Here is a 72,089-nt window from a genome sequence, read left to right on the forward strand (position 1 = left end):
CCAAGATAAGTAGCACTAGGATATCTGCTCTATCTGTATTTGCTTCCTCAGCAGTTTTCTTTCTCTTTCAAAATTTTGAGCAGAGAGCCAGCTGCAAGGCTGAGCATGCATAAACACTGTTGACTGTTGTCACCAAATGCAACTTGCAACGAATTAATCTGAAGCATATTTCATACTGTTCAGAGTTATTATGCTACAGAGTAGTTAGCATAAATGGTAAACAATTCACATGAAGGGTGGAATTACATTTACATTGTTAAATCAAGATGTTTCTTTTTTTCTCTTGTTCTTTATTCTTCAGCATCATTTGTATTTATATCAATAATTTACATTTGACTTGATCAATGTAATCAAGACACATAGATATAGACACACACACACACACACATGCACACACACACACACACAAATGGTGACAGAGTTTACTCATAAGTTAAGACACCCGATGCTTCAGACCCAAATCCTCTTCACCATGACTCAACTCTCTGGTCCTCTCCCACCAACTCAGCCCTTTCCACAGTCTGTTTTTGACGTCCTTCAATCTTGGGAATACCTGATCTGTATATATACAATTCTCACCTCCAGGCCTGATCTCTTAGATGCCTGAGAGTCCAAGGGAAAAACAAAGGAAATCTAAGTAGGTTCTGAGTATCAGAACTTGTGTCAGGTGCTTATATATGCATGATCTGATATGAATTTTTCAAGAGTTTAGCCAGTTTGATATTGCACATATTTTTATAAACACAGAAGTTGAAGTTTAAAGAAAAACTTGTTCAGGGTGACAAAGGTAGTAAGTGATGAAACAGTCCAGGAGTTCAGACTCCACATTTAATGCTCTTTCCATGGCAACACAGAAGAACTCTCAAGAATGGGATTGCAGATAGCGCTTGCTGTTTAGGCTGAGAAAGTGTAATAGCCATTGCTTATTTCTGACCAACGTCTTACGCCTTGGGATTCTAACCTCTCTTCCTCCATGTGATTCCATTGGAGATGGAAATTATTGATCCTTCTCTAATCTTACCCTCTTATCTTCCAAAGGCTGGGTACATGCTTCAAGACTGTCCAATCCTGGTACTACACTCCTCTATTAAACCAAATGGTTCAGGGAGTGGACACAAGAGCCAAGCAAGGTCAATTAACTTCCATTTCTGGAAAATGATAAATGGATATAGGTAAAAGCTTCTTTCCAATGAGTTTGCTAAGCTGGAACAATGCAGTTCTGGACCTGCTGGAACTTATATTTCCTAGCTACAGGAAGGAGCTCCTCTGTTGTAGTTGAGAATAAGTCAGAAAGAACAGATGGCATGCTCTTTCCCTTCTCTATGCATTTGCATGTATGATTCTCTACATCTAGAACATCTCTTTTGCTTTTCCATTCAAAAAGAAAAAATATAGCTAACTCCTATCTCATTTCAGGTATCAGTTCCTTCAGGAGTTCTGTCCTCCTTCCCCATGTTGAGTTAGATGCCCCTGCTCTATACTCTCTAAGCATCTTGTACTTACACCTATAATTGAAATTATCACACAGCATTGCAATTACTATCTACTGTCTTTCCCATTCTCTACATGATGAGATTGTCATACAGAGTGAGCATGTCATGGTTATCATTGCATTCACATCATTTGGGAAAGTAACAGGTAATAATAGATGCTCAGTGTTTGCAAAAAGTATGGATGGTAGTGGATATTAGGTGAACTTGAAAACTGTTTCCCAAACTGTAAAAGCTGTTGAGAATTATCCTCCACAAGGAAATAAAGGGAAATTTTAAATTTCAGAAATTCCAAATTTTCTTAAATTCTCATGGGTAAAACTAGAACCAGTGAAAATTATAGACAGATATATTTTACCACAATATAAGAAAATAGTTTTTTATCAAACACATGGTTTTAATATTTTCTGTATGTCTATGGTTTTTATCAGTTTTACTATGTTCTGCATATTGTAGTTTTACTTGTTACTTATTATGATTGGAGTTTATAGCACTTCTTGAAAATGTAATTTATTTTTTGGTCATTTTTGGAAAATCTCAGTCAATATCTCTTCAAATATGCTTCTGACCCATTTTCTCTTTCCTTTATTTCTAGGGTTACAGCTATATATGCGTATGATAGACCTTTTCACCATGTCTCTCTATCCTCCTCTTTTTAATGCTATTCTTTCCTTGTATTATTCCAGATTTTCTCTTCTGACCTATATTCCAGTTCACTAATTCTCTCTTTAGATGTGGTTGATGTGATGTTAAACCATTTAGTTCTTAATTTCAGTAACTGTATTTTTCATTTCCACAGTTTTTATATTCTTTTTCATAGTCTCTTGACCTCTGCTGAAATTCTCCATTTTGTTACCCATTTTCTTGAACATGTTAATCATACTTAAAGTCAGTCCACACTTGATAACTCCAGCATCTAGATCATCTGTGGATTTATTTCTACTTTCTGGTTTGTTTTTTTTTAATCTAAATTTTTGTTAATTCTTACCTCTTTCTCTGACTGGTTATTTTTTTGTCAAATTCTAAGTATTGTGTGCGAAAAATTACAGAGATAATTCAAGACCATAACAGATGCTATCTTCCTCAGAAAAGGTTTGATTTGCTTGTGACAACTGTTATAATAGTAGATCACTTTAATCACCTTAATCTCTTATAGCTGAGCTTCAGTCTTTGTGAGAGCTAGGGTTAGTCTATTTCTGGGTTCATCTAATCCCAAGGTATAGCCCTTCAAGGATTCCAGCTGGAAGTCTTGGATATTTGTTTACCAAGTTCTGTCCTCCTTGGTGGACTCTGTACTCAATTTTTTTCATTGCCCCCTTCATATGAATCAAAAGAAAATTCTCATTAGCTTCTCAGCCTCTCAGCCACCAATGGACACCAACTGGGCTCAATTCTATGGACTTCATCTTCTCTGAGTTCCTGCTCCCTCCAGCACTTGCTGCTTTGGTAGCTCTCCAATACCTTCTAAAAGATTATACACATGCACACATACTTATATACATAAAACCTTCCAAAGTTTTTATATCTACTTCTACATCTATGTTTATATTTCTTGTCATCTTGATAATTTTCCCAATACTTTCAAATGTTTTTTAAAAAATATACATTGTCCTGGGACTTCCCTGGCGGTCCAGTGGTTAAGACTCCATGCTTCTAGTGCAGGGGTCTCAGGTTCGATCCCTAGTCGGGGAACTGAGATCCCACATGCTGTGTAGTGCAGCCAGAAAAAAAAAAAAAAAACTATATATCTATATATATCTATACACACACACACATTGTCCAGCCTTTCTAGTAGTTCTTAACAGGAGGACTTGTTATCTACCACTGCCAGAATCAAAATCCTACTATAGGATTTTATGTGAGGTTAAAGTTTGACTGGATAAACCTTAAACTTTATCTGGAAGAGTAAATGCAAGAGAATAGCCATGGAAATTTTTCTGAATTAAGGGGAATTAGTCTTTATACTATAAAGTTTTAGTAATAAAACTGTATGATGATGAGAGAAGAATAGTAACAGATCCAAATAACAGAAAACTATCTAGAAATGTTGGTTATACTATATATATATATTATATATTACATATAAAGGAGGAATTTTACCTCATAGAAAATCAATGCCAGATGAATTAAAGATCTAAGTTTCAAACAATCATAAAACTGAAGTAGAGAAATCCTTCCTAGTTTAACACACAAAGTAAAAAACAAATAACAGATTGCCTACATTAAATAAAATTTAATCAAAAGATACCATAAACACTATTAAAATTAAACAGGTAACAATAAACAGGGAAGCAACAAGCTGGGAAAGGTATAAATGGCAGATATTTATAGATAGAGATATAGAGAGAGATAGACAGAAACAGAGAGAGGGAGACAGAGAAACAGTTCTAACACAAATCAATAAAAAGATTAAAACAATTCAATACAAAAGTGTGCAAGGTGAAGAGACAATCTACATTACAAATTTTTTCAAAAACCTATTTGAAGATGCCCAGCTTCACCACACTAAAAAAAAAAAAAATTATGAAAAACAAAATAACAAGATAAAGTCTTTTTTAGCTTTCAAATGAACAAATATTTATATACATTCTTGGCAAGGGTGTGAGGAGATAGGAGCTCATATATACTTTTGGTGGGAAGATAAATTGATGCAATTTTTATGGAGGACAATGGCAATATTTATCAAACTTTAAAATATGCTTATCATTTAACTTCTAGGGCTCTCTCCTACAGAAATATTGGCACTTGGGTAAAAGGAAATATACTGAAGCACCATTTCTAACAGTGTAAAATTAGAAACCATCTAAATGTCCACTACGTAAAGGAATGGTTAATTAAATTTTGTGCATCTGTTAAATAGCATACTATAAATCTATTAAAAACTACAAGCTGTTGGACTTCCCTGGTGGCACAGTGGTTAAGAATCTGCCTGCTGGGTTTCCCTGGTGGCGCAGTGGTTGAGAATCTGCCTGCCAATGCAGGGGACACGAGTTCGAGCCTTGGTCTGGGAAGATCCCACATGCCATGGAGCAACTAGGCCCGTGAGCCACAACTACTGAGCCTGTGCTCTGCAACAAGAGAGGCTGCGACAGTGAGAGGCCCACACACCGCAATGAAGAGTGGCCCCCGCTTGCCACAACTAGAGAAAGCCCTCGCACAGAAACGAAAACCCAACACAGCCATAAATAAATTAATTAATTAATTAATTTAAAAAAAAAAAAGAATCTGCCTGCCAATGCAGGGAACACGGGTTCAATCCCTGGTCCGGGAAGATCCCACATGCCGCAGAGCAACTAAGCCCGTGTGCCACAACTACTGAGCCTGTGCTCTAGAGCCCGCAAGCCACAACTACTGAGCCCGCATGCCACAACTACTGAAGCCCATGCACCTAGAGCCCCTGCTCCACAACAAGAGAAGCCACCGCAATGAGGAGCCCGCTCACCACAATGAAGAGTAACCCCAACTCGCAGCAACCAGAGAAAAGCCAGTGCACAGCAAAGAAGACCAAATGCAGCCAAAAAAATAATAATAATAAAAATTTTTTTAAAAGTACAAGTTGTTCTATACTTACTATCATACTATATATTGGCTAGTGAGAAAAGCAAGTTATAAAAATTTTTTAGTATGATTTGTTTTAAAAATTCTACTTCTGTGAATATTATATATATTTTATGTGTATCTGTGTGTGTGTGTGTACGTAGCTTACTAAATGAGTTGAATTCAGTAATCAACAGAAAATGGCCGTGCATTTGTTTTCATGTATGCCAGTTTGTATGATACTGTAACAGGCAGACCCCCATAGCCTCTTTTCTGATCACTTGAAGGTACTAAAAAATATAGCCAGTCTAAATCAAAACGTCAATTTTGTATCCACTTTAAAACCTCTCCCTCTTTCTAGCAAAGGCTTAACTGTAGTTTGGAGACCAGCAGAGAGATGGGGGGGGGGAAACGTCTATCCTCTTACTCTTTCTTCCTTTCCTCCCACCCTTGCTGATGGTTTCAACAGGGTCAAGTGATGGAAAAGGAGGTTTTAAATGAAAAGAACCAGATGTCTTACTTGACCACTGCTGTGATAATCCTTGTGTCCTGTCAGTGACCTCTGCCCTGGCAGGCATACAGTCTAGCTCTCTCCTGGAGGGATACATAGCCAGCCTCACTCCACGTCACTGCCCTTACCAAGTGTGCAGCTCGGTAGGCCTTCAACCAGCGAATAGGACCTCTGTTTCCTTTCTCATGGGCATGAGCCATTTACATAGGGAACTCCCTTACTGGGTCTGCGATAGAGGAGAAAAGCCAAAGACCTACAAATTCCTTTCAAATAATTGTATTCCAAATTAATTTCTAGGTGCCTTTACATAGGCTGTTAGTGATGATGTCACTAGTCTCATTTTGCTTTGTTTTAGTAAATCCTGTGTAAGTGTCTATCACGCCTCTCTTTAGAATATGGGTCACTTACCACCTATTATCTTCAGCTTTGGTGCATTAGCTGCAAATCCAAAACAATAGGAAATACACCGTTTAGCACCCTGTCACATTTATACCCCCCCACACACACACAATCTCATGCACACAGATATACATATATCTGCTTTGTTAATGGAGATCAAGAAGTAGGATACCCACAAACTGTGAACATTGGTGGCCTCTGCAGTGGAATGGGGGGCAGTGAGAGTGGTGACTTTCGTTTTTCACTCTATATTTCTCAATCGTTGAATTTGCTTGCAATAAGCATGCAATTCCTTTGTAATTAAGAAAACAATAAAATAGTAATGATAGTAATAATAATAAAATATTGATAATAGCTATCATTTTTAAGTCTCAAAGTACCAGGCTCAGTGCTAGATGCTTTGTTAACATTATCTGTTTTAATCCTCTTCACAGCACAATGATTATGGCTTTTTGATAGATGAAGATTCTTTGAGGCCAACTTGGCCAATGTTCTAAGTTTTGCTGGGCTTAGAAACCAATGTAGTCTACCTCCAGAAATCCTCAACAGTTCTCCTGGTATATTCTAATCTAGCACTTAGCAGGGTGACAGGCAGTAGGCCACTCAGTAGTGGTTGATTGACTGCAGGCCGTGAACTGCCTCTTTTCATCTGTAGCACCCAGCACAGTGTCCTAGCTGTAATAGATGTATATTAGGTGCTCGGTAAATGCTAGCTGAATGGATTGAGAGGTGGCATAATTTATCATCCAAGCCAGGACACTTCTAATAGTGAAAATGAGTGCTACTCACAGCTACACAGGTGCAGCACATGAAAATCAGGACCGTTCTGGGAAAACAAGGCTGTATAGTCACCCTGTTGGTAGAAGGAAGGAAGGAAAGAGGGAAGGGGAGAGGAAAAGGAGGGCAGGGAGGGAATAGGAGAGAAGGGAGGAAATGTATCCATGGTATTTTATTGCCCTGCAAATTTTTGTAGAGTGCATAAAGCTTTTTCACAATTAATGACATGAAGCTTGAAAATAAAATAGACCTCGGAGAAGTAGTATATATGTATAAAGGAGTTTTAGTTATTATAATTAGTGATTTCAAGTCATAAAAGGGGAATGATGGAGAGCTATCAGGAAGGAAGAGAAAGCTGAAATTTTTGAAGGAAAATAATTCTGTTTATTTTCATCTCTTGACAGACACAACGATACATCAAAGAACAAATGCCCTGGAAATGAAGTTCTTTCCAACAGTTTGAGTAAAGAAGAGAGCTGTAGAGGTTTGGGTCAAGTGTTGAGCTGGAAGCTGCTGGGAGGTGACAGAGATGCCATTTCGTGTCCAGACCCAGCTGAGGCTCATCCAGTCCTGACTGCTCAGCTCAGAGGAGGAAGTACTCGAGCTGGGGAATAAAAGACATGAACAAACTATTGTATTGGCCAAAAAGTTCGTTCGGGTTTTTTCCATAAGATGTTACAGAAAGACCCGAACAAAATTTTTGGCCAGCCCAATATTTGGGTTGGTTTAAGCTTCCCTGAGCCTCACTTTCCTCATCTGCTCATTTGGGATAAAACACCTCACAGTGTGAGGTGAAAATTCAAAGAAACAATTATGGCAGCTGTGCATCTTCCTTACCAGGGTCAATTGTTTTGATGAAAACATTTGTTCTTATAAAGAGTGAGAAGTCTGGGACCTGTGTCCCACTACTCTGTGCTCTCTCACATCTGCTGCTGATGCTTTGGACAATGCTATAGACTGAATATTTGTGTCCCCAACCCCAAATTCATATGCTGAAATACTAACCCCCAATGTGATGGTATTAGGAGGTGGGGTCTTTGGGAAGTAACTAGGTCATCATAAGGGTAGAGCCCTCATGAATGGGATTGTGCCCTTATAGTAGAGGCTCCACAGATCTCTCTTGCCCCTTTGACCATGTGAGGTAATGGCGAAAAGACAGCCATCTGTCTATGAGGAAGCAGGTCCCCATCAGACACTGAATCTGCCCTTGCCATGACCTTGGACTTCCCAGTCTCCAGAACTGTGAGAAATAAATGTCTGTTGTTTTTAAGCCACCTAGTTTATGGCATTTTTGTTATAGCAGCCCAAATGGACTAAGACAGACAAAGTACATCACATTAGTGTTGTCTTTTAGAACATGTCATGCACTGAAATGACAGCTTCAGCTTGTTGAGAATATGGCTCTCCATCACACAATTTATGCCCATTTTCTGAGAGGATGCCCATCGTAGGGTCAGTAGGGTCATTGAATTTTCATTCTGTGGGATTCAGCGCTTTCTCAAGAGGCAGGCTGACTATATAAGGTCTAACACCCCTGGTGGTGGGTAGGTCCACAAAACAAGTCAGGGTAAGCATGTGTGTTTGTGTGTGTGTGTGTATGTGTGTGCATGCAGACATGTTTAACTGTGTGTGCATGTGTGTTTAGTGAGAAGAAAAAAGTGAGATGAAAAGGACTGAGGTCACTGATGAACCACACATCCCAAACATCCCAAACCCCTGCATCTAGAATATCCACTTGTTCTAAACATCAGGGAGAAGAAAGCTGAATCACTGACATCTTATATAAATCTAAATTTTCTAATGGCATTTTACATTATTAAAACTTAATGAGAAAAGACTGAGTAGGGGAGAAGTCTAGCTTATTAAGCTCATTTTTTGGTCTATTTTTCATTTTATAAAGAGATTCAAACTCAAAGCCTACACAACAAAGAAGCACTCACTCCCCTTTGTGGAGTAATATGTTTGGGTTTTTTCTTTAAATTGGGCTTAAATTAGACCTCAGAAGGAGGGATTCATTAAAATCCTGATCTGTGATGTTGGCAAGTTCCCATCTGAAAGGCCTGTATTACTTCCTTTGATAGGGTTCAAAGGAGAAATAACAAATGCCAAAACTAAGATTATGGTTTTTCTTGATGTGCCAATTTATAATGTTTTCATCAGACTACAAAATCACAAAATTAGAAAGATAAAGAAGAAACAGATTAATTCTTGATAGGTAGTTTTTTCCCCAGTTAAAATATACATAGACCTTGTGTGCATTATGTGTGTTTTCTTCTAGCATTTTTCTATGAAGAGACACACATGCAAATCCATGGACATTCATGTATGTGGTAAAATTGATATCACACATCATACATAAATTGTATCCTGCTCTTTTCCACTTAATCCTATATTATTATCATTGCTTCTGACTGAATGTTATTTGAAAACAATTTTTAACTGTAGATAAGGCATAAATTATTATTAATTGAAGAGGCCTCTGTCATTGTCTGTAGGGACCATTTCCAGTTGATCATCATTGTCAGTAATGTATGAGAAGTAACGATGTTTAAATATAAATTTGGAATCTGATATTGCTTTAGATTCTTAGAAATGGAATTTTTTTTTTTTTTTTTAAATTTTTTCCAGTTTTTTATTTCATAAGATTTCCCTTTCACATATTTATTTAAATTGCTGTAGGCACTGGGTGTGTTTGTGTGTATTGAAGCATATGTTCTTTTTTTATAAGCAGGTTTTTTGAAGTCTAATTCACATACTGTATAATTTATCCACCTAAAATATACAATTCAATGGTTTCCACTATATTCACAGAGTTGTACAATCACCACAATCAATTTTTGAACATTTTCATCAGCCCAAAGAGTGTTTTAATTGTCACGTGTTTGTGAATTTCCGAAATTTCTCTTATTCATTTCTAATTTCATTCCAGTGTGGTCAGAGAACATAGTTTGCATGATTTCAGCCCTTTGAGTTTGGGGGAGATTGTTTTGTGGCCTAGGATTGGGTTCATCCTAGATAAAGTTCCATGTGCTCTGGAGACAGGAGTGTGTTCGGGAATTGTTGGGTGCCGTGTTTTATAGACGTGTTACGTCTACTTGGTTTACAGCGCTTCAGTCTTCAATTTCCTTGTTGAGCTTCTACCTAGCTATTCTATCCACTGTTCCCTCTAATACTGGGGTGGTGAAGTCTCCAGTGACTATGGTTGGATTGTCTATTTCTCCCTTCGGTTCTGTCAGTCTTTGCTCCATGTATTTCGGGGGTCTCTGCCAGATTTCATAGCCCTGCACTAGGAGCTGTGGCGGGGGAGCCCTGTGGTGCTGGCAGCGCTGGCCAGCAGTTGTTTCCATCGTGCTGAGTTGGGTTGTAGCTCAAATGCAGACTCTGGCTGTTTTACTGAGATTTAGTAGATATTCTTTTTTTTTTTTTTTTTTTTTTTTTTAACATCTTTATTGAAGTATAATTGCCTTACAATGGTGTGTTAGCTTCTGCTTTATAACAAAGTGAATCAGTTATACATATACAATATGTTCCCATTTCTCTTCCCTCTTGCATCTCCCTCCCTCCCACCATCCCCATCCCATCCCTCTAGGCGGTCACAAAGCACCGAGCTGATCTCCCTGTGCTATGCGGCTGCTTCCCACTAGTTATCTATTTTACATTTGGTAGTGTATATATGTCCATGACACTCTCTTACCCTGTCACATCTCACCCCACCCCCTCCCCATATCCTCAAGTCCATTCTCTAGTAGGTCTGTGTCTTTATTCCCGTCTTGCCACTAGGTTCTTCATGGCCTTTTTTTTTTTTTTTTTTTTTCCCCTTAGATTCCGTATATATGTGTTAGCATACTGTATTTGTTTTTCTCTTTCTGACTTACTTCACTCTGTATGACAGACTCTAACTCCATCCACCTCATTACAAATACCTCCATTTCATTTCTTTTTATGGCTGAGTAATATTCCATTGTATATATGTGCCACATCTTCTTTATCCATTCATCTGTCGATGGACATTTAGGTTGCTTCCATGTCCTGGCTATTGTAAATAGAGCTGCAATGAACATTTTGGTACATGACTCTTTTTGACCTATGGTTTTCTCAGGGTATATGCCCAGTAGTGGGATTGCTGGGTCGTATGGTAGTTCTATTTGTAGTTTTTTAAGGAACCTCCATACTGTTCTCCATAGTGGCTGTATCAATTTACATTCCCACCAACAGTGCAAGAGTGTTCCCTTTCCTCCACACCCTCTCCAGCATTTATTGTTTCTAGATTTTTTGATGATGGCCATTCTGACCGGTGTGAGATGATATCTCATTGTAGTTTTGATTTGCATTTCTCTAATGATTAATGATGTTGAGCATTCTTTCATGTGTCTGTAGGCCATCTGTATATCTTCTTTGGAGAAATGTCTATTTAGGTCTTCGGCCCATTTTTGGATTGGGTTGTTCGTTTTTTTGTTATTGAGCTGCATGAGCTGCTTGTAAATCTTGGAGATTAATCCTTTGTCAGTTGCTTCATTTGCAAATATTTTCTCCCATTCTGATGGTTGTCTTTTGGTCTTGTTTATGGTTTCCTTTGCTGTGCAAAAGCTTTTAAGTTTCATTAGGTCCCATTTGTTTATTTGTGTTCTTATTTCCATTTCTCTGGGAGCTGGGTCAAAAAGAATCTTGCTGTGTTGTATGTCATAGAGTGTTCTGCCTATGTTTTCCTCTAAGAGTTTGATAGTGTCTGCCCTTACACTTAGGTCTTTAATCCATTTTGAGTTTATTTTTGTGCATGGTGTCAGGGAGTGTTCTTTTTTCATACTTTTACATGTACCTGTCCAATTTTCCCAGCACCACTTATTGAAGAGGCTGTCTTTTCTCCACTGTATATGCTTGCCTCCTTTATCAAAAATAAGGTGCCCATATGTGTGTGGGTTTATCTCTGGGCTTTCTATCCTGTTCCATTGATCTATATTTCTGTTTTTGTGCCAGTACCAAACTGTCTTGATTACTGAAGCTTTGTAATATAGTCTGAAGTCAGGGAGCCTGATTCCCCCAGCTCCATTTTTCGTTCTCAAGATTGCTTTGGCTATTCGGGGTCTTTTGTGTTTCCATACAAATTGTGAAATTTTTTGTTCTAGTTCTGTGAAAAATGCCAGTGGTAGTTTGATAGGGATTGCATTGAATCTGTAGATTGCTTTGGGTAGTAGAGTCATTTTCACAATGTTGATTCTTCCAATCCAGGAACATGGTATATCTCTCCATCTATTTGTATCATCTTTAATTTCTTTCATCAGTGTCTTATAATTTTCTGCATACAGGTCTTTTGTCTCCTTAGGTAGGTTTATTCCTAGATATTTTATTCTTTTTGTTGCAATGGTAAATGGGAGTGTTTTCTTAATTTCACTTTCAGATTTTTCGTCATTAGTGTATAGAAATGCAAGAGATTTCTGTGCATTAATTTTGTATCCTGCTACTTTACCAAATTCATTGATTAGCTCTAGGAGTTTTCTGGTAGCATCTTTAGGATTCTCTATGTATAGTATCATGTCATCTGCAAATAGTGACAGCTTTACTTCTTCTTTTCCGATTTGGATTCCTTTTATTTCTTTGTCTTCTCTGATTGCTGTGGCTAACACTTCCAAAACTATGTTGAATAATAGTGGTGAGAGTGGGCAACCTTGTCTTGTTCCTGATCTTAGTGGAAATGGTTTCAGTTTTTCACCATTGAGGACAATGTTGGCTGTGGGTTTGTCATATATGGCCTTTATTATGTTGAGGAAAGTTCCCTCTATGCCTACTTTCTGCAGGGCTTTTATCATAAATGGGTGTTGAATTTTGTCGAAAGCTTTCTCTGCATCTATTGAGATGATCATATGGTTTTTCTCCTTCAGTTTGTTAATATGATGTATCACATTTATTGATTTGCGTATATTGAAGAATCCTTGCATTCCTGGGATAAACCCCACTTGATCATGGTGTATGATCCTTTTAATGTGCTGTTGGATTCTGTTTGCTAGTATTTTGTTGAGGATTTTTGCATCTATGTTCATCAGTGATATTGGCCTGTAGTTTTCTTTCTTTGTGACATCTTTGTCTGGTTTTGGTATCAGGGTGATGGTGGCCTCGTAGAATGAGTTTGGGAGTGTTCCTCCCTCTGCAATATTTTGGAAGAGTTTGAGAAGGATAGGTGTTAGCTCTTCTCTAAATGTTTGATAGAATTCACCTGTGAAGCCATCTGGTCCTGGGCTTTTGTTTGTTGGAAGGTTTTTAATCACAGTTTCAATTTCAGTGCTTGTGTTTGGTCTGTTCATATTTTCTATTTCTTCCTGGTTCAGTCTCGGCAGTGTGTGCATTTCTAAGAATCTGTCCATTTCTTCCAGGTTGTCCATTTTATTGGCATAGAGTTGCTTGTAGTAATCTCTCATGATCTTTTGTATTTCTGCAGTGTCAGTGGTTACTTCTCCTTTTTCATTTCTAATTCTATTGATCTGAGTCTTCTCCCTTTTTCTCTTGATGAGACTGGCTAATGGTTTATCAATTTTGTTTATCTTCTCAAAGAACCAGCTTTTAGTTTCATTGATTTTTGCTATTGTTTCCTTCATTTCTTTTTCATTTATTTCTGACCTGATCTTTATAATTTCTTTCCTTCTGCTGGCTTTGGGGTTTTTTTGTTCTTCTTTCTCTAATTGCTTTAGGTGCAAGGTTAGGTTGTTTATTCGAGATGTTTCCTGTTTCTTGAGGTAGGCTTGTATTGCTATAAACTTCCCTCTTAGCACTGCTTTTGCTGCGTCCCATGGGTTTTGGGTCGTCGTATCTCCATTGTCATTTGTTTCTAGGTATTTTTTGATTTCTCCTTTGATTTCTTCAGTGATCACTTCGTTATTAAGTAATGTATTGTGTAGCCTCCATGTGTTTGTATTTTTTACAGATCTTTTCCTGTAATTGATATCTAGTCTCATAGCGTTGTGGTCGGAAAAGATGCTTGATACGATTTCAATTTTCTTAAATTTACCAAGGCTTGATTTGTGACCCAATATATGATCTATCCTGGAGAATGTTCCATGAGCACTTGAGAAAAATGTGTATTCTGTTGTTTTTGGATGGAATGTCCTATAAATATCAATTAAGTCCATCTTGTTTAATGTATCATTTAAAGCTTGTGTTTCCTTATTTATTTTCATTTTGGATGATCTGTCCATTGGTGAGAGTGGGGTGTTAAAGTCCCCTACTATGATTGTGTTGCTGTTGATTTCCCCTTTTATGGCTGTTAGTATTTGCCTTATGTATTGAGGTGCTCCTATGTTGGGTGCATAAATATTTACAATTGTTATACCTTCCTCTTGGATCGATCCCTTGATCATTATATAGTGTCCTTCTTTGTCTCTTGTAATAGTCTTTATTTTAAAGTCTATTTTGTCTGATATGAGAATTGCTACTCCAGCTTTCTTTTGATTTCCATTTGCATGGAATATCTTTTTCCATCCCCTCACTTTCAGTCTATATGTGTCTCTAGGTCTGAAGTGGGTCTCTTGTAGACAGCATATATATGGGTCTTGTTTTTGTATCCATTCAGCCAGCCTGTGTCTTTTGGTGGGAGCATTTAATCCATTTACATTCAAGGTAATTATCGATATGTATGTTCCTATTCCCATTTTCTTAAATGTTTTGGGTTTGTTATTGTAGGTGTTTTCCTTCTCTTAGAAATGGAATTTTTATATTCAAGGAAGTGCTCATTTTAAAGCTTTTGGGATATTTCTTACAAAATGTCTCGCCATGAAATTTGTTACTGTGTGACTACCATGAGAGGGGATACGGGCCAAGCACTCCCCCCGACCCTCACCAGCCTTGAGCATCATCCAATTATGCCAATTCGTGTGTGTACGTTGCACAATTTTTTTTTAATTTTTTTACTTTTTATTTATTTATTTATTTATTTTTGACTGTGTTGGGTCTTCGTTTCTGTGCGTGGGCTTTCTCCAGTTGTGGCGAGCGGGGGCCACTCTTCATCGCGGTGCGCGGGCCTCTATCGCGGCCTCTCTTGTTGCGGAGCACAGGCTCCAGACGCGCAGGCTCAGTAGTTGTGGCTCACGGGCCCAGTTGCTCTGCGGCATGCAGGATCCTCCCAGACCAGGGCTGGAACCCGTGTCCCCTGCATTGGCAGGCAGATTCTCAACCACTGCGCCACCAGGGAAGCCCACTTTGCACATTTTTATACCAGTGTTAGTGTTTGTATAATTCAATTTTTTTTTAAAATTTATTTATTTATGGCTGTGTTGTGTCTTCGTTTCTGTGCGAGGGCTTTCTCTAGTTGTGGCAAGCGGGGGCCAGTCTTCATTGCTGTGAGCGGGCCTCTCACTATCGCGGCCTCTCTTGTTGCAGAGCACAGGCTCCAGACGCGCAGGCTCAGTAATTGTGGCTCACGGGCCCAGTTGCTCTGCGGCATGTGGGATCTTCCCAGACCAGGGCTCGAACCCGTGTTCCCTGCATTGGCAGGCGGACTCTCAACCACTGCGCCACCAGGGAAGCCCCTCAAATTTTTTTAATTTTAAATTTAAGGCTCTTAGCCCTTCTTTTTGTTTGTTTGCAAATGGATTTTCCAATTTGTCATTTACCTTTTAATTTTGTTTTTTGTGCTGGTGACAAACTATTTACATTTTTAGGTAGCCAGATATAACAATCTTTTTTTAAAGATCTCTCCTGTTGCTTTTATGCTTGTAAGTCCTCATCTATCCCTAATTAGTTTATACCTGCCAATAATTTCTTCCTGTTTTTAAATTTTAAAAAATATATAATCCAGGGACTTTCCTGGTGGCGTAGTGGTTAAGAATCCACCTGTCAATGCAGGGGACACATCCCTGGTCCGGGAAGATCCCACATGCTGTGGAGCAACTAAGCCCGCGTGTCACAACTACTGAGCCACGTGCCTAGAGCCCGTGCTCCGCAACAAGAGAAGCCCCCGCTCACCGCAACTAGAGAAAAGCCCGTGCGCAGCAACGAAGACCCAGCATAGCAAATTTTAAGTTCCTAGCATAGTGGCTGATACAGACTCTATGTTCAATACTTGGTTATTATTGTCATATTATATTTATGATCTTTAGTCCTTTATCTAGGAATTTGGAGTGTTTCTTGTTCAAATACTTTTCGTATTTCTCAGTAAATTTTTAAGATTGATACCATACATTTTTACTTATGCTTATTCCTATGTATTTGGTGTACTGTTAAAAAAAAAAAAAAGACATTTTCACTACATCTTTTAATTGTTATTTGTTAAAATGGCTGAAACCTCAAAACAATCGGTGCCAACTGCATCTGTATTCCAAAGTGAGATCACCTTCACCTTCAAGGACTAGCAGAGGAGACAATGAAAATCGGTTTTACGATCCTTGTCTTTTTACCCTCTCAAACATCACAAGGGTTAAATTGGAGAGGTGAGGAGAGTTTGGAAATGGAGACTTTTAAAGAGAGAATAGTCTGAAAGATGTATCCCATTCCACTCCCCTCCCTCTTACGCACAACACACATGCTCCCATAGGTAAAAGGTGTAGGATGCTTTCCTCTCTACACAAATCAAGTGAAAGTGGATGCATTGGGACCACTCAGAGAACTGGTCGAGAGTGCCCTGGAGCTGGCGGCATGATGGTGTGGCGTCCGAGTCAGGCCTCAGGAATCTAAAGGATGAGAGTCTGAAGCAGCTTCAGGCAGAAAGTAGAGAGCTATGGTAGAATAAAACTGCATCCACCAACAGCAGATCTAAGAAACCTGTTTCTCCTGGAGCCCAGATAGAATCAGTGGAGCTATCTGGTGGCACAAGAGGACTTGATCAAGGACTTCCTTGGTGGCGCAGTGGTTAAGAATCCCCCTGCCAATGCAGGGGACACGGGTTCGATCCCTGGTCCGGGAAGATCCCACATGCCGCAGAGCAACTAAGTCCGTGTGCCACAACTACTGAGCCTGCGCTCTAGAGCCTGCAAGCCACAACTACTAAGCCCACGCGCCTAAAGCCCGTGCTCCGCAAAAAGAGAAGCCACCACAATGCAAGGCCTGCACACTGCAACGAAGAGTAGCCCCTGCTCACCCCAACTAGAGAAAGCCTGCGTGCAGCAATGAAGACCCAACGCAGCCAAAAATAAATTAATTAAAAAAAAAAAAAAAGAATCATGGTGTCGATGTTTTTTTTAAAAAAAAAGAAGACTTGATCAGCAAGATGCTGGAAGTGGGCAGCCAAGGGAAGAGTTGGGATGACTGTGCGAGTGCACATCCTCCATGTCAGGACATGTTAGTAGACATGAGATCCTCAGTGGTAGGGGCTTTTCAAAGAAGCCACAAAGCGCTCCAAAGAAAGTCCCCTTGAAGCATCTGAGCCCAGAGAGTGACAATGCACAATATGAACCAAATAAGACATTTTCTGCCCTTTTTCCTCTCCTCCTTTTTTCCCACCCCTGCCCCCCACCCATTTTGACTTTAGAAGGGTGAGAACTGGTATCAGCAAGTAGAGTGGTGGAGGAACGGAAACAGACACCCAAAGCTGGGAAATGGGAAAAGCTTTAACTTCAATGGGAGTTTGGACTTTGAATTGGAATGAGAACGTTTTAAGGATTATAGTGACCGAAGCCTTATTAATTATCTCAGAGAGGCCAGAACATCACCGTTTCTGCCCTGGATTTTATCCAAGAGATTAGGAAAGAAATAGCCCTCCAAAATCAGTATGCTGGAGCAGTGGTAAGAACAGAAGCAAGTCATTTTCTGTTGTATCCTTCAAATTCTGATGTTCAATATGACAGTTACATTTGTTCAAATTTTAATATTATTTTAATAATAAGCATAAAAAATAATGAAGGGTGTCAAGCAAATTAGGAAAGTGACATTCAGTTATTTATCTTAGGGAGTTTATATAGCAGCAGATATGTTTTTAAGTGCTCAAAGATCAAACCAGTAAACCCTAGGGACGAACAGTCTGGGCCATCTAGTCCATTGCTCTGTCTACAGACCAAGGACAACTAAACCATCTGTGTCATATGCAAATTCCCTCTATTTAAGAAACTTGTAAGGGAGATTTAATTAAATAAAATCAAACCGTTTCTGAGCAGGCCCTTTGCCACCAAGAGCCCTAATGTAAATAGTGGATATTAATTTTCAGGCCATCAAACTCATGGACACAAAGAACATAATTTTGTAAAATTTTTCTCTAACTCATACAATATAACTCATCCAGGGCCTTCATTCTATCTGATGTAAAAAACATAATCTATTCAATCCAGATAAACTGTCAATTAATTAAGTGATTTTCTCCAGGCACCTTAAGCTAAGACTTAACTCTACTAAAGTAGAATCTAAAGTAGCATCGAAATTTGAGAGGAGCTTCAGTGGAATGGGTGTCTGGTCTGCAGATTTCCTCCTGTATCTGATAGAGTTTGCTGGGATACAAAGCACCCTGTGTAAACTCTGTCATTACTTGGGTCCCTTCTGTGTCTTCCAGCATATGCTCCATCCTGACTTGCCTCCAGCTGACAGGGTCACAGAGATCATTCTCCTCATTCTGATGACCAGGGTCCTCTGGGTGAACCATCCTCTGTCAGCCACTCTGTGTAGCTCTAAGGTGCACGTGGAACTTTTGGCCATTATTTCATGCTTCTCCAGTGTCATAAGAGCCACTGAGTTGGGGGGTGGTGCTATCTCAAGCTCTCTTTGCCTAGACCTGCCCTATCCCCATTTACGTGGTACACAGCCACTTTCAAAAGCAGATGTAAAAGACTTCGCTAAAGCACCGTCACCCCCTCACACTTATCTGGGAAGCAGGATACAGATCTTCTCGACTTTGGATATTGCCCCCCCCCCTCTCTGGGCTGTGTCCTGCTGTCATCTAGCTTTTCCAGGCTTATTCAGGGCAGGGGTAAAGGGCCAGGCTCATCTCGGGTACTGACTGGCAGCTAAGCTTCCTCATCCTTCTCAGAAACTCCTCCTCACCCAGGCTGTCACCTTTTTCTATAGAAAGCTATAGAAGGAATTAACTCTATACTTGCCTTCCTTCAGCGTTTCAGCCTAGAAACAAAAAAAACAAACAAAAAACCCACCAACAACCTCATCTCTTGCCTCAAAAATAAAAGGCCTTAGATTTCAAGACTAATGCCTCTGCTCTGAGTTTCAAGAATCTGTTTGGAATTTTAAAAAGGAAGGAAAGAAAGAATTTGCCCCTATTCTAAGTTCTTTGTGGCTCCTTTCAGTGAGTGCTCTCTGAGCAGTTAATGCTGCTAAGTCAACGGAGAGAGGGTCATGGTGTGAAGGAAGGAGCCAAACATTACTTAACATTTCTACATTTTAATCTGTAATACATGTGTTTCAAATCTCCAGTTATCTAACAAAAGTCACCACACGTACACCCACTTCTTCTCTGCCCCTAGCCAACAAGGAGGAAACATATAGTTCTACAGTTTCCTGGTCCTAAGGGTGGGGAAAGAAACTCGGCAGCAGGCATATACATGCCCATTAATTACCAAAAAGTGCACTTCAAAGAAAGCTGAGGGCTTCCCTGGTGGTGCAGTGGTTGAGAATCTGCCTGCCAATGCAGGGGACACGGGTTCGAGCCCTGGTCTGGGAAGATCCCACATGCCACGGAGCAACTGGGCCCGTGAACCACAACTACTGAGCCTGCGTGTCTGGAGCCTGTGCTCCACAACGGGAGAGGTCGCGATAGTGAGAGGCCCGCGCACCGCGATGAAGAGTGACCCCCGCTTGCTGCAACTAGAGAAAGCCCTCGCACAGAAACGAAGACCCAACACAGCCATAAATAAATAAAACTAAAAAAAAAAAAAAAAAGCAAGCTGAATCTATGGAGGTCAGCCGGGAGAGGTTCTAGCAGACCTGTGCTCTCCTGCATCAGAAGTATCCCTGGAAACAAAGGGTAGAAATAAAGGCAATCATACCCAGAGGGGATTATTATTGAGATCAGGATCAGCTTTAAGCATTCAGAAAATTATTTGTTTACTTGCAGTTTTAATTTTATGAACTTGACATCGCGAAATGAATGACAAAGAAAGTCTATCCACCTAGGTCCTATACATTGGACAGTGAACACATTTTAACTTTGTAACAAACAAAACCAGATTAATATGTCTCCAACCTGAAATGGCTTTGGAACTGTCAGAATAGTTAACTGGGGAGTGTGACGTCTCACCTCTATTTAGTAATCAATTTGCAATGTCTTAATTAAATTCTCTTCTGAGCCTCGAGAAGGTATGGTGAGACTGGAAGGTATAACTTGAACCAAATTCTCCAACAACCACAATATAATATAAGTAGGGAGAAATAATCTCTGGATCTTTCCAAGATAAAAGGAAAATAGAATTCTTTCCTATCACATATTCTCTGTTAGAAGGGCTAACAGGTGGAAAAAAAAATAGATTTATTTGGGGTTCTTGGTCCACAAGGCAGAATTATACTTCAGTTTCAAGGAGGAAGACTTTAAAATATAAACTTACCCTCATTTCTCCCAAGTCATGCTAGTGTGGAGGGAGCAGAGTGAAAACCGAGGAGAAGATAAGAGGAAAGAGGCTGAGTCACTGCTAAGGGTACAAGCAATAGTCCACAGTGGCTTGAAATCACATTTCCAGTAGAATCATCGGCCCTTGAATTCTCTGGTCTCCTGCTTTCCCATGGCAGGTGCTGGGAGAGGAAGGATTCATTCATTTGCTTCTTGCTGTTAGCTTGCCATTCTGTCGTGTTGTCAGGTGAGCTCAATTTTCCCTGTAGTGGCCTTGACCATCAGATCTTCTTCTTTGCCACATCTGCTGCATTCTTAACATTGGGCTCTCACTGCCTAGCTTGACCTTCCCACTGCCAGTGAAATGGGAGAAGGTTCTCTCTTCAGCAATAATGTAACTTTTTTACAAGCAACCCCAAAGGGTAGCTTGGCGGTCACCATTTTCATTTATTCATTCAACATGTATTCAACAAATATTTAATCAGCAGCTGCCACATGCCAGGCACTGGGGTTGGGACTGGCGGCACAGTGGAGAGCAAGACAATGATGGTCACTGACTTTGTGGAGCACAGAACCTAACATTGCACTTTTCTTCCTTTTCTAGTAAACTTCAGAAAACCTCCTCAAGTGCCAAGGAACATCTGGGTGGCACTTTCCAGGCTGGCATTCAAAAGCATTTGTTCCGGGACTTCTCTGATGGTGCAGTGGTTAAGAATCCGCCTGCCAATGCAGGGGACATGGGTTCAAGCCCTGGTCAGGAAGATCCCACATGCCACAGAGCAACTAAGCCTGTGCGCCACAACTACTGAGCCTGCCTTCTAGAGCCCGTGAGCCACAACTACTGAGCCCACGTGCTGCAACTACTGAAGCCCACGTGCCTAGAGCCCGTGCTCCTCAACAAGAGAAGCCACCGCAATGAGAAGCCCGCGCACCGCAACAAAGACCCAACGCAGCCAAAAATTTAAAAATTTAAAAAAAAAAAGCATTGGTTGCCCAGCATCTCAGAACCTTCTCACTTCTCCACATTGGAACAAACTTTCTGCTCATGCAGGTACTTCTCCCAAATGCCTTTTTCTACTTACCTTTCTCAAAAGTTAAAAAATAAAATTATTTATTTGGCTGCACCAGGTCTTAGTTGCAGCATGCAGGATCTTCATTGCCGCATGTGGGATCCTTCAGTTGCGGCATGCATATGGGATCTAGTTCCCTGACCAGGGATCAAACCCAGGTCCCCTGCAATGGGAGCTCAAAGTCTTAACCACTGGACCACCAGGGAAGTCCCTTTCTCAAATATTTTAATCACCATGTCACAGAAACCAACTCTCCAATCCATTTCTTGCCATTTTTCCCAAGAGGTGTAGAGGACCATCATGAAAGTGGAATTTCTTCAGCCCTAGTGGGCCAGAGCTATATTGATTACATGTGAGAAGATATGAAGGAGTATCCAACCTTAAGAGTTGAATATTCATATTATAAAAAACTTTATAGGCAATGGACAGGTGAAGTTCTTGGTTGAAATAATAAATAGAGGATGCATTTTTTTATACTTTGCACATTTTTCCTCATAATTGAATGGTAAGGAACCAATTAGCAATTTTAGAAAAGAGTAACAAGATCAGGTTTGTACTTCCCATCGTATACAATTTATTTACTATCTAGGGAGCTTTGAAAGTGGGAATATTTAGACGGAATTGGGATGAACTATAGTGACTCTCCAGCTTAAAGAGAAAAGATATCCAATTAATTTCTTTACCTTTTTCTCTTCAGGGTAGTGCTTTTATCCTTCCCTAAAATCCTGCATTGCAGGGACAACCAGCATTCCCTTTCTTCTTAAAGGGTTTTCTGGTCAAAAAATAGTTCTATAGTCAGAGCTATAATTTTACTTTGTCCATAGTTGCAGACCCTATTCATGCTGGAAAAGACATCTGTGGTTCTGAGCATCATTCTCTGGGATGCAGAGGCTGAAATGTTTGGTCTCACGGAGGTCAGAAGGGGAGGAAGTTGAGGAAGGAGCTGGTTTTCAGTCAATGGTCAACCAGTCCATATCACAGACCACCCTGCCACCAATTGAGGACCTGATGACAAACACCTCTGGACTGGGGTCAAAAGTCAGGCTCATTCCTCCTCTTTATCTTGAAAATAGTCCTTTTACGTATTATGGGCATACGTATGGTTGGCGGAGCATGTGTGAAGAACTGGGAAGGAACTGAGAAAGATATTGCAATGCGGACAGGGCAGGGTGTGAACAACTATAAACCTTTGTGAAAGTGTTATCCTCTGAGCTGTCATTCACTTGCTTTCTCCCACACTGAGAGTGTGCTCATGAGGTCAGTAAAATTGACTGAAGATAGACAGACAGAACCATGCTTTCCAGGGATCTCAGAGGAGTAACAGCTACAAATAAGACATCCTGGCAATGACCACAGCAGAGAGAGCCGGCTTGACAGCCTTGAATGCACAGGTTACACCTAGATGCCTAGAAAGTATCCTGATTCTCTACAGTGACTATTGACTAAAGGCAGAATCATCTAAGTAGAAGAAACAATGAAATGCACCTGAGAATTCTGACATTTTGTCAACAAAATCAATGCAGAAATTTGATATGGACAATTTTCCTGGACAAAGGGAAAAGGCAAGTTGATCTCAGCCTAATTGATATTAACCTATCTAAAGGAAGACTATGGCAAGAGGAGAGAGTTGGTTAGCCAGAAAAGCGTAGAAAAATGGGGATCAGAGAGGCAAAATTCAGCCTTCTGTGCACAGTACCCAGGGGAGAGAGATGGTAAGTCTGGAAGATTTGCCACAACCTGCATATATTTCAAGAGGCCACAGAGTGCATGGTTTAGGATGTCTCTGGAGTCAGACTAACCTCGTTCAAACACTAGGACCATAGCTTACTTACTTACTTAATTGCTGTCTTGAACAAGATACTTAAGTTCTTTGAGCCTTGGTTTCTTCATATGTAAAACCAAGATAATATTAACAGTTCCTTGTTGCCCCTTCTTCCTGGGCACACAGTGAGACTACATTTCCCAATCTCTCCTGAAGTTTTAGGAGTGGTCATGTGACCGATTTCTACCCAGTGGAATAGGAGCCAAAGTGGCATGCAACTCCTCCAGGCCCAACCCATTAAAAACTTCCTATATTCAATCTTCTATCCTCTTTACTTTCCCACTGGCTGGATGTGGCAGAGCCTCCAACACTTTGGGGACCTGAATGACTGTGTGGAGCAGAGCCCCTTTACCAATCTGGAACCACGTTAGACTATTTGTAGGAGAAAAAATTAAATTCTATGGGGTAAACTATTATTCCTTTGGGGACTTATTTGCTACAGCAGTTAGCCATCTTAACTAATATACTACTAATTGTTTTGTTGCATAAAAAAGATGAGTCCATGTAAAACCGGTAGGATGGTACCTGGTATATAGAAAGTGCTTAAAATGTATAGCTATTATTTTTATTGTGAGCTAAACCAGACGCCTCTGAGGTCGGTGCAAGTTTGAAGATGACAAAATTGATGTCAGAATCAGCTGAAGTTTCTTCGTTTTTTCTTTGCCGTAGTAGCTATAAAGCACTACACAAGGTATAAATGAGATGATGAATATATGCCAGCATGACTGAGCAGGTCTCCAATACCTCCCTTGCTTTCCAAGTGATAGATGGGCTGGGCTCAACAACCCACACAGAGCAAGGGGGTTGTCAAGTCAGAAGAGCCCAGAACTGTAGACTAATAGCCTTCATACACTTTAGCTTGGGTTAGTAGGTGAAGAGGAGAGAGGGGGTCTCAGATCATTTCTCTAAGATGTCATTTGAATTTAGGTTTATATTTTTTGCTGAACCACAGTTATATAATATTCTTACTTCCATATTTCATTTCTTATTGCTCCACTGGGTCTACTAGAGGTATCAGTGCAACGTAACAGGCTATAACCTACCGCATCCTACCATCCTTCTTCCTTTGTACAAATTCTTTGATTTCCAAACTAACGTGTATTCCGATTAGCTTTCCTGCCCTCTATAACTGAAAACTAAAGCCCGGGAATGAGGACACAAGCATTGACCACAGAAAAGGAAATCCATATTACCAATGCATATATAAATCAATTATCTACCAGTCCTACTCCAGTCACTCTGTATCCTCCATCCTGCATTATTTTTTCATGGCATTTACAGCTATCTGAAATTTCATCTTTTATTTATTTGCTTACTTATTTATTATCTGCCTCTTCCCCCTGATGTAAGCTTATGAGGATGGAGACTATCCTGTCGCTGCTATATCCCACCATTCAGAACAGTGCCACTCACAAAGTAGATACAAAGAAGCACATTTTTTTTCAAATAAATAAATGAATTTGTTGAACGAATTGATGTTTGTCATAGGTTGGTTTCCTTGAATCTCTTCATTTATGGGGAACTGATGAGTTTCTAGACCAGAAAAGCTAATTACTGGGGCCTTGACAAGATCTGGTACCAAGATCAGGTTACTTTGTGGATACTTGTTTGGGTATCCAGACAGCTGGGTTCTTTAAGTAAAGTGACTCTACACAATCACAAAACATTTGGGAATGGAAATTTGTACATTACTTCTGGGGAGGTGAATCTAGCTTATTGTCACTCAATTATATTACAATTCATTATTCCCTGTTCTGGTGTCAGGAAAAGATTAGAGCCCTTGGGATTACTTAGCCTAGAAGAGAAAATGCTGAGATGAGATACAATCTGCTCACTAAAATAAGTCTTGTCAAATTCATCTCATGTCTTTTTTGGTGAGGGTCATTAAGCTGATGGATCTGGGGGAATGTTCTACAATAAAGGATTTTGTGGGATCTCTCAGGTTATTCTCACAGACAAGAAGGGAAAAGACAGGTGAATTGGCATATGGTTGAATGTTGAATGACCATCCCTGAAGGATGCAGGAGGGGGTCTTTGGTGATGGATTTTATTGGATTTTGTACAAGTACCTGGAATGCATTCTGATCAAATCTGTGGATCACAGACATACCTAGGAATAAGAACTAACACATGGGTGACAGAATCAGGTCCCATAAATCTCTTATTGAGCTGTAACAATGAATGTAATATAGCAAGACTGAATTTAACAGAGATAAAGATCAAGTCATGCACTTGGGTTCAACAAATCAATCACACATCTGACCCAGCTGAGTTCTTTTAAATCATCCAAGCCACTCCCAAGCTGCACAGCCAATATCCTGGAAAACTCAGTCCCTGACACCTTACAGAGCCCAAGTCTAGAGCCCTATTGCCCAAGGTCACAGCTAATTCATTTCTTGACCCAGTCTGTTACCTCAGCTCCTGACCTCTTACTCCATTCCCTGGTTCTGGCTGAACACTTGCCCTTTGGCTCTGACCATAGACTCCTCTCTGCTGCTATGATCCCATTTCCCCTGCTTTGACCTCTCCAGCCACTTTGAGTCTGGTCTCTGGGACCCACACCAGCACCTTCTCTGAGATAGATAGCTTAAGGACAGAACATTCCAAGCATTGACCAGTCTTGGCACCCATGAAGACACATACCTGTGGAGAAGACAGATAAGCACAAAAGTAGATAGATAGATAGATAGATACGTATATATACATATAGATACGTATATATATCTTCATTTTTTCTTTCATTCTATACATATATATGTTTATAAAAATTCATCCATACTTTATTGCTACGTTTTTGTACTTTATAATATATTAAGGTGTTTTGACTATGAAAATAAATATTTTTCTATGGCAGGTTCATTGAAGAATGCATATTAGAACTTTTTAAAAAGTATAGAGAGGGGTTTTTTATTTCTAAACTTTAAAAAAATATCACACATCATTCCATGCTAAATTCAATGATTTTTTTGAAGGAAAACATAAATGATCAAAATTGCTTCAAAAGGATGTCCACTTAGCTGGGTCTCTAGCTTGAGGCTCTCTGAATGGTGACCCTTGTCCACCTGGTCACACATCCATAGTAGGACATGCAATTATTTTGTTTGTATGCTTTGTCAAGGGCAACCAGATATCTTGGAAGGCATTTCACTTTCTCCAAGTTTTCTTTGATAATGACTTAATTTTCTAAGAAATGAAATACATCAGAATCCAGCCACGGCTGCTGGATTCAAGGGCTGATCTAATGTCTCCCCGCCCCCATTTTTGGCCCTTTTCCACCTTCTCTCCAGGGGAGAGGAAGGTGCCCTCCCTTCCCTCTCTCCTCTGCAAGTTATGTCAGGTGGCTCGCTTGGGGAGCTGCCAAAGAATAATAAACGTTGTTTTCAAACTGGCTCAGGAGCTGGTAATTCCTGGTGATTTCAGGCTGGTTTCCAAGCTGTTTGCTGAAGTAGGAGGGAGGACAGAGTTCTTAGTGAATGCCATCCACACACCGCCCTTCCAGACTCACTGTTGGGCCCTGCAGATCATCTCCGCTTCTCCCTCCAGGAAGGAGGCAAAGAATAGTAAGCGGGGATGTCACTTGGGACACTTCTACTGTTTCTATCTGATCCCAGCTTCCTCTCATGAGGAGCAAAACCAAGTCCCCCAAAGCTACCCGTGTCGGCCGTGGCCCACTTAGTCTTCCCAGGCACAGGGCCCCCTGAGGCACCCCCTCAGGTTCTGGGAAGAAAACAACCTTCCAGAGTGTGCCCCCAAGACTAAAGCACTCCCACTCCCCATTCAGAGCCAGTGAGGACTGCCTCGGTGCAGGCCTCCCGCTGTGGCCTCTGGATGGAGCCCCCTTCCCAGCTCCCGAGGGCTTACCTTGCTTCAAGTGCCAGCTCGAAGCAACCCTGCCCCAAGAAGCATCAACCATGTCCCCTTCACCAGTGCCTAGTTCTCTTGGCACCCATTGCCTTAGCGCGCGTGGCCCTCTCTCTTTCACCCTCGTGTTATACTTATCATTGTAGATACCTTGACTCCCTCACTGGACTGTAGGCTTCTGTATGGCACAGAAAATGACTGATTCACCTTTATTTCCCCCATATACACTCAGCAAATCAATGAAGAGTGGGTCATTATCCTAAAAGCTGCCTGAGTTCCTGGTGCCCTGGGTAAAGCTGCTTACTTCTGTTTCTTCTGGGACACATTGTAAACGATGCCTGTTTCCAAACACACTGCCACCTTCCAACTCTCTGGCTCCCAGGAACCCCCGACTGAGTTCTCTTTCTCAGAATCAGGGAGAGACCTCTGGGTTCTTTCCCAGCACACGCCCACTTTCCACACACTCACCTAATGCCACCTTGACCTGCAGTAAAGACAGAACTGTCCTGATTGAAATAGAAAGGGATGTGGTTTAATCTCTTTTGCTTGATTTCTCTTTCCCCGGTTTCCTCACCTCCAGCTGCCCCTGCGAGAGTCCCTGGGAACCTCTGATGGCCCCATAGGACAGTCTGAATCCATTGCATAAATGGTCACTGAAGACCCCTCTTAATCTGCGTTTCTGGTTCATAGCGTGGACAGCAGCAACAGCCTGACACGGAGGGGAGCTGAGGGGAGCAAAGCTCGTTACTGAGATCTACCCAGGAAAGTGGTCACTGTGTGCACACGGGCCACGTACCAATGTCCCAGGCCTCGCAGGGTGTGTGGCTGTATTTTATCAACCTCTGCATTCTCACCACTTAGCATGTGGCTGGATCAAAGCTGCCACTTCTCTATCACATTCAAGGACTCAATAAATATGAGTTGATTTCCACACCTCCTCTGGCAAAGCATTAGATTCTACCCTGCTTTGCGTCTAAGCTAGTTGGTCATGCATCAGTCTTGTCACTATGCTGTAAGATACTTGAGGGCATGGACAGTACGCTATTCACCTCTGCACCCCAACCAGGCACAGAGGACAGAATGAGCCAAGGGTGAAAAGTCAGGTGAATCAACCTGGAGGTGTTCAGAAAGCAGCCAAAGAGCCAGCAGCAGGAAGTTTAAGTGGGTAGAGGATGATCAGTTTCAACTGTGGGTCAGGGTTAGAACACAGTGCCAAACCTCAGGTGGGCAAAAGGAAGGCTCCCAAGGGCAGAATAGTGCTGAGGTCCTAAGTGTGCTGAGGTCCTAAGTGTGGGCCCTGGAGTTCTAGTGGCCAGCAGTGTAACTTCTCTGTGCCTCAACTCATCCTTTGCCAACTTGAGTGGATAATATTACTCACCTCCTAGAGTTCTTTTGAGGATGAACAACGTAATGCGTGTAGAGTAGTTAGCACGGTGCTGGGCACATAATAAGCTCTCAAGCGTTAGCCATTACGTCGTTATTTTTGTGTGCAATTCATAAAACATGTTCCCAAATGAGCAGCAATTTCTCAGAAATATTTGATAGCTAGTGCCCTTTGGGGGCTCTGAAAATAGCTATGAAGGAAAGACTCTCAATAAACTACTTATAAATAGTTGGGCAGGGTCTTAGTCAGTTCGAGAGTTCTGGAGGCTGGAAGTCCAAGATCAAGGTGACAGCATGGTTGCCTTTGCTGAGAGTCCCCTTCCTGTTCATAGCCCATGCCTGCTTGCTGTGTCCTCACACGATGGCTGGGGCTAGGATGCTCTCTGGAGGCTCTCTTATGGACAGCTAATCCCATTCATGAGAGCTCCACCCTCATAACCTATGCACCTCCCAAAGGCCCACCTCCTAATACAATCATCTTTGGGGATAGAATTTCAACATATGAATTTTGGAGGGAAACAAACATTCAAACTGTAGCAGGGAAGGTGTGCAGACATAAAAAGAAAAACACACCCAGGGATACACAGGCATGCCTGATTCTCTGTCTCTGTCTCTGTCTCTCTCACACACACACACACACACACACACACACACACACACACACACACACACACACACACTCCCCTTTTCCAGGTGTCCCTTGGATAGAATTCTGCAAACAATATGTCATAGCAAGCACTCTTGGCTCTGCCCCTCCAGGGATGATTCCTGAGCCGATGTGGAGGAAGACAGTCTCATCACTGTTTCCCTTGAGAAGCCTGTGGTTCCTTGGGATGAGGAAAGCCTGTAATAAAATGTTGTGCATGAATTGATAAAGTAACTAGTATTACTGCAGACAACGGAGTACAAGAAACGATTTATTCAGGGCTTTGAGTGTATACTTCCCTTGTTCTGTTACACACTGAATCGATCTTTTACAAAGCAAAAATGGATATACATGTGAACTCTATACGTCCCACTTCATAAACTGGGTTTATACAATAAGTTCATTTTTCTGTTAATAATAAAATCTATATGACTCTAAGGTTACACTTGCTGCTGAGAGACTATTCCTTCCTACCCTATGATTACTTTTTCTGTGATTCCACGTTGTTGGGAGAATTAAATAAGTTATTATAGGGAAAGTGTTTACATTAGTGTCCAGCTCAATTCTAATAGAATAGCAAGCACTCAATAAATATTCTTTGTTATTATTCCCACCATCAGTAACATTCCCAGTATTTCAGTCTGCCCATCGGAGTCTGAATTTGGTGAGCCAGCTAGAGGAAAAGGATGTCACGGGCACAGTGGTTGTTGAAACTGCTCCTAACTATTCCAGCTCCCTGGTCTTCCTGGCACCAGGTTGAACTGGACTCACTCAATGGCTTGTGGTTGGGTGGGGGTCACATGACTAGTTCTGGCCGCTGGTTGTGAGTGGAAGCAACGCATGTCACCTCTGGGCTGGAGCTTTTAATTGCTGATGCAGAACCTGCCAGAAGACCAGCAACGTTTCAGAGGAGGGCTGCTCCGTCTATCTGTGTCCTCAGCTGAGAACAATGACGAGATGGAGCAGAATTCCTGCCAGCCTGCAATGGATGTACAGTATGAGCGAGAAATAATTCTTCACTCTTTTAGCCACTGGGATTTGGGTTTGCTTGTTACTGTGACCCACCCTAGCCTATCCTGACTGACACACCAGTAACTCGATTATCCCAACACAAGTTATTGCATTGCAAGTATATCAGCAGAGAAGGGGGCCATGGCTTATCGATAATTCAAAAAAGTTCTTTACCAGTGGCTGTTTCTGCCACAGCATTTCCCTGGGGTGGGGGGTGCAGGGTGGTTTCTGGGAAAATATGGGGGAAGGGAAAATAAGGCTCCCCCTTCCAGTATTTTGCTCAACTATCAGCTCCCAATGTTATGGTCATTCCTTGCTAACATTCACTTGGTGATACTTTGGCCCAGCCTCGAACACATGCTTCGTCCTTTGTTTGACAAATGCCCTGTCTCCAACCAAGTCACCCCTCCATCACCGTGACATTTTGGTACCCTTTTCTACTCTGGCTTCAGTCAGTACCATCTACATCATCAGAATTTTTCAAACAGTGTTGAACACCAAAAGGGAAAGTAAAAGGGAGTTTCCAGCCCTTTCAAAACTTGGCTCCTTATGCAAATATGCTCAACCCCGTCGGGTAATCTTTTAGTTCTCTATACTGGGAGAATGGGTAGCTTTGTCACACACCAAATGTGTCTCCCAGTTCCCACATATCAGGCATCTGGTTCTTTCTCCTGGCTCTTCATAGCACTGGGCAGAAACCTCTGTTGACCACTTCTCAGGACCTCTGCAATTTTCTGTTTTCAGGTCTGTCCCCAAGATGACTGTGAGGCTTTCAATAGCTGAGATTTAAATACACTTCCTTCCCCTACCCAAATTGCTTAATGCAATGCCTGGCTTATGCGGGGGTTGGGGGTGGTGTCTTCAGAGAAGACACAGCTCAGGTGTCACATCCTATGGAAAGCCCTTCTTGACCTCCTCTACCTCCCACCCACTGCCAACTGTGGTAGAGGGAGCTGTTCACTCTCTTGTATCCCTATGACCCTGGCAAAATTTTACACTTGCTTATTGCCCTTATTTGTTTAGACACTTGTCTCCTCCTTATAAGATGGGATTTCCTAGAAAGCAAGCATTTCATTGATTTTTGTTTATTTTCATCATAGTCCTAACAACTAATGCATCCCTGGTCTACCCTTGCAGACCATTAATGCATGTATGTTTAATTATCAGGTGGACAGACAGCTTATATATCCACATAAATTCACACACCAAGTTAATAATCCAAAGTGTAGCATATGATTTGGGCTGTAGGAAAAAAGGATGGGTGAGAAAGATTTTCAAAAGAAAGAAATAGAAAGAGGAAAAAACCAGACAAATAAATACATGGATGTGAGTCAAAATCAACATCTACCACAGCCAACTATTGACTCCCTTGATATGCTGTGAGTCTTAAAGTCTCAGATGGACACTTTGAGGTTTCTAGTTTGGGCCTGTCCCGATTACAAGACAAAGACAGGGGCACACCATTCCCGTAAAGTTGCAAGATCCCAAGTGAGGTCCTCCCTAGCAGCTTCATTTGCCTCAGTTTAGTCCTGGCCCTGCCCTTGAGAGTGTGCCTTGATCTTGAATTGATAGTTGTTGAATATTTGAACATTCGGTTGGCTGGAGGAGAAGCTTCCCCTTACGGCGTGAACATGCCAATTATGGGCATGTTCTCCGTGTAATGTAATGTTCTCTATGTGATGACATAGCATGCCACAAACACAGTGGATACATTTGGAATCATTCCTGACTCCTTCCTCTCCTTCCCATATACACAGTCAAGTGGTGGTGAGACATCTTTCATCCTGCTTCCTAGGAAAGGATGATATGAAGGGGAACAGAGCAGGACAGGAAGTGCATGGCAGTTGCTGTGGGGTGACTATAATTGGCTGACTGACCTCTGAGCACATGTGAAAGACCCTTGAGTACTCTCTGATATAACTGGATGAGATTTGGAAAGGATGAGCAGGTAGGAGCAGAAGCCAGTGCAATTTAAATAATTACTGTGCATCTTTATCCGCAAGGGATGTAATCCTGGGGAACCTGGTTTCTTACACTCCGTCATCTCCCACTCCTCTCCAACACAACCCTTCCCCATGCCAATAAGTCTGGTCACTAATCTTGAGAATACTAGATTCATTTGTACCTCCACTCCTTTGCTCATATGGTGTACAACCATCTATACAGCCCTTCTTTCTCCCCTGTTTACCTGACCCCATCTGAGCCATCCTTCAAGGCCCTCTTCTATTTGTTATCTCTTTAAACTAATATCTACCTATGTGGTCTCTCTCTGCTGTGAATACCTGCCACACTGCATTATCGTCCACTTAGGCACTTAATTGCATGCTGTCTCATATCATTATTTTAAAGTTTTCCAAGTGTCTATCTTGTTTGCCTAAGTTGACTATATTTCCTTTGAGCTTAGGGGTCATAAATGTCTTCCATTTTTCTCCAAGAGCCCTTGTGCTTCCACATATAGTAGGAGTCTACTACCTATTTGATGTGTGGATGAAGAAATAGCACATAAATGTGGTGTTTGTACACTTCCTTTATATGATTCTGCCAAAATGACACCACTTAATCTCTCACCGTAACTTGTTTTTGTAGTAGTGGAGACAGATTTTCCCTGATGTACTGACGTTCTTACTCACACCCTCACTGGGAAGATGTACATTGCAGGAAAAACTGCAAATACACTGGCTGCATAATTTGGGGCAAACCAAGATCTGTCACCCAATCCACACCAGGAAAAGGGGACAATAATAGCAATAGTAGTAATAAAAGTGATGTGAGGGGCACTGTGTTTGCCTCCTCAAGATCTACATCCAGTACGTTTGCTTGTTCTCTGTAGCTCCCCTCAAAGCAAGTGGGATAATGGATTAACCCAAATGAATGACAATAATCCGATCTCCTGCTACCATTGTTGATTCAGTTGTGGGTACTTTCCCCAACTCAGGCCAAAGAGTATGGGGAAGACATTTGCTCGCTGACTCTGGAAGAGAAGACTTTTCATTAAGTAAGACCTTCCCAAACCTTTAGAGGAAGCTGACATCATAGAAGGCATGGCAGACGGAAAGAAACCAGCTCCTGGTGACATTGTTTGGCTGCTGAATCAGACTATCCCTGAAGTCCATCCTATCCCGGACTTCAGTTAAATGAGGTACCTGTTCGTCAACTCAATCCACTTAGAGTTGGATTTTCTGCTCCTTGCAACCAAATATATTATAATTGGTATACATATAATGACAATAATAGCTGCATTACAAACTCACAGAGTTGTCGGGAGAGTAAAAGTTAATGCAGAACTGCTGTGTAGGCTTTATCATGCAAATGTTTGTTGCTGAGAGTCCCTCTGTTAAGATGTCTTCCCTTAGGAGATAGAACATGGAGAGGATCTTAAAGATGTAGAAGTCTTGTTGGGTGGCTATCTTGGGAGTTAAAATTTTTTCTCAACAGAATTTATCAGAAAGCTTGAAACATTAAAATACAAGCTGAACAGAATAAAAAGTACTGCACATGACGAAATTTCTAGAAGGAAATGATTTACATAAAACCTGGTGCCCAGCACAAAGTGCTAAATAACTCTTTGTTTTAAAATTTTATTTGTATTTTTAAAGATAAACTAATCATACAGGGTACATGAAGTTACCGGACTGTTTAAGTGTAGTTAGTCTCTCTCTTCCCCTAGTCCCTCAGTAGCCAATAAATCTTCCTTTGCATTTCTTGTGCATATTTCCAGAGCTATTCTGTACGCACCAGTGGCATCCCATATACACTGCTGTGCTCCATTTTATTCTTTTTAGATCACATAATGTATTTTGGAGGCCTCTCCATATCAGTGTCTGTAGGGCTGTCCATTTCTTTTTAACCACTTAAGAGAATTCCAAACATAGCCCAAACGTAATTTCTCCTTCCATGAATTTGACCATGTTTACCGTTGGACATTTAGAGCGTTTCCCATCGTTTGCGGAAACGATAATGGGATGTAAAACAGTGATGTCATGATTATCCTTCTAGGGAGACATTTCACAGAAGTGGGAACCCATCTGTAGGATAAATTCCGAATCGTGGAATTGCTGATTCAAAGGGCTTATGTACAGTAACTTTTTCATTTTTGAATTCATGAATGTTAAATTCGATGAATTCGCGGGCAGCCCCGTGGGGCGCCTGAGCAGTTCTCTAAAGCTACCGGTTAGATATTGGGGTGAGGACTACGAGACCCGCAGAGCGAGCTCTGGCTCCGGCTCCGGCCGCGCAGGGCGGAGCCACGCCCCGCCCGGCCCACTCGCCCGCCGCCCCACCCCGCACGCGACCTGCCCGCAGCCCCCGGCGGAGGAGCGGCACGTGCGATTCCACGTGAGGCTCCTAGCGGCACGCAGAGAAGGAGTGCGCCTGCGCCGGCCGCAGGAAAAGTAGGTCAGACTCCTCCTGTCACGTGACTCGCTCCCCTCAGCTACCCCGGCGCCTCCCGCCCGGGTACAGCCGGCAGGCGCTCCGCACCCAACGTGACGGCCGGGCGCGGCGGGGCGGGCGGGGTCCGCGAGCGCCTGGCGCCCGCGAGGATTCACCGGTTCTCCTCCCTCCGGGGCTCTCCGCTCCGAAGTCGGGCGGGCAAGTGGAGCGCCGCACTGAGCCTCCCAGAACGGGGTGGAAACACACGGCAAAGGAAAGCGGCCTCGCGTCCCTGACACGCGCACGCGGCTTTTTGAAGCATTGCAGTCTGGAAGGAAGGGAGGCGCGTCGCGTTTCGGTGTCAAACGAATCCTACCGATCCTTTGTGGTCCCCATGTTATAAGGGGACTCAGACATTAAAGGAAACAAACTTTGTCAAAGGAAATAGAAAAGAATGTGAATGGTTCCTGAACATTTGCAGGAATGTTCTACAGGCCCAATTTCTAATCTACTGCCCACCGCCCCCCAAATATACCCCCCTACAAGGATTTTAGGCACATTTCTCACCTTCTACAAGAGACTTCAGAGGTGATGGTGGTGCCGATGGGGCTGGGTGTGTGTGAAGGCAGCTCTGAATCAACTGAAGCCTGAATTTTATGTATTAGGAATCATTTTATTTCGTGCCTCCATCCTTTCTGATTTTAAACTTGTTGCACAAAGGACAGGCTCTGCCCAAGTGGGTTGCAATCCAGTGGAAGAGACGACAAAGTCAATGGTCTACACCGCGGTGGGCTGTAAATCCTTCGATAGAGGTGTGCCCAGGTGTTACATAAGCCCAGAGGAGGAGGGGCACCCGAGCGCAGGGGTAGGTACCCTGAGCCTTGAAGGCTAAGTGGGAGTTAGCTGGCAGAAAAGTAAGGCAGAGGGGGTGGGAAAGTGTTCCAAACAAAGGGAGCTACTAATAGTTACATAATGTTTCCCTCACGGAGTTCTTTACTATAATTGTTTTAGCCATGCATGTAGTTGGAACGTATATAGTTTCCATTTATGTTATTCTAAACCAGTCTTTAATGAACATCATTATGCACGATACTTTCCCCCCTCCACTTTTAGCTAAACCCCAGGAACAGGATGGCTGCATAGAAGACACAAATATTTTGTATCTTTTGTAAAGCATTGTCAAATTATTTTCCAAAAAAGTTGAGTAAATTTGTACCAAGGTGGCATGTAAGTATTTAGCATTCAGGCAATAAGTTGCCTGTTAATTATTTCAAGTCAACGTAGCGTGATGAGATTAACACTTGATTTACTAGAATGCCATAAATCATAATACATGCATTTCTAGTTTTCGTGATAAAATTCTGAATGAATTCAAGTTTTAAAAATGGAAAATATCAGATCAATGCATTTCATCCTTACAGGAAACCAGGTAGCATGTACGAGGGGGAGAGGAGGGGAGGATAGGAGTGATAGTAACTAAAGCAGCACAAATACCTGATTACTCCTTTCTTGCTGTGAATCAAGAGGAAGAGAAAGTAGCTCCACACAAGCCAGAACAAGACAAGAAGTTTCCACGCCTCTCTGCAAGTGTCAGAACAGCAGCAGAATCAGAGAGGCCCTGAGTTTGACCCAAAAGGCCACTATAACTTACAGGAGGAAGGCTGGTCATGTGTTTGGGAACGAAGTTCCAGAAACCAACATGCTTCCGCTTGGTCTCTGTTGGCATCTGTACCTGCAAGGAGAAAACAATACTGGGACACTCAAAAGGACATTTAGGAGAAAAGTAATTTAGGTAATACGGACTATGAAAGCAGAACATATCTTACTTTTTGCCTGCATTAAGCTAGATGGTTAAGGAAAACAGAAGCATGGTGCAGTTATGATTTTGCAGAGACGTGGCTGTAGTTCATACTGTGGTTGTTTCCCTAATATCCATTCTGCACATTGCGTAATGACCTTATACTTTGGGGGGCAGGGCTTACCTCCCCTCAGCTTCAGGGGCTGGCCTTGATTGAATTAACAAATCAGTGTAGTCCCATTGCTCTTTTTATGAGTATTAGAAGAGTTAATTCAGCAAAAGCACTTAGAATGGTGACTGCCACATGTTAAGTGCGCAATGAACATTTGTTGTTAATACTGTTGTTATTATTAGTGTAACAATGACTATTCAATTAGAGAAAGCCTGAACTTGTTTCAGTGGTTACATGATGACATTCTTTCTCCTAGGATGGGGAGAAAGAAGCATGTGTAACCACTGATGCCATCCGTCCACCTTGAGGGGAGCCAACCCAACCACACACCTGATAAACCAGGGGGGCAGAGGAGGCGACACCCTGATCAAACTTCAGTTGTAGCCTGCACCAACCATCTCTTGACAGTTCAGTTGTATGAGCCAAACACATCCCATTTGTTACTTCAGTCACTGGAGTTGGGTTATCTGTTATTTGCCAGCAGAAGCATCTTATCTGAAACCATGCGTAGGTCCTTATTTTAACTAAAGGGTTAAAATGATGACACTGGCATTCCATTCTGAGCATGAACTTGTTAAAGAATGGGATTAAATCTTACCTCCATGGCAGATGAACACAATAACCCAAAGTATTCATTTTCTAGGGCTGCCATAACAAAATACCACTGGATGGTAAGACTTGTGGCTTAAACAACAGAAATTTGTTTTCTCACAGTTCTGGAGGTTAAGAGTCTGAGATCAAGGTGTTGGCAGGGTTGACTTCTTCTGAGATCTCTCACCTTGGCTTGTAGATGACCATCCCCTCTCTGTGTTTTCATATGTTCTTCCCTTAGTGTGTGTCTGTCTCCCAATTTCTTCTTCTTATAAGGATACCATTCATATTGGATTAGGACCCACCCTAATGACTCTGTTTTAACTAAATTACCTCTTTAAAGATCCTATTTCCAAATACAGACACATTCTGAGATACTGGGGACTAGGACTTAGTATTTATGAATTTAGTGGTGAGGGGCACAATTCAGCTCATAACATCCAACAAGACATTAATGATATAATATGGGTTATTTAATATCAGATCTTAGTTCTTATTCTAGTTCTCTTCTCCAAGGCTTTTGTTCAGGACTGCTTGTGTGTGTGTGTGTGTGTGTGTGTGTGTGTGTGTGTGTGTAGGGGCGTGTGTGTGTGTGTGTGTGTGTGTGTGTGTGTGTGTGTAGGGGCTCAGGAAGGGAGAGAGACTGATGTTGGAAGAGCATGCCTGAGGGTATAGATCCAGAAAAACTGCATGCAATGAAGCTCAGGCTAAATCTACTGTTAAATATCTGTCCTCAAAGAACAATTCACATTGAGGACAGGAAAGCAAATGTAAAGGAAGCTTTGATTGTTTTATTCTTTGTGAAGATGGGCAGCTTTGCTAAAGAATATGCTTCAGGCAGATTTTTTTTTTTTCCTCCCTTAACACTTCTTGGCTAAACTAACGGTGCTTTATTGAAGAGTAGAATCTCATTTCTGGACCTGCTTGAAAAGCTGTTTCTGTGTTCTAATTTCAGTAAGGCAACGTTCCAAACAAGAATGGAGAGCTCAGTTTGTATTCCTAGGTTGGTCATTGAATTGCATACTTTGTACTATAGGGAAAAGCTGTGGGACATAGAAGTCACTTCCCCACCTTTGGGCTCAGTTTCTCTGAATGTAAGTGAAGCAGTTGGACTCCACGATTGCCGTTGTTGTTTCTGTCTATTTATCACAGGATTGGATGAAAAGAATGTAGTTTGGTTTCTTTGTTGGGCTTTATTAGTAAAAACTGCACTTAGTGTTCTCAAAAACTCTTTCCCAGCATTCAAGTGGCTATTTTTAAAAAATATCTATTGGTTGCACTTGGTCTTAGTTGCGGCAGGCAGGCTCCTTAGTTGCAGCATGTGAACTCTTAGCTGCGGCATGCATGTGGGATCTAGTTCCCTGATCAGGGATTGAACCCAGGTCCCCTGCAATGGGGGCACGGAGTCTCATCCACTGCGCCACTGGGGAAGTCCAGCAAGTGGCTATTGACACCATCTGCATCAGGTACTCACAACAGATAACGAAGGCACATTTCTTAAGAATGAGATGATCCAGATGTCCCATCTTTGAACATCTGCCCATGTTTATCTCATTGTACAATTCTTTAACTTTTTTTTCCTAGAGTGAGGAAAGGGGAGGGAAGAAGAATTGTTCATAGTGGAAGCCAGCATTCTAAGGATAATATTTTGTTAATTGCTTCTCAGTGCACCATCCCAGGAAAGGCATGCTCCAGCCCAGAGGTTCTTAACCAGGGATGAACATCACAATCACCTGTGACAGTTTTTCAGTACACATGCCTGTGACTCCATTTCTCAATATTTTGAATCAGTGATTCTGGAGAAGGGCCTGAATTTGTGGAAAGATCTACAGGTATAATGCCACACATAACCAGTTCTGAACTGCGGGTTTGATCCAAACCCTTTCTTTCTTTCCATAAACCATTCCCAGTTCCTTTTGTCCAATGATGCTAAAACACCTTGTATTACAAGTACAGCTCATGTTAATGAAAATATATCTGCAATCAAGAGGGACAATTCTTTTTTCCCAAAGTTACATATTAGGAATTTTAGTTGGTTGTGAGAAAAAAAAAAATCTAAGTAACTCATAAAATTCTACCTATTTTGCCATTGTAAATGCAGTTAGCATTTCTGAAACTAGGAATAATGTTTTGCTACAGAGCTGATGTACTCTAAACAACAACAAAACTTTGAATGGCATTTGCAATAATTGCAGAGCAATATTTGGTATCAATGTTTTTGTTAAATCACTGAGGTACATTCTGGAATTACAGCACTAAAATAACACGAGGCTTGATTCCGTCAACTCTCCTGGAGGGTTTATGTAAGGAAATTATATTTGCTTGCTGAACTGTAAATTAAACAGGTTCTAGCTTTCCACTCCTTCAGACTTGCATCTCTGTGGCTGCATATGGAATTTGCTCTCATTGGACTCCAGTAAAGACCATCCAAGTAGAGAAAAAGAGGAAACATTACTCAACACATTGAAAAACAAAGAATTTTCTGCTTCCCCCAGAAGTCCAGCTCTTGGAGCAGTGGAATAAGCAGACATTTTGGAGTCAAACAAAGCTGGTTCCAACTCGAGCTCCTTCTTGCTACAACTAGTTTACATGTGTAACTATTTGTTTCTTCACCTTCTGAGCTTCAGTGCTCTTGAATCTGCACAAGGGCAGATCACACTCATGTGGCAGGGTGGCTGTGAGCATCAGAGTAAACATGATGTATGTAAAGTGCTTGGCACATAATAGGTACCCTCAACTGGTTCCTGGCATCATCATTATTATTTTCTTAGAAAGAAAAAAATAGGTGCAAATAAGCAAGGATTTACTTTTTCTTCATAGTTCCCCCTTAATGAGAGGAATTCAGAAGGAATGAGAATAAATTTGGAAAGCCCTGACTTGCCTCTTGGTAACCAGGGATGCCAACTCTGAGGTGGCTGCTTCTCTATAGATGAAGCACAAAATGTGTACAAATACTAAGGTATGTGTGACATTCTCAAGGGAGTGAAAAGAAGCCCCTAAACTTCCTTTGCACTGCACATTAGCTGTGAATTGATAGCTCCACTTGAAATCTAATGAAAACTCAAACTCCCTGGAGTTTAGGCACAATCTTTTTCAATATGGGGGAAGTGGATTCAAATAGGATATGTAGTATTTACATGATCTCAGATTCTTATAGAACCCAAGATTACTAAGTACAAAGCAGGTGGCTGTAAACTGTACCTTAGTTGTTACGAGGAAAGGGAAGAAGAAAATTGAGCCCTTTTAAAAAATTAACCTGTTAAAGTTCTGAATTTGCTTGGGTCAAATTCTTATATCAACCTGAGTGTCCAGGGAAGTGGAAGTAGAAAATAAGGAAGGGTTGTGATGTTAACATCAGACATTCAAAACCAAGGGGAAGTATAACTACCCCAAAGTATAACTATTATAAATCTTTTTGCACCAAATAACATAACACAAGAACGTAAAACATAACTAATATGGTTGAAATAGCATAGACAAACATCAATGATTTACCCTGTAAATAGAGAATACATATTCTTTTGTTGTTGTTGTGTTTATCTTTTTTTTTTAACATCTTTATTGGAGTATAATTGCTTTACTATAGTGTGTTAGTTTCTGCTTTATAACAAAGTGAATCAGCTATACATATACATATATCCCCATATCTCCTCCCTCTTGCGTCTCCCTCCCACCCTCCCTATACATATTCTTTTTTTTTTAAGTGTTGAAACATTTATAAAAATACATACTGGGCTCAAACACTTGACAAATTATCAGATATGGACATAGTATTAGCAGTGGTTAACTCTAAAGGTGGAGTAAGGAGTGACATTTACTTTTTCTGTGTTCTTTCGTATTGTTCGAATACTTTATAACCAACATTTTTATAAGAAAAAGTAAGATTATTTTCATTTAAAAATAATACCAAATAATTTCTGGATACTTACTGTGTTGATATAGGTATTAAGCATGTGTCCTGACATTTCATTTCATCCTCACAAGAACCCCTGAAGTAGTATGGCGAAGATTGATGGCATCTCCCTTTCCCATAAATATCTTTTCTCTACTTCTTCCATAGTAATAGAAGTTTTAGGTAGACATGTGCCACACAGCTAGAGACAAGATTTCCCAGCCTCCCTTGCCCCTTGCCGGTAGGTAGCCAACTAATTGGATGTGAGTAGAAGATGTCAGTGCAACCTCTGCCCCTCCTCCCTCTTTTAACCTTTCCTGCTGCTAGAATACGGACCAGTGGACATGGTGGGAAGCCGTATTCAACCAGGCCAAAGAGGGCCCCCCTGTAGAGAATAGGGAGCAACAAGAGAGAGAAAACCTGGGTTCCTAATGCCATGGAGCCCTAGATCAGCCTTGGACTGTTTACACTCAGACTTCTGTAAGAGGGAGAAATAAACTTCTATATTATTTAAACCACTATTAAGTTGGTATCTGTTAAATCAATATTCTGTTATTATCTCACATTGTGTAGCTTTTCTTTTGAGAATTGTAACTTTTACATTATGTTTTATAACCATAATTATTTAAAAATTCATCTTAGCGACTTCCCTGGTGGTCCAGTGGCTAAGACGCTGTGCTCCCAATGCAGGGGGCCCAGGTTCCATCCCTGGTCAGGGAACTAGATTCCCACATGCATGCCACAACTAAGAGTTCGCATGCCGCAACTAAAGATTCCACCTGCTGCAGCTAAAAAGATCCTGCATGCCACAACTAAGACCCTGTGCAGCCAAAATAAATAAATAAATAAATATTTAAAAAATTCACTTTATGCTTAGTATATTTCACTGTTCACCAATAATCCTTATGTGTCTCAACATCACCCCTTTCATAAATACCTTATTCTTAATCATGCCCAGTGGCCCTGGTGGTATCTTTTCATTCCATTCATTTCAAAAGGGATATATGAGTGATATATTCCCAGAGTTCTTCATATTTGAATGACAATTTTTAAAAATTGAAATATAGTTGATTTACAATATTGTATTAGTTTCAGGTGTACAGCACAGTGTACAGTTCAGTATTTTTGCAGATTATACTCCATTATAGGTTATTACAAGATAATGGGTATAGTTCCCTGTGCTATGCAGTAAATCCCTGTTGCTCATCTATTTTATGTATAGTAGTTTGTGTTTGTTAATCCCAGGCTCCTAATTTATCCCTCCCCATTCCCTTTCTCCTTTGGTAATCACAAGATTGTATTCTATGTCTATGAGTCTGTTTATGTACATTCATTTGTTTTATTTTTTAGATTCCACGATAAGTGATATCATATAGTATTTGTCTTTCTCTGTCTGACTTATTTTGCTAAGCATAATATTCTCTAGGTCCATCCATGTTGCTGCAAATGGCAGTATTTCATTCTTCTTTATGGCTGAGTAATATTCATATATATAAATACACATTCCACGTCTTCTTAATCCAATTGTTTGTTGATGGGCATGGGTTTCTTCCATGTCTTGGCTATTGTAAATAGTGCTGCTATGAACACTGGGGTGCCTGTATCTTTTTGAATTAGTGTTTTTGTTTTTTTCGGGTATATACCCAGGAGTGGAATTGCTGGTTCATATGGTAGTTCTATCTTTAGTGTTTTAGCCTCCATACTGTTTTCCATAGTGGTTGCACCAATTTACATTCCCACCAAGAGTGTACGAGGGTTGCCTTTACTCCATATCCTCTCCAACATATTATTTGTAGACTTTTTGATGATGGCCATTCTGACTGGTGAGGTGATACCTCTTTGTAGTTTTGATTTGCATTTCTCTTATAATTAGTGATGTTGAGCACATTTTTATGTTCCTGTTAGCCATCTGCATGTCTTCTTTGGGCAAGTATCTGTTCAAGTCTTCTGCTTGTTTTTTGATTGGATTGTTTTTTTGCTATTGAGTTGTGTGAGCTATTTGTATATTTTGGATATTAACCCCTTGTCATCATTTCCAAATATTTTCTCCCATTCTGCAGGTTGTCCTTCTGTTTTGTTGATGGTTTCCTTTGCTGTGCAAAAACTTTTAAGTTTAAGTAAGTCCCATTTGTTTGTTTTTGTTTCCTTTGCCTTGGGAGACCGATCCAAGAAAATATTGCCATGATTTATGTCCAAAATTGTTTCACCTATGTTCTCTTCCAGGAGTTTTATGGTTTCATGTCTTACATTTAAGTCTTTAAGCCATTTTGAGTTTATTTTTGTATATGGTGTGAGGGAATGTTCTAATTTCATGCTTTTACATGTGGCTGTCTAGCTTTCCAAGCACCACTTGTTGAAGAGACTTTTTTTGTATTGTATATTTTTGCCTCCTTCATTGTAGATTGATTGACCATTGGTGGGTGGGTTTATTTCTAGGCTCTCTGTTCTGTTCCATTGATCTTTGTGTCTGTTTTGTACCAGTACAACACTGTTTTGATTACTGTAGCTTTGTGGTACAGTCTGAAGTCTGGGAGGGTTATACCTCCAGCTTTGTTCTTTTTTCTCAGGATTGCTTTGGCAATTCTGGGTCTTTTGTGGTTCCATATAAATTTTAGGATTATTTGTTCTAGTTCTGTGAAAAATGTCCTGGGCATTTTGATAGGAATTGCATTAAATCTGTAGATTGCTTTGGATAGTATAGCCATTTTAATAATTTTGATTATTCCAATCCAAGAACCTGGGATATCTTTCCATTTCTTTGAATCATCTTTAATTTCCTTCATCAGTGTTCTGAAGTTCTCAGCACATAGGTCTCCTTGGTTAAATTTGTTCCTAGGTATTTAAAATTTTTTTGATGCAATTTTAAACGGGATTGGTTTTTTTACTTTCTTTTTCTGATATTTCATTATTAGTGGGTAGAAAAATGCAACAGATTTCTGTATATTAACCTTGTATCCTGTAACCTTGCTGAATTCATTTATTAGTTCTAACAGTTTTTGGGTGGAGAATGACAATTTGATTGTTTTAGAATTCTTGAGTCACTCCCTTTCCTGCTTAGGTCTCTGGGGATTGCTTTTTTTTTTTATTTGTTATTTTTTATCTGTTATTTGTCTATTGGGCTGAAGGGAGGTTTAAGATCAGCCTGATTATTTCTTCTTGTAGAGTAACCTGACTTCTGCTGGGGCACTTATGGATTGTAAACTTTAGAATAACAACTTCACAAAGATTATGTGACAGCATTGGTCAATATTTAATCATTTTAAAAAACACCATAGACCCTTCATTGTGTAGCTCATCGGCTTTCATCATTCCATTTTCTTGTTATATTGTTTAACTTTTCTTTTTATTCTGTTATCTTCAGATACACCAACTATCTGTCTTAACTCATTCATCCATTCAACAAATATTAAATGTTGGTTACCACTCAATACTTCTATGTGCCAGGCATTGTTCTAGATGACAACAGTAGAGGAATGAATGGGATGGACCAAGTTTCCACCCCATGGAACATACCTTTTATTGGGAGGAGGTAGTAAATAATTAAACAGAAAACTAAACAAGATCCTTTCAGATGGAGATACGTTTTAGTAAGAAAAACCAGGATGATGTTAACAGTGTGACTTCCAGGAAGCAGTGGATCAAGGATAACGTCAGTCTTTGAGCTGAACCCTGAATGACCTGAAGAAGCCATTCATCCAAAGACCCTCAATTCCTCTTTCTTTGTCTCACTTCACATCCAGCCCTTCAGAAAGCCGAGCTGAGGGTTTTTGAAAGTAGATTTCAAAATATATCTCAAATCAGGTCACTTCTCACCACCTCAGCTGCTACTACCCTAGACCAAGCTATCTATATTTCTCCACTGGTCTCTCTGTTTTCACTCTTCCCTCCTGAATCTACTTTCCTCTAGCATCCATAACAACTTCTGAAGAATCAGTCACATTGTGTCACTGCCTTGCACAAATCCCTACAATGACTTTCTATGACAGAAAGGGTTATTTTCTTTCTTTTTTAAAAAATTAATTAATTTTATGGCCACGTTGGGTCTTCATTGCTGCACTTGGGCTTTCTCTAGTTGTGGCGAGCGGGGGCTACTCTTCGTTGCGGTGCGCAGGCGTCTCATTGCGGTGGCTTCTCTTGTTGCAGAGCACAGGCTCTAGGCACTCAGGCTTCAGTAGTTGTGGTGCACGGGCTTCAGTAGTTGTGGCTCACAGGCTCCAGAGCACAGGCTCAGTAGTTGTGGTGCACCGGTTTAGGTGCTCCGCAGCATGTGGGATCTTCCCAGACCAGGGCTCAAACCCGTGTCCCCTGCATTGGCAGGTGGATTCTTAACCACTGCGCCACCAGGGAAGCCCGAGAGGGTTATTTTCAATCAGAAAGCATTTATGTCTTCTTCCTCTGCTAATAGAATTACCTAATTTTAGCTTGGCACATTTCCCAACTTCCCTTGCAGCCAGTTTTGGTTATGTGACCAAATTCTGGCCAATAGGATGTGAACAGAATCGATGTGGACAATTTCTAGATTGTGCCCTTAAAATGAAAAGAGTTGTCCTTTCCTTCTCCTTTCCTCTGGTCCCCATGGGGAACATATGGTGATGAGCTACCTTCTACCATGTAGAAGATGGCAAATTATGGGGGATGAATAGAATAACAAGAAGAAAGGTGGTTCTTGACACCGTGGAGGTCCTTGGACTGCTTACCTTCAGACTGATACCTTCTCTTACCTTCAGAGAGAGAAATAAAGTTCTGTGTTGTTTAAATCATTGCTATTTAGGGCTGTGAGCAGAAATGATGTGTGGTACTTCTGGATCATGCCCTTAAAAGAAAAGATCACCTTGCCTTTCCCTGACTTTGCTGTCTGGGATGCAAATGCAACAACAGCAGAGGGAGCAGCCATCTTGGGTTCAGAAGTAGAAGCATTGTCTTAAGGATTGCCTGGCCACCTCCTGATCCTAGGCTTCCTACTTATGGACAGTTATGTGAGAGAGAAATCAACTTCTAACCTGTTGGAACCTCTGTACTGTTGGGGTCTCTTTGTTACATCATCTTAGATCCTACCTAACTGATATATTTCCTTTCACACTTAAATCTGAAGTCCTTAATGAGAAGACCAGTATGCATAGGGAGGTCAACACCTAGCACAGTGTTTGGAACAAAGTATGTACTAAAAATATGAGTGCCCTGCCCCTCCCCCCACTTCACTCAGCACGTCATTTTAATGCCTGGAAACCCCAAGGTCAATGTGACTATGTTTTAATGGGAAACTAAATACCGATAATAACAAAAGGTTGTTCTTAGGAGGATAGCATCACTACATATGTTTGCCAGGAGATGTCTTGCTATATTTTTGACATTAAAAAGTTTCCAATTCTTTGGGAAAGTGAGGCATTGTTGATTTCATGCCTTATAACTGTCATGGATAGCTCTTCATCCAATCTAAGCCTTAGTTTTCTCACATTTCTCAGAACGCCTGCAGGAATGAATTCATTAGACATTCAGTGGCGGAAGCTTGATGTGTTAGCCCCATGTGATGGTACCAGCTCTTTTCTTACACTGTTGAGGCCTGTGAATGTCAGCCCACTGCCAGGGCATTAATTAAATTGGGCAACAATGAGAGCCCTGACTAGAAAATCCGTGGAATAGTGAAGAGAGGCCTCATCTTGCTCGGCCTCCACCAGCTGCTGCCACTACAGAGAGGAAAAGGCAGCCAACAGGGTTTCTACTAAATACCAAGAATGAGACAGGTGCTTTACACACATTGTTTCCTTCATTACTCACAAGAGCCGGATAAAATTGTCATTACGATCTCCGTTTTATGGATGAGAAAACTGAGGCTTAGGAGACTTGGCTATTTGTCCACAAATGCTGAACAAGGAAATTATGAAGTCATATTTTCTTGTGTTTGTTAAAAACTCATGCTCCTTCTATCTGCCCACCCTGCCCCCACTCACAGGCTTCTGACAATGTGATGAAGGGATGTGAGTTCTGGGTGGGGCCAGGAAAAGGGGTTCTCAGGACCGGGCACTCAGGGCTCAGTGTCCTCATCTGAAGACCGTGGGCACTGGGGTTGAGCTAGACTATCTCAGGCTCTTGTGGGAAGAAGGCTGTGGAACCTGCAGCTGGTTAGGAACGACATAAAGTGCTTCCCAATCCACACGTTGGGCCAGTGTCTCTGCTCTCTTCCTTGCAGCCACACACACGCCCTGGGCCGGAGTTTCCTCACAGGCCCCGAGACAGCCAAGGATCAAGGGCTTCATTCACAAAATATGTATTGAGCACCTTCTAGGAGCCTGACCTTGTGCCCTGGTCACACTGATCAAGAAGACATGCATGATTCCTGGCTACATAAAGCTTATACTTTAGTAGGGGGAACAAGCCAGAAACAAACAATTACCCAGTTTTAAAAGTATTTAGAAAGAAAAAAATAAGACTTTGAAAAAAAGAAAAAAAGAGTAACTCGACTTTAGAGACAGCAGCTGGGGGGTGGGGGCAGCAGCTGGGGGGGCGGGGGGCAAACCTGGGAAGGTTAGGTTTTGACTGACCAATCCAGGCTGGAAAGACTCAGAGTTCTAGAGAAAGTGGCAGGAAGAGCTCCAGGCAGAGGGAACAGCGTGTGTAAAGGCCCGAAGGCTGGAAAGAACATACCAGGTTTGAGGACTGGAGGCTTGAAGAAGTAAAGCTAGAAATAGAATCAGGGGCCAGAATCTGCAAGGCAGGGCTTGAGAGCTGTAGTAAGGAGCTTAGATTTTAGCTGAAATGCAGGAGAAAGCCAGAGAAAGATTTTAAACAGGGAAGAAAAGTGATCCAACGCCTCCGTCTTTTTTAATCCTCATGCTTTTCAGGGGGTAAATTTATTGAAGTTCATAAGTTCAGTAAAGTCCACTTACTGTAAGTGTTCGGCTCAATAAATTTTAACAATGTGAAGATCTCTAACCAGCACCCAGATCAAGAAACAGAACATCACCCCAAGCCCAGAATCTCCCCTCACGTCCCATTCCATTCACTTATCCACCCCCGTCTCATGCTGAAGCTGGCTCCTAGTGGCTTGTGAGTGGTGAGGATTAAATTTTCAGGAATTTATGAACTGGTTGTTAAACACAGCAACTATCAAAAAGATTTATATAAACTTCTAATTAAATAAATTATATTAAAAGGAAAGGTAAGAAATTCTAGGAAATGCAAATTAATGTATAGTGACAGAAAGCAGATCAGTGTATCCTGGAGACGGGGGAGGGCAGGGAGGGAAGGAGGAAGGGGTCGCACAGGGGCATCAGGAAATTTTGGGGTTGGTGGATATGTTCATTATCTTGATTGTGGTGACGGTTTTGTGGGTGTATATACAGATATCAAAACTTAGATTGTATACTTAATCATGTGTAGTTTACTTTATGTCAATTATACTTCAACAGAACTGTCAAAAAGAAAAACTGATTGGAACATAGCTTGCTAAACATTTGTTCATAAGCTGAATAAATATAGATAGACTAGGAGGGTTCAAGAATGGTAGAAATCGGGCTTCCCTGGTGGCGCAGTGGTTAAGAATCCGCCTGCCAATGCAGGGGACATGGGTTCGAGCCTTGGCCCGTGAAGATCCCACATGCCGCGGAGCAACTAAGCCCGTGCACCATAGCTACTGAGCCTGCACTCTAGAGCCCGCGAGCCACAACTACTGAGCCCACGTGCCGCAACTACCAAAGCCTGTGCGCCTAGAGCCCGGGGTCCGCAACAAGAGAAGCCACTGCAATGAGAAGCCCGCGCACCGCAACGAAGAGTAGCCCCCACTCACCACAACTAGGGAAAGCCGGCACGCAGCAACGAAGACCCAACACAGCCAAAAGTAAATAAATAAAATAAATAAATCTATATAAAGAAAAAAAAAAGAATGGTGGAAATCAAGAGGGTATTTGGACATTTGACATCATTTCAGTCCTATGTCTTACAAGACGTTAGCTGCTGGGGCTTTCAAATTTGCATGTGAGTGAGGTGCTGGACAGATCATTTAGTACCCAGAAAAAGGTAATAAATATTCAAAATCCTCCACTTCCTAATCATTCTAATACATTTTATTAGTATTTATGCTCTTGAGGTTATTTACATCTGTCCAGTGGAAATTCCACATAATGCTGTGCTACAATATAGCTTTTCCTAACTAACTCTGCATTAAATGACATTGCATTAGTAGCTTGAAATTGGCCGAGATAGGAGTATTTACACAAGGAAAACAGCCAATACTAGAAATCTTGGCTTTCTTTTTCTGAGAGCCAACTGTTAAACATTCATCTGTCCCCCACCCCTCCCTCCAAGAGTAATGGCAACTATACTGGCTTCTAGACCCATAGAAACTTTATACATGGTGCATACTCTTTTGAATCTTTATCTCTTTGGCTCCATCCATACTGTATTTGTGAGACTCATCCATGTTGTTAGGTGGAGTGGATTCACTGAGGGGAGAATGAATAGCAGGGGTACAAGGATGGGAGAGGTGGACACCAGTAAAGAGGTGCTTTTGGCCAGATTTTGCTTTCAGGATAATATCTGAGAAGGGAGTTAGAAAGGTGAGGCAGAGCTTTGCGATGGAACACAGTGTGGTTGTTGGCCCTGATTCCAATGTCAAGGAGGGTCACAGCTTCTGGAAACATTCTAAGACCTGGAGTTTTTGGGGAAGAGAAGGGATTGAGGACTGTATGAAAGGTAAAATGTGTCTTGTTCAAAGAAGGGGCAGCTATAGGATTTGTAACCTATAGTTGGAGGATTAGGTGTACAGGAAATAAACATATGGTAAAAGAGACGGGGCTCTTGTAGGCAAGGCAGTTTGCAGCCATGAAATTAAGACGCCCATACTTTTGCTGAAAAAACAGGTATTATTGTGAATTCTTGGTTTCAAAGACTTCTTTAGTTTGAAACAGGACGGGGAAGGTGACTAACACACAAAAAGAGAAAAAGGAGGAATCTTATCTCAACGGTAAAACCATACTGATAAGACATAGGGAAGAGAAAACCAGGATAAGGATTACAGGGAGGAAGGGCTGATTATTTTTCAAGGTTCAATATACAAAGCCCTGCATGAGTTGAAAGAAGAGGAAATACTTCCATTCTTTTGTGTGTTTGTTCATTCATTCATGCATTTAATATCTATGTTTCCAGCAGTAGGCTCCATGCATTTGGTGAAGAGGCAGCGTCTGAGCCTCAAACTTTGCTTTTAGAGCCAAAGTCTTATATTGGCTGGAAAGGAAAAGACCAGGAATTCGAGAGGGGAGAGAGAGGGAGAGGAGGAGAGAAGAGGGAAAAGGAGGGGAGGGGAGGGGAGGGAGCAGTATGGAGCAGAGGAAGGAAGCCAGCCCTTCTGCACTTCCTCCCCTCCCTCTCTTCCACAGTAGCAATGTGGGAAGAAAGATGTGCTTTGCCCAGGGGGAGAGCATTCTCTTTTATTTCTTATTTTTTCAACTTACTAGTATTCTAGTGTAGAACTGTCTAGATATCATATAAACTAGTACAAAGATAAGCTCTAAAACTGATCCAGGACCTAGGGCAGCATTTTTACAGTATAATCCCAGAACTCCATAAATCAGAATAACTTTCTGTAGTGGGTCGAACTTAGTCCCATCAAGAAGATATGTCCAAGTCCTAACCCCCAGTATCAGTGAATGTGACCTTATTTGGAAATAGCATCTTAGCAGATGAAATTAAATTAAGGATCTCCAGATGAAAGCCTCCTATATTTAGGATGAGTTCTAAATCCAATTACTGGTATCCGTATAAGAGAAGGAAGAGGGATATTTGAGACACACCTCAGAGGCAAAGGCCATGTGAAGGTGAAGGCAGAGACTGAAGTGATGCAGCCACAAGCCAAGGAATGCCTGGAGCCCACAGAAGCTGGAAGAGGCAAGGAAGGATTCTTCCTTATGTGCCTTTGAGGGGACCCTCATATACTGACACCTTCAGTTTTGGCCTCCAGAGCTGTGAGAGAAAAATTCCTTTTGTTTTCAGACACCAAGTTTTTGGTAATTTGTTAGGGCAGCCCTAGGAAACTATACGCCTTGATGAAAAGGCAAATACTTAGACCCTACCCCAGACTACTGAACGAGAACCATTAGCAGCAGGCCCAGGAATCTGCATTCTTACAAACCCCTCTAAAAGTTGGTATATAAAGCTTGATGGCTGCTGATAAAGAACAATGGAGTGTGGCTTCTGTCTTTCAGGACTGGAGTGGCCCAATATTTCAAGTTTTTTTCTTTTAATGAAAAAGGAAATCCCATAGGCTGCCTGCCATTTTCTTAGCACAGAACCTAAGATTATTAGGCAGAAGTATGAGATACCCAGATTACTAGTTATTGGAGACATAATTACTTAAGCCCTGACTGTGCAGCAACTGGAGCCACAAGCCTGGAGACCTGGTGGTCGGTCTGATTGTGGGAAACCTCTCAATTGTGTGTGCAGAAACTAATGAGGGAGGTGAGCTGAACGGTCATGGGTGGGTACTGGCAGGTAAACAGAAACCAAGCTGGAGGGGTAATGGAGAATCTGGGAAGCATTGATAACAAACACGACTAACACTTGATGTGGATAAAAGCTGACAGGTGAAGGCGGAAGGACCAAGCTACTGAACTCTGTAAACGATATTTTCCACGCCTTTGAATGTAGGCAAGTAGGAACAGCTGAAATGTGAGAGTTAGAGAAAACAATGGTTAGGTAAACTGATCAGTACCTTTGGATGACCCGGGCAAATGACTCTAAATTTTGGTGTTGCCCCCATGCTATCTATATATTTATGCCTTCAAACAGGTATTGTCTTCTATGTGGTGGTACAGAGTTAGGTATGGTGATGAATACCAAGAGGAAAGAACCACACCCTCGAGGAGACGTGGGAGAGATGGACATGTAAGAAGGAGTTTCAGGAGTACAAAGGAGGAGGAAGTGTTTCTCAGGGTGCCAGGAAGGCTTCAGCAAGGAGTGGCAGCTGAGCTGAGCCCGAAGGTCAAGACAGGCATTCATCAAATGGGGAAAGGAAGGGAGCATGAGCTGTGAGAACATGACTACTCATATTTATTGAGCTCATACTTTGGGCCAGGCTCTAGTCTAAGTTCTTACCTGTATTAATGCATGTAATCCTCGCCTGTGAGGTTGGTACAAGTGCTATTCTCATCCTATGACTGGGGAAACTGAAGCACCAAGAAGCTAAGTGACTTGCCCCAAATCATCCAACTGACAGATGGTGGAGCCAGGATTTGAGCCCTAAGGTTTTGTTCCAGAGGCTTCCACCTAAACACTGCATGCTGCCCCCTGCTGGTGGGACTGGAGTACAGGTGGAGAACAGCAGACAGGGCAGGAGCTAGAAGGAATCTGGAGGCTGGTGCTCAACTGGGACAGGGTGTCTGCTGCATGGTAAGAAGGCTGGGTTTCACTCTGCAGGTAGTGTGGAGACACTGAAGGCTCGTAAGTAAAATAAAACAAAATAAAACCCAATCAGGCTTTTGGAAGATAACTTTGGTGGAAGACTATTTTGGGGTGGGAGTGAAGAGAGAAAGTACAGGGACGGCAGTAGGTAAGGAGGCGTCCCTCTAAGGAGAGCTGAAGCAAGTCTTAACCAAGCCAACAGCACTGAGGACAGAGGGGAGGGGGTATTTCTGAGAAACAGATAGAATCTGCCTTTGATTTTAAATATTGCATTTAGTTCTCAAAAAGTCAAATTAGGGGGGATGAGGAAGAAAGAAGGGTCAGTTCTGTAGGTTCTAACTTGGTGACTTGGTAAATTGGTGCCAGTGGCGTGGGGGGTGGGGGAAGGAAATACAAAAAGGGGAGGAGTTAGTTTATTTGAGAGCAGGAGGAAAGTGGAGTATAATTTAGAGTTATATTGCAAAGAGCATTAGATTCTCAGCTAAGCTTACTTGGTTGAATTAGAAAATTGTGCTAGCCAGGCCGTGTTGTTTCCATTTTCTATTTTCTTCATATTATGATGGTTTGACATCTTAAAAACCTTTCTGGCTGGGGGGAGACTGCCCCTCTTGGTGCTAGACAATTGTTAGAAATAGCAGAGGACTCAGCTGGGAGCATGCCTTTGATTTACAAACCAACCAACCCAGAGCCATACCTCTTCTAACTGGCCTGCACACCCCTGAGGACAAAATTCCTTTGCCTTAACTATCCCAGGGATGGGTGCTAGGCAGCTAGGGACCACCTCTATAGCCTGGAGCCCGCTGAAATTATTAAACTAGCCAACTGTAGACTGTGTACCCTTCCCTGCCTTGCCTTTCCCACAGAAACTCCAGTAAAGGCTGTGGCCCAGGTTCTCCCCTCACTCCTGCCCCTTCTGCCTCTTGACCAGCACTGGTGTTTTCCCATGTGGCCCCGCACGGGGTGCCGTGCCTCCCATTTCTAGGACCTGTGGGTATAATAAACTTGTTTTCCTGAGCCTTTCCTTGTCTCCTCTTGTGGCTGCACCTGACTGATCATCACCTGAAAGAATAAAAAACAGGCAAATTCACCAACTCTGATGCCACAGACTGCGCTATTATCCTCGAGGGGAGAGATAGAAGAATATAGTTACCTCATTGCAAATCCATCTCTCCTCATGGAAAAACAGTTCTAGGCAGAGATAGTATGTAATCCTCATATATTGAAAGCATTTTTTTAGACTATCAACTTTAATTTTGATAAAATAATTTAGCTCCAAAGGGTTTGAGTTTAATTTTGTCCATTATTTGGCATCTAGTTAGCATTTATGTGCACGAGTTGAACCCAGCACTTGAAAAGAAGGAGGCAACTCTCTGACAGGGAAACTGGTAAGACTCAAAACCGAAAAAAAGGAGGTTGAGATAACCCAACATATTGTCTGTGAATGAATGGGGAGGAGGCCTGGGAGCCACCAAAGGCCAAGCAAGGCCCTTCGAGAGTGTGGGGCCGTGTAGGGGAGTGGTAATCAGTACTCAGATAGACCAGGGCTTCTCAGCCTTAGCACTACTGTCATTCTTGAGCCAGATCGTTCCCTGTGGGGCTGTCCTGTGCAGTGAACAATTTTAGTAGCATCCCTGGTCTCTACCCTCTAGATGCCAGAAGCAACCCCACCCCCAAACCAGAGTTGTGAGGAGCAGAGATATCTCCAGATGTTGCCAGCTGTGCCAAGGGGAGGGCGCAAAATCCTCCACCTTTGAGAACCACAGAGAGAGACTTAGATTGGATTCCACTTTCTGCTACTTATTAGCTGTGTGACTTCAACATGCTAGTCAGCCTCTCCAGCTTCAATATCCTCATTCCTAAAATAAAGAACGCAAGGGGCATAAGTGATTTTGTCTGCCAAGGACCCTCTCCTCTAACTGGTCTTCCTTCCACTCCTACCATTTGGTCCCAGTTGGGGTGGTCACATTCTTACCATCTACAGCCATTGCTGATTAATCCCAGAATGGGCCTCCAGCTCTGTTTTTTTTCTTTCTCAAGATTGCTTTGGCCCTTCAGGGTCTTTTGTGTTTCCATACAAATTGTGAAATTTTTTGTTCTAGTTCGGTGAAAAATGCCATTGGTAGTTTGATAGGGATTGCATTGAATCTGTAGATAGCTTTGGGTAGTATAGTCATTTTCTCAACATTGCTTCTTCCAATCCAAGAACATGGTATATTTCTCCATCTGTTTGTATCATCTTTAATTTCTTTCACCAGTGTCTTGTAGTTTTTTGCATACAGGTCTTTTGTCTCCTTAGGTAGGTTTATTCCTAGGTATTTTATTCTTTTTGTTGCAATAGTAAATGGGAGTGTTTCCTTAACTTCTCTTTCAGATTTTTCATCATTAGCGTATAGGAATGCAAGAGATTTCTTTGCATTAATTTTGTATCCTGCTACTTTACCAAATTCATTGATTAGCTCTAGTAGTTTTCTGGTGGCATCTTTAGGATTCTCTATGTATAGTATCATGTCATCTGCAGACAGTGACAGTTTTACTTCTTTTCCAATTTAGATTCCTTTTATTTCTTTTTCTTCCCTGATTGCTGTGGCTAAAACTTCCAAAACTATGTTGAATAATAGTGGTCAGAGTGGGCAACCTTGTCTTGTTCCTGATTTCAGAGGAAATGGTTTCAGTTTTTCACCTATGAGAATGAATGATGGTGGCCGTGGGTTGGTGATATATGGCCTTCATTATGTTGCGGTAAGTTCCCTCTATGCCTACTTTCTGGAGAGTTTTTATCATAAGTGGGTGTTGAATATTGTTGAAAGCTTTTTCTGCATCTATTGAGATTATCATATGGGTTTTATCTTTCAATTTGTTAATATGGACAGGACAGGAATAAAGACACAGACATGGAGAATGGACTTGAGGACACGGGGAGGGGGAAGGGTAAGCTGGGACGAAGTGAGAGAGTGGCATTGACATATATACACTACCAAATGTAAAATAGCTAGCTAGTGGGAAGCAGCTGCATAGCACAGGAAGATCAGCTCGGTGCTTTGTGACTACCTAGAGGGGTGGGATAGGGAGGCTGGGAGGGAGATGCAAGACGGAGGGTATATGGGGATATATGTATACATATAGCTGATTCACTTTATTATACAGCAGAAACTAACACAACATTGTAAAGCAATTATACTCCAATAAAGATGTTAAATAAAACAAATAAAAATAAAAATAAAAAACCAAGAGAGTTAGTCCCTCTCTGGTGGAAGAAAGCCAAAGAGTTTAATGAAACTCCTAAACAACTGGAAGTCACGTGGTGCACAGAAGAGGCCAGTTTGCAGAAAGAGAGAAGCAAGAGACAATGAGAAGGCAAAGAGGAGCCTTCCCAAGCTCCCCACACTTTCCTCAGCCAGTGTGACTTTCGCTTATGACACCCCAAGAATTTTCATCAATAAAAAAATATTAGTGCCCGTCTCATAAGGTTGTCTTGAAGATGGTCTGTGATGATACAAAGTATTTAGTACAGAGCCTGGCCTGGTCTGTGTTCTGCAAATAGTCATTGTCATGGTTAAGATCATCAGTATCATTCTTATTCTTGTGAACTTGGCATTCCAGAAACTGAACAGCCCGTAGTTCCAACTGTGCTATTCCACACCTGTGTACCTTGTACCGGGCATACCTCTCCTGTTCCCCACCTTCCTAATCTACTGCTATGCTATCTACAAAACCTTCCCGAGGCCCCTCTCTGAAGACTTCCTAAGCCATTCAGACAGAGTCAGTCACTTCCCTCTTCACAGTCCCTTTTTCTCTCTCAACTGTTCAGATCATACTGACGTAGGTATCTAGTTAACTGGCTGTCTCCCCACCTGACTGCAGGGAACCCCATACTTCTCTTCTTTGCTTTAATCCTCAGCATCCAGCATGGCACTTGGCCCCGAAGGGTCCTCCATCAGTGTTTTGTACACTGAGGAGAAGAGGACCTGCAGAGTCAGGAAGACAGGCCCGCTGAAAGCTCCTCAATCTTCATGTTCCCTGCCTGACATTAAAAAAAGAAAAGCACTAACAGATGGGGAATCGTGTGCTTGGAGTCTAGTAAAAGTGGCGCCCAAAGAGCTAGGAAGCCTGCTTCCAGCTCTGTGCAAAGACCAGTAGTAGATGTGAAGCCTGCGAGATATGACCAATAGGAACGGTGAGCTTAGAACATGTCTGTCAGTGTGTGAGAAGACCTAGCACCACCTCTAGCCAAGAAAGGCCCTTTCTCCTGCTTCTCCCACTCTGGCTCTCAGCCTCTGTGATGTAAATGTCCACAACCTCACCGTTACTCAATGGGAGAGAAGTCCCAGCAAGACTGTGTGCACCCGGCTGGCACTGCCTGGTGGCATTAAGGCCATGCAACTCACTTGCCTCACTCTGACTCCATGCCCAGCAAGGATGCTCCCAGGGAGAGTGTCCATATGGGGCAGGGAACACACTGTCCAGCTGACACGAATTTTTAAGTATTGCTTGAAGTTCACCATACCTGGCATGCCCAGAGCTCCTTTCCAAAGGAAAGCTGTGCCAAGTTAATATGGTGGCACATGGTTTGTGCCACGTGTTTGAGTTAAACCAGCTGCCTTGGCCTCTAGTAATTGAATCAATTACCAATGTCCCAACAAAGACACCCACTTATAGGCATCAGGTTGGCCAATCACTTATGAGATGGCTCACTTGAAACTTCGCCCAGTGCAAAAACTCGATATAGAATGGTGACAATGCCTACGGATCAACCTTTGTCTTGGCGTGAAGACACAATGAACAGAGGGAAGTTTGTCCTGCATCCCTGCATGCGGAGAGCCAACTGTTCCTGTTCTCTCCAGGTCTGCAGGATGCGGTGGTCAGGGAAGTACTTGATCCATGACAGCGTGTGTCCTTAGCACAATTTTGTGGTCTTCATCTCTGCATGTTTAGCCTAACATTAAATTCTCATCAACTCAGGGCATCTGGCCTTACATTTTCCATGCACCTAAAAGAGCCTAATGCGCAGCTTGGAAATTATATTTTAGAGAGTGACTAACGCTAATCGATTTTGCTGAGCCTGATTGACCCTGGATCCTGAGAAAACTGAAGACTAGATTCTAGGTCATGGCAAGTCCTTGCCTCTGTAGCTCAGCTGTCTCTAACTTCAGTTATATTTACTAGATTTGAAATATTGTCACGTGGTAATGAAGCCACAAATTTCTATTCCTCAGCTTTTAGTAAGACACAGGAAATGGGCATCCCTCCTCTACTCTGGCCGAAGAGCTATTTGGAATCTGCTTTACTTGATTCTTTCATTGAACTTCAAACTCATATGTCTTTTGGAGTCTGGGAGCAATAGAAGGTGGCTGCCCTGGGGAAAGGGAGAAAAGGGTGAGAAGAGAAAAGGACATGTGTGTTTGGATGAAAAGGAGCATCTAATATCATGGACCAAATAAACAGAAATGCAAACGCACAAGTGGGAGCGCCCCTGCAAAGAAGCAGAAAAACAGAAAATGCAAAAATGCCCCACTAAACAAGTTCTCACATTTGTTTAGTCCTTCACAATTTACCAAGCACCTCCATGTGCACTATCTCATTTAGTCCTCCAAGCGTCTCTGTGAGCTTTAGTTTATATTTTACACAAAGAAAGTGGAGATCTGACAGAGATAGAATTTGAACCAGTTGGAAGCCCAGCAGGTTTATTGGATGGATGATTGCCATTCATTTACTGTATGGAGGTTAAGAGCGCAAGATTTGCAGTCAAGCAGAACCGTTTTCAACTACAGCTTCTCCATGTCTCAGCTAGCCATAGGACCATGGCAAGTCACTGACTTCTCTGAGTCTCACTGTCCTCATCTGTAAAATAGGGATAACAATGCTCCATACCCTATGCTGTTGTTGAAAGGAAAAAATGAGATAGTGTATTGAAAGTGTTTAATGCTGCGCTAGAACACAGTTAAGCACACAGTAAATGTGCCTTTTCCACCTTCATGTTGTTGTAATTATTATTTTAGTAGGAGCAGTAGTAGATACCGAAGTATGTCTCACCCCAAACTCTGTGTTTATTCTACTGTAACACACTGCATTGATTTTTTTTTCTCTCCCTTTTTCACATATATCTTTTTCTTTCCTTCTCTTCAACACAGTTTTTCTTCTCCTTCCTTCCTATCACATATCCATAAAGCCTCTGGCTTTTAATAAACAAACATATACTTGGCTTACTACCTATCATCTGTTTGTCCCAGTCTTTCTCACTCGCATTTACTAAGCACCCCAGGACCCAGAGCTGGGATAGGAAGCCCAGCCATGGTCCTTTGCACGAGTCATCCTTTGGAGGAGAGCTTAGCCTTCCAAACACGTGTTTGATTGTTTTTGGTTTGCATGTTCCTGCACCAAGAAAACGGATTTGAGAGTCTCCAGTAGTTAAGCTAATTCAATATAATTTTCCATTTTCGGTGTTTTAGCTGGGATAGAGGTTTCAGGAAGGAGAGAGAGAAAGCTGGGTTAGGTGTATCCAGCTCAACTCCCATGTGCTGCCTTTTACTTCTGATTTAATTTCCTGGATAAAGTGCCCTTTCTGGCAACAAGATGAACATCATCTAGAAGTTTGGCTCGCTGGCATATAAAGACTTTTATAACCCCAGTGCTTATCTCTCTCCACCCCAGGCTCCCAGCCCCTGGTAGGGTACAGTGGCAGGCATTGTGTGCTCAACAAGGTTTCACACCCATTGGGAATCTGAAACACAGACACTATTTACCCTGCAAAGACCTTTCTGCAGACCTGCAGGGCCAATGCCAAGGTGGTTGCATCACATCTGCCCCCACTGGGCTGCGAGAAAGACATCTTTACCCAACCTCACTATTCAAACTCCTGAAATAAGACAGGTAGAAACCATTGGTTGGGCAGAAGGCTGATTTCCAGAGCTTCGGACTGTGCTGGCATCTTTTAAGAAATGGATCCTGAGAAACCTTTCTTCTATGGTCATTTCTATTTTTAGGACAGTTCCATACCCCGGGAGCCTCTGTTATCCTTCCTTCCTTGAAGAGGCAACTGAAGAGTTTTCCACTGACTTGTCAAATGTTCTCCTTATAGTATTTATTTGTTTGGATTTATGCAACAGAGGTTTAGTTTTGACTCCCCTCCCCCCCCCCAAGCACATGCAGGTTAGAACAGGAGTGCTAAAAATATTCATAGTTGTAACCAAAAGCATTCAATAGACTTGATTATTTGCACATATACATAAAAAGCAAATTGGCCATTGCCTCTGCCTCTAGGCTCTTATTTACCTTAATGTGGACAACTTTGTAGAAGGTCTTGTAACAAACCAAATGAGCCATCGAAAGTGAGCCATTCATTTTAGCTATGAACTTGGATGAACTTTGTTCTTTTGCTTGATATGAATCAGAGCCCAGGAAACTTAGAAATAGCATTATTCTGTCCTTGGAAATAAAGCACCCACTTTCCCTTGTGGTCAACGGTTTTGGTCACCCACAAATATACAGTCAAATAATTTTCAATAAATGCACCAAAGCCATTCAAGGGGGAAATAAAAGTCTTTCCAACAGTTGCTGCTAGAACAATCAGATATTCCCATGAGAAAAAAATAGAACCTCAACCCCTACCTCAGTGCTATCCACAAAAATTAATTTGAGATGGGTCATTGACCTAAAAGGAAAAGCTTAAACTGTAAAAGCTTTAGAGGAAAATATCTCCAAAACTCAGGATTCCTAGTTCACAGAAAGTAATAACCATGAAAAAATTTTAATAAATTTCGTCAAATTAAAGTTCCATGAGTCCGTGAGTTTTTGCTCATGGAAAGGCAATGTTAAGAAAATTAATAGGCAAGCAACAGATTGGAAGGAAACACAACACATATATTTGTCAAAGGACCTGTACCCAAAGTATATAAAGAACTCCTAAAATTCAATAATAAAAAAGACAAACAACCCGATTTTAAAATGGGCAAGGAACTTGAACAGACACTTTGCACAGAAAGATGTACAAATGACTAATAAGCACATGAAAAAGTGCTTAACATCACTTGTCATCATGAAAATTCAAATTAAAAGCACAATGAGACATCCACACACTTCAATGGCTAAAATACTTTAAAACTGACACCACCAAATGTTGGTGAGAATCCAGAGCAACCAGAATTCTCAACTGCTGCTGGAAATGTAGAATAAGTCACCTACTTCAGGAAGGTGTCTGGCAGTTTCTCAGAAAGTAAAACATGTATCTACCCAATGAAACCAATTCCACTCCTATTTGTTTATCCAAGAGAAATGAAAACACATTCACAAACGGTCAATTTCCTTTCTCCATATCTTTACCCATGTCATTCCCTTCTGGAATTCCCTTTTTCCTACCCCATCCCTGATTTCTGCATGTACAAATACTATGCAGTCTTAATGTCCTGTTTTGAGGAAGCTTGCTGGTTCCCTTCCCTTCTCTTTATCCTCAGACCTCTCCTGTACTCTTTCTGTGTTTCTCATAGAACATCACTTTTCACATTGGTTACATATGGCATATCGCCAGCCAGTCTCTAAGCTCCCATCCGACCTGATCCCTCTAGTCTAATTTATCTTTGCACAGCACTCAGAGCTTTACACAAGTTGTTTTGAACTAGTACCGAATGAATGACTGAGTGGACACATATTCATCCAATGACACGCTGGACTTACGGTCAGAAGATCTTGGTCCAAATGCTGGCTCTGTCCAATGATGTTGGATAAATTCTCTGATCTTATTTGCCTTTATTTAAGATAAAATAACTTAATGACTGTGGTAGACTCTTACTTTGGGGGCCTCCCAATGAAGTATGCCACCCAACTTCCATACCCTTGTATAGTCCCTTCACACACTAACTCAAGGCTTGGCCACGTGTCTTGCTTTGACCAATGGAACATTAGCAAGAAAAGTCCTGATGAGCTCTGCACATTGGGGCTTATCTTAGATGGCTGGCTCTTGGCAGCCCTGAGCTGCCACGTAAGAAGTCAGACTACACTGCTGGAGAGACCACACAAAGAGACCATGTAAGGAGGCCACATGAAAGTAAAGAAACCTTGACACTCCATGGAGAGGAAGAGAAGGCTGGCCATCTCAGAGTCCCAGCTGAGCCTAGGCCAGATTGCAAGATGATGAGAGAAAATAAAATGGTTGTTCTTTTAAGCCAGTAGGTTTTTGAGTGATTTGTTTGGAGATGTCACTTCCATCTATCCATTTTTGCTCATTTAAGACAATCTTATAAGGCGCATATATGGCCAGGCCCGAAACTAAACTTCCTTGAGGGTTAGATATGTCTTATTCATCTTTTTCTCCCCAGTTCCAGCATAGTCCCTGGCATACAGTTGGTGCTCAATAAATGTATGTGGCATTAGCTAAAAGTCTGATGTTTTTGGAATTTGGTTGAAATCTGAAATATTACAGCACCATCTCACTTAGAACGGTACCTTATCTTTCGTCATAATTTTCTAGTGAGGAGAAATGTAGAGGTCACTTGATCATATGCCTTTTACGAGGAAACTGCAGCTCAAAGAGGGAAAGGCACTTGCCAGAAGTCACCCTGCCAGGGGCACCCTGCACCTGGTCTCCTGGCTTCCAGATGCCATCGGGGGCTCCAGGGAAGAGCAAATGAGACTCCAGCGTATCCCACCTCAGAGGCAATCTTTACAGAGGCCTTTCTGCCTCATTGAAAGAATATTTTCTTTAATTTGTGCCCATTCCTTCTTTCAGTACATTCCCCAGATGATGGTACCCTAATCTTAGCGAGGAGACGTAGGCGGGGTGGAAGACCCCGATGCCTGCTGCGAGCTCTCCAAGCCTGGATGCCAGCGCTCCCACCCAACCCACACCCGGTTGCACGCAGTGCTCAGCGACCACCAGCGCCCTGCGAACAAACTGGCAAAGCTGCAGCCGCTGCGATGGTCCTGAACGCCTATACCACTTTAAGGGAAACTTTACAAAATTATTTTAATTACCGTGCAGATCTCGTAACCCAGGCACAGTCATATGTTCTCTCCTAGAGCAAATACTCCTGAAATACCATTCCCTGTGTCGCTCTCCTGTCCTCACTCAACTTCAGGCCAAAGTTTATCCCTATGAATACACCCTTCAAAGCGTGGGAAACAGTTCACAAAGAGTCTCTGTCGTCCCCCTCTCTGTTTTTTGTAACTCATTAGAACTTCTAGCAAGTACGGGGCAAGAGAGGGTGCTAAGCTTGGCTGGCGCCGGGAGAAATATTTAGAAGGGTATTTTCAAGTCGATCTAAACCAATCATTGTCGAACTTGGCTGCTCCTTAAAACCACTCCGGGAGCTTTAAAAACTAATGTTGCCTGGATGTCAGCCCAGAGGTCTGATTTAATTGATCTAGGATGCGGCCTGGGCATCTGAATTTTTTTTTTTTTTTAACTCCCTAGATTATTCCCAGGTTGAAAACTACTCAGATAAATTTCTCATTCCTCTTCTTACTCTGAAAAAGTTAGATTATCAGCCCGGGTCGGTGGCCCAGGGGACCTGACGCCCTAACGCCTGTCTCTTTGCAGCCCGCCAGAGCCGCACGGTCCCAGAAAATTGGCGCGCGCGACGACGCTAAACACGCAACGGCGGGCGGGCGGGCCCGCGTGGGGCCCCGCCCCCGCACGCCTATCGGCGCGCGGTGCGGGCCCTGACGTCACTCTTGTCAGGCCGCGGCACATGGGCGGCCGGATGCGCTGAGCCCGGCGCTGCGGGGCAGCGGAGCGCGGGGGAGCAGCGGCCGCCGGCTCGGGGAGGGGGGTGGGGTCGGACGGCCCGCGGCCTCTGAGCTCGCGCGACGCGGCCGGGCGGTGCGGTGCCTTCCGCCCTCTGCAGCCGTCTGCATATTTTTTCTTTCCTTTTCGCAATTTTGAACATTTAACAAGACGAGGGGTTCGAGGCAAGTGAGAGCATCCTGCACGTCGTGGAGGAGCCCGCGGGCACTTGGCGCACTCTCTGGGGACTGCACTGGGAACCCGAAAGTTTTTTGTTTTTATATTTTTACGCAGATGTATTTATAAAGACATAAGTAATTTTTTTTTCTTCCCTGTCTCCACCGCCTTGAAAGCGAGAACTTTTGGCAAAGGACGGAGGAAAAAGCTCAGCAACATTTTGGGAGGAGGTTGGGGTTGTTTTTGTTTTTTTAAGAAAAAAAAAATTTGAGTGCATCGCGATGGAGAAAATGTCCCGACCGCTCCCACTGAATCCCACCTTTATCCCGCCTCCCTACGGCGTGCTCAGGTCCTTGCTGGAGAACCCGCTGAAGCTCCCCCTTCATCACGAAGACGGTGAGCGCTGCCCTCCTGGCTGCCCCGCTCTGGGAAGGAACAACGCTTCCGGGGCCCCCTCCTGGGCCGGGCACCCCCTCTGGAGCATCCATACCCCTCCATCCCTGCCCCCGGCACCCCGGCCTTGCTTTGATGAAATCGAGGAGCTCACCTATCGCCCCACCCCTCCTCCTCAAAAAGGGGAGGGGACCCCCTCGCTGAGCAACGTTTAAAATAGCGTTGGGGACCCGGCCGGGCCTTCCCGGGTCCCGCTCGGGCGGCGCAGGTGGGAGATAGAACTTGACAGGTCAGTGTTCCCTAGATTGAGGTTCACCCGCACACAGAGTGAAACCGCCTGCAGGCAGGCAGAGCAGCGCGGGCTGGGGAGAGAAACCACAGGGCCGGCTTCCACGCGGGTGGGGGCTCGAGTCGGGGGTCCCACTGCGGAGCCTGTGTATTGGGATCCTGCTTATCGCTGCTGTTAGTTGTTAAGTGTTTGGAACTCCCGAGGTGAGAGCGGAGACGCCTGTTCTCCCGGGCTGGGTGCTTCAGAAAGGGGGGGTGGGGGGGTGCTGGGGTTGGCTGGGGGAGTGGTCTCTGGGCGGGATGCCGCGCACGCCCCCAGCGCTGCCACCTTCCCAGTGCACTTTTCCTGGTGGGAGGGGAGAGCGGAGCAGGCTCACGTGTAACCGCGCAGGAGCCTTCTCTGGCTTGAGCCTTTTCTTGGTAAGTCCCAAACCTTCCCCAGGCAACCTTGGTTGGAGCGGGCCAGGAGGGGTCGTGCGAGGAGGCGCCGAACCCAGCTGGTGCCGCCAGGGATTTGTCGTTTGGGTTTCATGCCTTCGATATCACAGTAGCAGATATGAACCGTGCGGTGAACCGTGCGGCTCAGAGTGTAAAGTCTTGAAAGATCATTTGGCTACAAGTAGCCCGGGATTACTCGCATCTTCTTTCCTAGGGCAACCTGTTGCATTACAAGAGTTGAGGGGTTTGGTTCACCGTCTGCAGAACATAGCTTCCCTCTTAACTCCCCTTTAAGGAGGAGCACTTGGGAGGAAGGTGCTGCCTGCAGCCTTTTGCATCTGTGGGTGTTTTAAAGTCAGATTCTTGGGAGCTGAGACCATAGAGGATGAGAATGAATGGCGGTGGAGACTGTGTTTCTGTGAGGAAGAAGCTCAGAAGCCAAATTGCTTAATCCCAGATGCCACCTGCACCTGGGACTTGTCCCAGATGCCACCTGCACTAGACTTGTCCAAATCCAGAGCGCTGGTTAAAGACCTAATGGGGTGAGTGATACTTCCAGGTAGAAAGCAGCTGCACACCTCCATCACAGGTATACAGGGGAACCACCTTTTCTGATATTTGTGCTTTTGACAGGTTGCATACGTGTATAATTTTTGAGTTGGATCATACTTCAGTGTTTGGGGAAGAGGAGGAAGAAAACACTTTGTATTTAAAACCAAACCAAAACAAAAAACTCCTTTTGTAAAATACAACGTACCTCAGTGGCTTTAGAAGCAAACACATGTGGGCTAGGCAGTTCTCAGCTTTCCTCTCTGCAATGTGAGGCATTGGTCAAGCTCCTGTTAAGTCTCAGAGCCTCCATTACTTCACTGTGAATGGGGATCGTCGCTATTTGCAAGTTTATTATGAGATTTTTTTGGGGAAAAATTTATGGAAAGAACCAGGGATGTTAGTAGGTGCTCAGTACATGGTATCAAAGAAGGGTGGAGAGTCCCTGCTTTACCAAAATTAGAATTATGAATGCACTGGCTTTCTAAATCTGAATGACCTCATATTGTTACTGTAATGAATTTTCTGGAGGATAAATCATGCCTGGTTATTGGCTGTTTTCTTAAAAATCACAGCAGTTGTATGTAATTGCAGGTGTTATTTTACCACTGTAGATTTAAATTATTGTCTCCTCAAATAATGCACTGAATCCTGTGCTGTCTTGTTTATATCCCAGATCAGTCTCCAGCCCTGTCCCGAGGACTAGTGCTTTCTCTCCAAAGTAAATAGGAAGATGTTGAAAAACAGGCAGAGATCCATGTCCTGCCTGAACTTTTAACTCTAGATCCACAAGAACCAGCAGCTAGAGGAGAACTCCGGCATTTGTGGGAAGTAGTTTTGTAGCAGAAGCCAGGAGGAGTGATTAAAAAAGCAAGACTTATTCAGTTTCTTTTTTAAACTCCAATTTCCTCCCCCCCCCCTTTTTGCAGCATTTAGTAAAGATAAAGACAAGGAAAAGAAGCTGGATGATGAGAGTAATAGCCCGACGGTCCCCCAGTCAGCATTCTTGGGACCCACCTTATGGGACAAAACCCTTCCCTATGACGGAGATACTTTCCAGTTGGAATACATGGACCTGGAGGAGTTTTTGTCGGAAAATGGCATTCCCCCCAGCCCGTCTCAGCATGACCACAGCCCTCACCCTCCCGGGCTGCAGCCGGCTTCCTCAGCTGCCCCCTCCGTCATGGATCTCAGCAGTCGGACCTCTGCACCCATTCACCCTGGCATCCCATCCCCAAACTGTATGCAGAGCCCCATCAGACCAGGTAAACTCTCAGAAGGTTCTCCCTTCAGGTGGGGAGGAGGGGGAAGGAGGGAGAGGGTGGGGGTGATATAAACGTCTTAATGATCAGGGGTGCTTTAGCACACTTGAAAAGTGGACTCTTGTATTTCATTGTAGTGGTTGTCCCACTTCAATGAGCATATCATCTGGAGAGTCAGCTGAAGGCAGATTCTATGGAACCTACCCCCGGAAATTCTGATTTTTCAGGTCTGGATGAGGCCCAGGAATATGCATTTTTAACCGGCTCCCTGGGGGATTCTAATGCAGCTGATCCAAAGACTGCAGTTTAAGAAATATCAACCTACAGTTAATGATTTGGATAATTTAGGCATCCATCTCATCTTCTGTCTCTTTTCCTCATTCCCCAAATACACAGAAAATAGGACCTTGCTGAATGATTTGGGTAGACTGTCTATAAGGCTGTGGTTTACCTATATGCATTGTTCTCTGGCCCAAAGGAAAAAAATGTGAGTCAGGGGTGTGGGACAGATAGCTTTTCCATCCATTTCATCTTGTGTTGTCGTCGATTGAGAAACTAAATCTAAAAGCAGCTCTCATATTAAGCGTGGCTTAGCCTTCTTCAGCATCAGATCCCGTCTCTCTCTTTTCCCTATTCCTATAAACCAAATTGTTCTTATTTTTTTTTTCATTTTCATCTGTTCACCACACGTAATCCACTTTTATCAAAACCCACAAGGCCACAAGGCTGGCTTTAAATGGTGTTGAAATATTACACAAAAACGTTACCTGAAATGACCAGTACTTCAAAACCCACCGCCAAATGCTCAGATATAAACACAAGTTGAGGAAGCTCTGTCTTCATGCCTTTAGCACCCTGTCGTACAAAATGAACAGGAAGAAAGGCCATTTCACGAGCGCAGGTAACCAGGAACAAAGATGCAGCCAGATAAATTGTCAGGAAGGTCGCTGAGCCGAGGGCCTTAGCTGCGGGGAGGACAGAAAGCAGGACAATGGGAGACTTGTGCTAGAGATCATTCCTGAAGTCTATGTCCTCAACTCGTGTAGAATTTCTGTGACACACAGAGCGAGATTAAAATGAAAGGAAACGGTGCGGAGGAGGAAGAGAACGCCCCTGCCTTGAAATGTTAGTGTTGGAGTTGAAGCTCTCCCATCAAATCTCTCTGTGCTGCCCCTTCTCCAAAACCCACTTTGAATTATAACTTCAAGGCTACTGGCTGGAATGGCTTTAAGTCTTAGCCTCTGACCACCTCAGAAGGCCACAGGAGCTTAGGGAAACCCTCCTTTATGTGACCCTGAGCCCCTGTTACTTAGGACATACAGGCTGTTTTCCCAGGAACAGACAACAAAATAAATAACCATTCAGAGTGAGAAAACAACCGGGAGGAAGGGGACAGAGCCCCAGTGAGAAGGCGCAGTTATGCCTCAGTCATCTTCTCTGCAGAATGAGACTGACCACTTCGTAGCCGTGTGACCTTACAAAGTGATGCAGTCTTTCTGGGCCTCAGTTTCCCTTTGTGTAGGAGGGTATAATTTCTATTTGATTGGACTATTGTGAAAATTAGAGACAGTATGTATAAAGCGTCATGACTAGCACTAGTTATTTTTTAATGAGAGCAGTTACGATCATTATTCTGTGTCAACTTTCATCATTTATTCCAATTTCTGTCTTCTGAAATACCTTCATAAAGTAATTAGGTACAGTATATAACCCTTTATTCTGGAGAGAAATGTCAGGAGATTTTGAGCAGTAGTTTTTGACTTGGGGTATTCTAAGCCTAACACTTATAATCAGTTGACAAGTATTTCTCAGTTTTCTGTCACGTACAGGATATGTGCCATGTTAGAAACTCTGTATTTTTTCCCAAGAGAAATGCAGATATTGGGACCCCACCCTTAGGTTTCTACTGAAAAATCAAGAATTGGGGTTTTGGAGTTTGAAGCTTCCTTAAAAGTCATTTGTCAGGGCTCACAGAGTCAGTATTAATTAATGACTTTCAGAAACTTCTGATGCCCGAATCAGGTTTGCAATCCATAACAAAGGACTGCTCAGTTTCAGTGGCTATCGTTTTGTTAGGTTATGGAATTAAAAGGCACTAGGATCCAAGGGGGCACTGGCATCTAGATATAAGCTCTTCATTTAAATGTCTTTTTTCATAATGGAAACACACTTCAAAATAATACTCTTGAATTCATTTAAACTCAGTGATAGTCCTGACAAAAAAGGAAAAGATGTTAGAGCTCTTCTTAAAATACCAAATGCAGGTAAAATAACACTGCTTTTCTTACAGTGGTGATCATTATAAAGGTGATAATGCAAAGTAAAATTCTAGGGAATGTGGAATTGTTGGGTGGTATATCACAAGCAAACCTGAAAAAAGGAGGAAGTTATTGATTATTCTCTGTAATCACAGTGGTGACCAGAATAGAAATACCAAGTTAATCTTGAGGAAAATAAGTCCTCAGAAGGGAAGAGCACAGATGTAGCTGTGAACATTCTGGGAATTGTAGAATTTCAGTCTAGAGCAAGATTTCTCCGCTTTGGCACTGTTGACGTTTCAGGTAAGTCTCTGTTGTTAGGACTGTTCTGTGCATTGTAGGATGTTTAAGGGCATCCCTGGCCTCTATCCTCCAGAAGGCAGTAAAACCACCCCCTCCCACAACCTGTGACAAGTAAAAATGTCTCCAGTTACTGCCAAATGTCCCCTGAGGGCAAAATCACCCCCGTTGAGAACTACTGATCTTGACTTTTGATTTGAATGACAAAATCTGGGCTTAATTCGGGGTCCTGTCACACACATGGATGCTTTTTACCTCCTGTAATGCTTTATGGCAAAACTTTTGAGAAGGTCAGGAGACCTTAAGTTGCCAAGAAGAAATATAATGTTAATAAGAGTATACTTATACACTTTTAGTTGGTAAAACTGAGACATCAGACTAATCAGGAGATAATTGCAAAGCAATTTTATTAAACATTTGTTTTCTGCTCTCTGCTCAGCATGCATCTTTTGAGTTACACTCAGTAACATTGTGCCATTAGTGCTGCCTGTGTGGTTGAAAGGAAATGAAGCCGTGAGGTGACAAATTATGCATTTCTAGGTTTACCCCAAGCGTGTCTTGGAATGACAAGGTGAGCGTTCTTGTGAATTCTCTTACTGTTTACCCTGACTGCCCTCCAACCCCTTTCCTGTTTTATGTACTCATCCTTATTCCTCTGTCTAGCTATCTGATCAAAGAATGAATTAAATATCTGAATACAATTTTCCTTGAAGAAATGACCCAGGGATCCATTGAAACCTCCTGTGGCTATGGGGTTATTGCTAAGCTTTCTGGGGTGACATCTTAATGAAGGAAGAGTGGTGGTTCCTGGATGCTATAGCCACCTGCACGGGCTTCTCAGTCACCTGAGATGCAGTTTCCTGGACTTTCCCAGGCCAGCAGAGATGGCAGGAAATCATCCTGACCACTTCGATGTTTGCATGTCAGATGCTATCAGAGGTGGTACCCGGGAGTGCTTTCCTGGAGCTATGTGCTACATACTGGAAAAATAAGAATCAGTTTGCCCTGAGAATTGAGCGATTGCTTTAAGGACAGCAGTCCCTTTAGGGAAGTCATCTATAGCAGACAAAGGCAGAGTTATTTTTAAATCACATGCTTGTAAAGCCAGATTTGAAATTGTTTCCTCTGGTGGTTTTTCTTTGAATAGCTTGGGGGTGTCCTACCACTTTAGACCCATATTCAGCTGAGAATTACGAAGCCTGTCTTTCCAGTTCTGAGCACAGAGCCTAGGTTGTGATGAAGGCTGGTTATGGAGTGAAGTGAAAACCCTTACATGTGGTGGTGAGTGGGAAGAGGAGGGCATGAATGGGTGGCCCAAGGAGAGTGAGGAGGTAGGGGAGACCCCATGGTACCTTTGCAGGATGGAATCCGTGTCCTGGAATTGCTGACCTTGCCTTGTAATGAGCTTTTCACATGGAAGGAAGATGCTGGCTCTGGGATCTGAACAATGATGGAGGGGAGTTCTGTGCTGGTGGTTCTGGGATTATGAGAGTCCTGCTTAGGCAACAGGCTTCTTTTGGTTTTTCCAGCATCATGAGATGAAGCTTCAGTTTCTCCCTCCCCTTCAGGGCATGCAGTTCATATATTGTCCCTTCCAGCATGTTGATAAATCTGCAGATTGGGAGCGCCCTGATTGAGTTGAGATGCACTGCGCCCCAAGTATATCTTGGAAGTGCTTTTCATTCATCAGGATCAAGGAGATCACGAGGGGAGAGATACAGCTTTGTTCTGGAAGCAGGCAGACTTTTTTCTGTTTCTTGTAAGGGTTTGTCTTCTCCACCACACCTTATAGAGGACAGGCCTGCCGTGTTCTCTTGGCTTTGTCGTGTGAAACATTCCCAGGACAGTGGATCCTAGCCTTCTGGCAAAAGGTATTCCCAGACAGGTATGGACAGCAAGGGTGACTGGGTGCTTAAGAGTATCAGCTCTGGGCCCAGGGACTTGGGTTCACATCCTGGATTTGTAACCAGAGGTCGATTCCTTGACCTCTTTAAGCCTTGGTTTTCTCATCAGTAGAATGGACACTGTAAATAGTCCCCCTTTTGTGGGGTTTTAGCAGGGTGTGTGGCACATGCGTACTCAGAGCCTGGAGCTAGAATGATGTCGTGGCTTGCAAGCAGGGAAAGGAATGGCTTATTCCCAAACCCGTTCTCCATTTAGGGATTTGTTTCATCCAGTGCCCTTCCCTCTGCAAAAATAGGACATGTGTTTTTTTTTTTTTTTTTTTCCCCAGCATGCCCAGGCCCTATTCCATACAGCCTGCCTGACTTTTCTGCTTTGTTCTGGGTTGGGACGAGCCACTTCCCTGATGTTACCCCAGCAGCTGCGCTTCTGGGTTAGCAACTCCTGTTCCTCCAGTGTGGAAACAGCCGCTCACTGGGTGCCCAGCCCCCAGGTCTCGTGCGAGCCCCGGGCACCCTGGCTGCCTGCCTGCATGACCGTGTGCTCCAGGCACGTGGCTGTGCCCTGTGGAGCTCACCCAGCTCTGGGTGGCGCGCTGGCTGCCTGCCACCCTCCCGCCCCGACTCTCGCTTCCCTTCCCAGGCGAACTACAGCGAGTGCCAGCGAGGAATTGTAATCCTGACCCTGGCATGAGAGAGCTGAGCTCTGGAGGGCCGTTCCCATGCCAGGGAAACCTGCTCTGCCCCACATTCTAGCCAGACCCCAAATGCGGCCCTCTCTCCTGCCTGTCTGCCCAGAGGCGCTGTGTTCTCTGCGCTGCTACAGGAGGTGGGATTCCTGCAGGCCAGCGCCTGCCAGGGGGCTTGCCAGAGTCTTTGCAGTTCAGCGCTGTGTCTACCAGACTAGAAAAATAGCAACATCAAGACAGAGCTCGATAGAGGAGAAGGAAGGGGGTGGGGGTGTGGGTGCGAAGAAAGGAGCTGTGATAACGTCCTGGTGTAGAGAGCCAGAGGGTGAGAGACAGCGGTGACTTATTAGGTTTCTCAGAAACCTCCTTTCCAACCGGCACTAATCACTTTTACCCAGGAATCATTTTTTATGTCTCAGCAGTGGAAATGGAGGAAAGAGGGAAGGTAGTAGGGGAAGTAATGAGATTGAAAAAAACATTGGAAAAGAATACATGAGAGAGGGACGGGGAGGTACAGGGCCTGTATTTGATTCTGTAAGGGAATGATTGAGAGTATTGGTCCCATCTAATGTCTTCCTTTATTATAATATTTGGTGTCCCCGCAGCAAATGTCTTAACCTGAAACCACTAAACCACTGTTTTGGAATAAACTGAAATGTGCTGCAGACCTAGATGCCTGCTGGCTCACCATTCAAATGTCCATCAGAATGACCTGTGTTTGAAAAGACACAGATCCATCCAGGCAGTATAGCAGTGTTTTAGGGCATACGATCCGATAAACAAACACACCTTGTGTAAATCCCATCCCTGCCATGCCTGCTCACGATCTCAGGCAGGTCCTTCAAATGATCTGAGCTTCGGACTTCCCACCTGGAACTTCGGAGTAATCCCTGGACCTGCCTCCTAGGATTGTTGAAGTTCATATGGAGAATACTT

At 42.6% G+C, this 72,089-nt stretch overlaps 1 protein-coding gene and 1 long non-coding RNA gene across 4 annotated transcripts in view; one reads left to right on the top strand and one right to left on the bottom strand.

The window, feature by feature from the left end:
* Positions 1-5,352: 5,352 nt before the first annotated feature.
* On the bottom strand, positions 5,353-37,431 carry LOC309650632. The gene is made up of 2 exons (XR_014257658.1): positions 35,835-37,431; positions 5,353-7,318 (listed from the first exon to the last, which is right to left on the bottom strand). It is a non-coding gene; the product is annotated as an uncharacterized lncRNA (long non-coding RNA).
* A 24,462-nt stretch (positions 37,432-61,893) lies between these two features.
* Positions 61,894-72,089, top strand: part of HLF (HLF transcription factor, PAR bZIP family member) — a 54,343-nt gene continuing 44,147 nt past the window's right edge. Inside the window, exons 1-2 of one of the 3 annotated variants that reach the window (XM_082440152.1) lie at positions 61,894-63,471; positions 65,673-66,008. In XM_082440152.1, the coding sequence (XP_082296278.1) occupies positions 63,357-63,471; positions 65,673-66,008 (451 nt within the window). In that variant the 5' untranslated portion in view covers positions 61,894-63,356. The remainder of the gene's footprint in view (positions 63,472-65,672; positions 66,009-72,089) is intronic. The other 2 variants (XM_082440153.1, XM_082440154.1) reach the window with 2 other exon arrangements.

The sequence above is a fragment of the Balaenoptera physalus genome (genome assembly GCF_965194825.1).
Source record: "Balaenoptera physalus genome assembly, chromosome: 20".
Lineage (NCBI taxonomy): Eukaryota > Metazoa > Chordata > Mammalia > Artiodactyla > Balaenopteridae > Balaenoptera > Balaenoptera physalus.